The following is a 51,622-nucleotide window of genomic DNA, read 5'->3' as shown; positions in this document are numbered from 1 at the left end:
TAACGGTATCACACTGAAGGTTTGATCGGTCAAAACAAGTTATATTTCTGTTGCAATAATGTCATAGCTTGCCTTCATTTACTTTTCTTCAAACATTTTGGGATCGTTGTGGTGAACTTGAACATTTTTAAGAACACCTTTGCAAACGCGAATGCAAATCTATTTCTAGATTGCATCACATTCGAGCAAGTGACGTCATGCCTAAAAAAGCTTTCTACTCACTTTTTTTTAAAAAACATTCTAGTTAGTTCTTGTTTTCCAAGAGCTTATGATTACGCAGTTTGATTTTATCAACTTCCGTCAACTCAGTCTGTCATTTTCCATTCACTATTAATCTAGTCTGTCATTTTTCCATTCACTTTAAAGATTGACGCAAAGTAACGAAACTCATATTGAAGACCCAAATAGCCTCAATTCAGATGAGTTGGAAATGTTCAATTCAGGCTGTCGTGGCTTCGAAAGTCTGTAGGAAGCTGTTTTTAGTAACTGCGGAATTAAACTTTTCTAATGCTAATTGACGACGTGTTAATGATAATTTGAGGTGAAAGCTCGTCCTTTCACTAACGAGTTTGGAATTTGCGGACGTCAAAGCTATATAGTCCAGATCTTTCAGTGGTAGAAAGAAATTGAACTCTTATCTGGAACCTTAAAGTACGTCAAAGATTAAAGAATTGAAGAAGGTCAGTACTTGATCGAGACGAAGGAAACAAACAGAAACCCTTTTTCCTTTGAACTATTCATCAATAGAATTAGTCATCTTTTGGTTACCATTAAATTTTTCATACTATAATTGCTATAAGGCAAGAAAAAGCTTTCATTGTCTTTTTAGGTAGCACGTCAAACACTTAAGGAGATTTTCCCATCAAAACTTTCCAATGAAATATTTCTATAAAAGTTTCATTGAAATAAACTGAAAAATGGAGTCTATATTTTTTTATATTTACGGCGTGCAGTTATAATTGGGTATGACGATGTACCTCATTACATGCTCAGACATCAATGTTATATATTCATTCAATTTATGAACAACAAGTTGTAATCCGTAGAAATTTAGAAAACATATCAATTGCAAGCAGTTACTCTAGAATGTTCATAGTATGCCTTTTTCAACTTTTACCTATACATCTTTCATTTTATTAAAATTGTTAATATTCCTCAAGTTCTTGACAAACTTTCTCGAGCTGTGTCTTTGATAAGAAGATACACAGAGCAAAACGCAAAAGATTAGCACCATTTACGTATCATATCATAAATATCAAATATATTTTTTGATCGAACTATAAAGCTACAGTACTTCTTGAAAAGTATTTTTCGTTTTCTAATAGCACATGATACATCTCTATGAATTCACAAACTGAAAACTTTAGACGAACAAATTTCAAAGATCAAGAATAGTGAAGAGAATTTTTCGTTTGCAATTTGAATGCCCTGTCAAAGAGAATTGAAACCAGTGTCATTAAATTCCTTCATGTAAGCATTCTATAATGCATGCAATTCAACGTGCACCTGATGAACTATATAGATCATTTAATACAATGACTTTATGTGACAATTTTTAGATTCATCATGGAACATTGTTCACGCATTAAAAGTACCAAAACTTAGAGCTGCTTTCCTTCCCTCACTATGTCAATTCCTGAATACTTTTATAAAAGTATCAACTCCTTTTTGGAAAACAGATGGAAGTTGTCTGGACGCATACAGTCACTCCATGAAGACACACCTGCCCGAAAGTCAGCAAGGCAGGAAAATTCACCACGGACAAAAAAGGCTGAAATACCACGGACAAATCTACCGTGGAAGCTAAATGAGAATGTAACAAAATATACAACAAGTGGCATGAAGCTGAAAACAAATGAAGACCTTCGAAAAGTCTAAAGAAATCACACAAGACAGGAAGAAATGGAAAAAACTGATAAATGGCATTAATAGAACCGCTAAAGCAGAGAAGAATTAAGTAATTATGGTTTTGGATGCAACATTGCTTTAAATATAACTCCTTTTGAGTAGTTAAACGGACCTTGTTAGTGTTTCTAAAATTGGTGTAAAATGTGCTTGGTCTTTAGATAAGATGAATGTGATCTTTTATATGAAAGATTTGCTCAGAATTTCGATATAATACCATCAATTAATGCTTAATTGTTGTCAGTCTGTAAGTGGTTTCTTTTTGGCTCATTAGTCAACAAGTCAAGTGATGTATTATTTTCTAGAAATTATAACTTTCTCATATCTTTTTCATGAAAGATCCTTTATCAATGCCCATTATTAATCTTATCCTCGCTGAGTTAAAAGACTTCCTGAGAAGACCAAAATTTCTATCAACCTATCTTTTAATTGACAAGTATAATTTTCATGATGATTATCCAAGAAACCTATGAATATATAACGGTCTTTGTACTTTGTTCTCTATATTTGTCCTTATTGAGGGGAATCCAGCTGATGACAATAGCAGGAGGTTAGCTTAAAAAGAGGCTCCACCTTCTCAGACAGTTATAAATTCAATGAAAGGACTTGATGATAAAGAAATGATATTCTAGAGATAATTTAGTTGAGTTGTGGAAAGCAGTTCTTGTCTATCCGTTAGGATCATAACCCTATTGACTATTGTTTCTTTCTTGCAGTGACTTGAAGACTCTTGGAGCATTTAAACTTGCTCTTTTGTTGGTTTTCAAGTGAATATTTTTGAGTAGTTATTTTGCAAAAGAACATTTTTCTGCCTTATCATAAATCTTTATTGTAAAGCATTCAGTTGCCCTCAAGTCTAAGACTTATGCTCTGCTATGCAAACATTTTCAATAAAGGCATGTCAAAATAACAGGAGGCACAACACAGAAGAAGCGCTTTCAATCTGGACTATTTTCCCTTGAATTGAATTGTCAATTTGTAGTTTCTTCTACCTAGCATCTGAAGGTAGTTGTTTTAGGACATTGGTGTGACCACACCTTCCTCTAGATGTGACCACACCTCGTGATACCTACGCCTGGAATTGCAGAGAGCTGGTGACTCTCTTCACTCTGGGTGATGTTTGGTTATGTCAGGGGCTCGATCCCCATATCTTTAGACCTGTAGTCCACGACCCTAACCACTGGGCCATCTGCACACTTTGTTTATACATAGGAAAAACATAGAATTGTTAATAGATAGGCGGAAATCTCCTAACACAACTAGTAAACATGTTTTGTTTCTGATCTTTGTTATTGTATTCGAGGATTAGCAGGTAGGTGAATACGAAAAATGTACACTGATTGCGGGCACGCCTTTTTCGTTCGTATTATATTTGCTACTACGAATGTTAAATCATGAATTGAAAATAGCGATTGTATGAACGTTGGCTTGTATGATTGGAATTCGCTTGGCAGTTGACATAGGCGTAGTTTTAGATCGCCTCAGGACGAGACATGTTGACAAGATCTCTGATAACAGATGCAAAGTTCGATTGCCCACGTCATTTGTGGATAGGATAACGATAACAAAAAACATCACAAGCCATTTTCTGTCATTTGCAAAAAAGCTTCTTCTCAATAAATCTTTTTGTTTGAAAGATTTTAAGTCTTACAAGGTTTTTAGCCTTTGGTTGAAAATTGGAATGAGAGAAAGATTTCAGGGAGTGAATAAATATGATTTATTTCAAAATGTTCATAGAGAAAATACGGCGAGGATGGGATACATTGAAACGGGGTTCAGTACCTTATCTTCTAATTGGAGAATTTGTGGGAAGAAGTGTTTATAGCTTACCCAACACATTGAATGATCATTCTTGAAAGGGATATGATTGTTCTTGTGAGTAGACTTTAGTATCCCAATTTTGGCAGTGTTTGCAGAGATGAACAGATGTTATAAGTGGGTGAAACTCGGAGTACAGTGCAGGTACAGATCTTTCCTGCCAGTCTTGTTCTAACAAACAGATTTAGCAAAACATGTTTACTTGCTGGGATAAAGCTGGTAATCGTTTCATCAACAGTGCTGTTAATGTCTTTAAGTACTTAATGTGCGATAAATCGATTGATGGTTGCTGCAGGTTTCAAGTGGGAAGATTGAACGAGCACTTCGCTGAAATACAGAGGGATCTTTACCTTAGCATTTCTAATGCTTGAGTATCTAACATAAGATATTGCTGTTGACAAAATTGTCCTGATGTCATTGCTATGCACATAAACCGACCAAATTTTGATTTTTCATTAGTCCGTGCCATATAACCAAAACTTTAAACTTCAGTTTACGTTCTTGTCTTCGATAAATAGGATTTATGGTAGCATTAATCTGTCTTCTTGAAGCTCAATGTTCTGAGGTCATCCACAAGACACGCACGCACATACCGTGTATTCGATTGTCCTATTTATAGTATTGGAATGATAGCAAATCTCTTGAATTGTTTGTACGATTCGCAGTGCTACTTATTTCAGGCATCCTTTCGATTAATACATTAGCATTTTGTAGTACAGTAAAATTTTCAGAGACGAATTTTTCGGGGGGCAACAACCCTTGAAACAATTTTGTAACATTCGGTCTATTTTGCTTGATTTGGTAAGACGATATTTTTGGTAGTCAGCAGTAACTGAATGATGCAAAAATCTTCCTGTAAGTTTTTAAATGGTGGGCCCTTTGAAGCTGAAGAGCTACCTTCCATAGACGTATGAATGAAATGAAAAGTAGTCAAAAATTTCTTGGTAAAATTTGCTTTTCCATCTTTTTCTAGACAACTTTTGGGTATGACACCAAAATCCGATCATAGTCTAGCCCACACCCCAAATTATTTACCTCTAAAATCCGCCCCTGGGCGTTTCGCAATAGTCTATTTACGTGTTAATGGAAACTAATATTTGCTGCATAGTAATTTAGTCTTAATTCTATACTCTTCTGGTAGCCTTTATTCGTAGTGGTGCTGAAGATATTAGGAAATAGAGTTGATAATTCATTCCTAAATTTTAAAAGACATTAAGTGTAGCATTAGGTTTAAAATGAAAAATATAAGCTTAAGAATCTAGCTTTGATGCTAATGAAGTAATCACATTGTTATGAGAAATCTTTTTCAAAACTTGTATCGCCTTTTCTAAAGTTTGTGATTCTGCAAAGAGGCTTCTTATTCATCCATGTATATATCTTAGCTTTTTTGGGTAAAGAACAAGACACTTCTAAGTTGCTACTCCAAGCTTCACATTCAATGTGATGATCAGGCAGAGTGTGTATTGCCTACCAATATCGAGCACTTTATGTCAGTCTGGTAAACAGTAAGTTTCGTATATATACAGAGACAGAAAGTCATTTTTCAATTGCGGGGGGGGGGGTGCACACCCACGCAAGTTCCGCCACTGTATACATATATCTTTATGTTTTTGGTACTCATCGTCACTAGCGACTAGCTTTTTTGCGCACAATCCGCTCATGTAAAATATCGAAGAAACTTTACTTTTTAGGTCAAAAATAAACGAAACTAGTTTATAAACAAAAATGGAACAACAAATTGCACCAACGCAAGGAATACGATAATAATATCTGAAGAATTTTTATGAAATTGAATTGTCTGAAATCTAGGTTGATTTTGATACTCACAAAGCGTTTTGACATGTGTGTTGCAAAAAGTCATCTATCTGCAATGCCAATCGACAATCTATTTTCAAAAACATTTTTAAGTGAGAAACAGATGGAAATTTTTGAAATTTTTTCTTGTTAGCAACGTGGATTCTCTTTATACCTAAGATAAAATGTGGAAATATTTGAACTGTAACTTTATGGGTGGCATTGCAATAATTAAAAGCAAGATCAGGTACTAGTGGGTGCGTTGGTTGAAACTAAAACAAACACGCTAAAAGGTTTTTCGAGAATTATGATGAATTCGCGGTTTCCTTCCGCATTCTTTTTTTTCACATGCCACCAAGAATATTCAATACAAAAATTTTATCTTCCCTAATGCTTGCGTAGGATAAACGATACAATTTCCTGATCGCCTATTTTAATTAATAAGCATTAAACGTTGATTGGATTGACTGAACTTTGAAGCACGTAAATAGATACAACGAGAAGCAGCAGGGCGTTTATTATCACAAAGCAGCGAAGCCAAATCTAAATCAGCATCAACCATAATCGCAATAAAATCAAAAGGAATTAGATGTCTTTAACAAAAATAATAGTTGAATTACCTATGAAAGATATATGATTTAGATAATCGCTGTGGGCAAGTCAAACTTCCAGTGTTTAGGGTGCGAATAATTCTTTGATGCTTATCAAAGTATAGAGTTCCGTAAAATATCATCCTTCTTTCCGCGGGCCACTTTTTGGCGATCAGCGTGTTGTGGGAAAACTCGATCTCTGAAGAGAGCGCAAACGTTCAAAAATATTGTTGACCGAGAAGGTTACCCTAAAGAACAATCATGTGCCTTATTTTTCACCTTAGGCTTCATTAAGAAGAAGGTAAAGCGTCTTTGCAAGCCGACATCAAGTGATTGTTACCGCAAGTTCGTCACAACATTTGAAATGCGAGAATAAGCATTGGGTACTAGTTCGATTATTACGTCACAAGTGTTTATAGCACCGATTATTATAAAATCGTTTGTCATTGTTGTTACCAGAATTTATTATAAATGAAATGGAGAGTTTCTTGCGTCGGATTAGGATTGACAAATAGTGTTCCTTTTAACTGTCATGCAAATTTTTGTAAATCAAAGTTGAACCAAGACAATTAATGCACTTATAAAATAATTTACAGATAGGTGATTAATATCTTTTGCTTGCTGTCAGTTTTTCTAGAAAATCGTTCCATTGAGTTTGGCAACTTTACCATATGAGACAACTATATAATAAAGGCTTATTTGATAATAATATGTTTAAAACTCAGGCTCTTATGGAAGTTAAGACTAAACTAAAGACAGCAATCAGCTCTTTATTTTAACGCTCTTTTTTCAAAGCATTTCTAGTTAATACCAGTTATCAGTTTATGCTTATCCTTCTGTTCGTAGAAATGTTGTGATGTGAAAAGTAACCTATAATTTGTAAAATAAGGTAAGAGCAGAGGTATGAAGGAGTTTCTATAGGCATGTTCGATGATGCTGAAGAACACATAAATTTTTTACCAATAAAGTAAAAATCTCCTTATGGTTGAGCCACTCACTTCTGCCATGTAGCCAAAAGAGAATGCCCAAAAACATTTCAGTTAACTCCCACTTAAATTATTATTTGACCAAGGGCCTGTTTTTATGCGCAAATTTATCCCACATCTCAGCCCATAATCTAGCAGGTGGGATGAACCCATCGAATCTTTACATGCAGATTCTATCACACCTTCCAGCTGTATATGGAGAAAATTATCCCACTTTCCAGCCTGTGTGCTAACAAGTGAGACGAAATTTTGTCTCGTTTATATAAACATTTAACCCCATCTTCCAGCTTCATCCCATCTTCCAGCGTTTTTATTGGAAAAATTCATCCTACCTCAATGAGATCCAACCTTTCATGCAATAGGATCTTACTTAACCGGGCTGGCTGTACACGAGAGTACACGAGAGTACACGAGAGTACACGAGAGTACACGAGAGTACACGAGAGTACACGAGAGTACACGAGAGTACACGAGAGTACACGAGAGTACACGAGAGTACACGAGAGTACACGAGAGTACACGAGAGTACACGAGAGTACACGAGAGTACACGAGAGTACACGAGAGTACACGAGAGTACACGAGAGTACACGAGAGTACACGAGAGTACAGTGGCCTAGCCATTAAACAATTTTATAGACATTATAGACCAAGCGGAGAATAGGGGAATGGTCGCCCGAGAGCGAAATTTATGGCTTCGTTTTCACTAGGAAATTGCACAATCTTAGAATTTTTATCCCTGAAAAGACATCTAAAAAGTTTAATACATCTTTTGATGTGTCTTATTTTTGAATTGTCATCCATAGGAACTATGCAGCGGTATTCCTTACTAACTGATAAATAACATCATAGTGATAACACTATTGGGAAAACTACCGAATAATCTAAAAAGAGTTTTATTATTTCAAAGTTCCTCAAAATCATCACCTGAGTTAGAAGCTCATTTTTGCTTCAGCTTGGCTTTTCGAAAGTTCCCAGGTATTTTCTTGGTAACAAGAATCACTCTGACAATAGAAACCTCGTTGATCCCAACCATGATCTATCTACTAGAAAGCCCAACTGAAGTATCAAACCTCCTTGAAATTCAAAGCGATTTAGATTGCATGCAGAATATGAATCTTTGGGTTTTCTTTGCATGGCAGCAAGAGATTGAGATCTATGATTCCTATTTTGTCCTTTGAACTTCTGCACTAAATACTTAGATTTGCTATGATTTCTTTAAAACAGACGACAAACTTCGCTTAATCATTGCCCGGCCTGTCCGTTCTCAAACAGTTGTGTACCCAAGCTCATCCGAGTGATCTAAAAATGACCCGTTTCCTCTGACTTCTATCTGAACTATTTATACCCTTTTTACTGAAATAAAATACTAAACAAAGGAAGAAATTGAACAGGAGTACCTGCTCTGTTACACTACGATTTTGTCACACTATTTTGGCTAAAGCTGCACTGCTGTAGTTATTGTAAAAGGCTGAAGTTCAAATTATATGATTTTTATTTTTATCTGTTAATAGCTTTTTCTAGAATGGTGATAAGTGAAAAGGAACACATTGTAAAACAAAACTGCCAACATTTCTATTTCAAGTTGCAAATTACTTCTATACATACAAAAATCTTGTCTTGCAAATGCTGCATTGAATCAAACTGTGATGGTGCTCTTTCTAAAGAATCTTTGAGATCCTGTGATATTGTCAGCAAAAACTTGCTGCAGCCAAATCTTGGCCTAGACTGGTTGTAGAAAACACCTTTTTTAAGTGAGTTTTCCAGATTAAAAAAGGTACCTATTCTTCCAAAACCCAGCCCTTTAGCAGAGGTCTTCCGAATGAGCTTGGAACACCTGACAGTGTTGTCGGGATTGTCTAAAACCTGAGAGGAATTAAAACCTGACAGTCCTCTTGAAAATACTTGCCTTCTTTTTTCAAAAAAACTGGAAATAATGTTGTTGCAGCCTTTAGGGATTCGTCAGTCAAATTGAGCTGAAGATTGAAGAAAGAAAAAACAATTTTAAGATAGACTTTTTTTGACCTTAAAGTTGTGCACTCGAACAAGAATGTTGCAGGTGTTGATCTCAAGGCAATACTATCGTAGTCTAGTAATACTTCGCCCTGTTCGTCAATTGGAAAATTGTGTACTCTCAGTGACAAAAATCTGTTTACATCTCTTTGATATTCCTCTCTTAAAACGATCCTGATTTACACTTCTTCTTACTTCCTTGTGAAAGACCTTTTGTTTGTTATTTAAGCAAACGAACAAGCCTGCAAATTCATAGCGGTAGAGGTAAGAGACGGTAAATTGAGAAAAATGTTCTATTCAAGCAAAATTTAATAAAAGAGCAGGCTGTACATTTATGCACAACAGTTTATTCATCTCATTTTGGCCTCGTAGAATAATGCAGGCAAAAATTATTGCATGAATAAAGAGGATTTATCATATTGGCCCATATTTTGACTTGCAGATGTTAAGTTGGCTTATTCAGCAGACTTCTTCGATATTGTTGAAAAATATCGTGATTTTTGGATAACACGAAAATCCTAATCGCTTTAAGAAATGTTGCAATTATGAGATTATATCATATTAATGGATTTCCTTGTATTTTGGCAACTTTTCGTTATTAAAACTTTGCATGTGGCCTGAGAGTGGATGCATTTCAAAAGCAAAACAAGATAAATACAAAAGAGGTAGTCAAAATAGAACTCTTGAAGTGAATGCCCAGGTAAAGCAAATTATTTAATTTACAGGTAATTTCAAGTCACCGGAACCCAAATACTGTGAGAATTTGTACCACACCAAGCGTGGAAATGACTAATTCGAGCAAGAGGTTGCTGCTTACATGCCAATAAAACTAAGTCTAACCTCCGTTATGTACACATCCGTTTTTTCTCACATTGCGGCAATTTCAAGCTTCCTATCATGGGAAGCCCTCTCCAACAGGATGTCTTCTACACGGACTGTGGTCTTTAAATTCTATCCGCTCTACCAATGTTTGACGCAGTCAATGGCTCTAGAGACAGATGAAATCAGAGATTAATATTTTTGTTAATATCTGTTTGTTTTGTGACGCACCTCTATTGGTTATGACAAAACGTCTATTAGTTACTCATGATAATGCAAGCATTACCAGCCTGAAAATGGTATATGATTCTATGAAAATATCATTTTTTGTTTGTTTAGATTTTTCGGAGGCGTAGATATGGTTCTAACAGTGATGTCATAGCCAGTTAAATATATTAATATTCTTGAAATGTTTAAAGATTTAGCAGTTAAAGAAATTGCAAGCCAAAAATATACCGTTCTTATTCTTTTAATGTAATGGTAGCCGTATTTCGCATCAATAGATTTTACACAATTCGACCGCTCGTGAAAACAAATTTTGCATGTTAAGAAGGCATGCAAGACATAACTGTAATATAATGGATTTTATTATCGTACATAAAAGTACACGAATCTATGAATCTATCTGTAATAGCAACTGATCTTAATGTTTAGCAGTACATTCATCATAATTTGCAGTAGTTAAAGCTATACAAAGACATCTAGGCTTAAATTTATGTCAACAAATGAGGAAGTTGTTTAGGCCAACAAAAATGTGTAACTCAAACATGTATTGCAGAAAGTTTTTGGGTGATCTTTTGTTTGGAAATCGTTAGAGATTTCACGAAAGCATCAAAATAGAAGAATAAATGAATAAATGTAACACAACGATGATTTGGTAAGAGTTATTCTAAGCAATTGGATGTCGGTTAATGAAATCTATTTGGAACATCATAAAGGTGAGAGCAATACAAGCAACAAAACCATGTTGGGCGCCATTTTTATTTTACCTTGCTTCAACTCCTAAAAGTGCTAAATTTATTCGTACATTTTGACCTATTTATTGCATGCAAGAAATTGTTGCAGCAAATTCAAAGAAAACGAAACGAAGGAATTTGCCTACCAAACGGCAATAGATGTTCAGAAAAATATTTGAGCTCAATGAATGCCTGTTTATCAAATTCGAAGACTAATGCTGTACTTAATCATTCCCAGTAAGCCAACGCCGATCTCAAACTTATTGGACTTGTCTTATGCTGCAGCATGTGCCTAAAAATGAAATCATTCTTCGGTCACTATAAAATATACAACGTGTTATTCGCAACGTGATTTCGCTGAATGGTAGCCACTTTATAGCAACACTTCTAAAGGCCAGTTTTCTCTTAATAAGCTCTGGTCGCGTGACTTTTTCGACATATCAGCTAAAGAGGCAGCTGATTCTTGTGCATACTCAGAATTGTGTAAGCTCAGTCGCGCAACCAGTGCAATCAAGTGGGAACCGGCCTTTGGATTCCACTCCATTCCCCTCCAATGATTTTTAAACTGCTTTAACGTAACCAAATTTTTTTAATGAGCGTGTCCTTAAGGTAAAATTGTCGTTCATTGATGGTAAAAGGGCGTTTTCTGGTGCTAAAAATGGCATGGCCTAAAAATTTTGTTTTCCTCTCCATCCCAGAGCCTAGTGGCTGGCGCCACCATTTGATCACATTTACTGGATATTACAGAGTTGTAAATATCTTTTAAATAAGCATTTTAATACGTTTTAGCAGCATAAACTAGTTTTAAAAGGCTAGCCCATAAAACGGTTTGGCAAAACTTCGAAGGTTAAAACACTTACCTAATCCAGACCTAATCCAGCACACAGAAAAACGAATCAACTTGGTAAACTTAGGAAGGGATAATTAGCAGTTTGCCTTCAGACCCTCGTTAATTGAAGTAATTGGGTATGGTTTCAAGGTTGCATTTCCGTCGCGTCGTGTTAAATTTGATCAAATTGGAAAGAAATGCGATACAAAGGTCAACATTTAATTCTTCCGCTCTAAATTATAGAAAGCTTTAATTATTTCGACGAACGCGCCTTAATCCAGTAATCCGCTCTCTTGCTTCAGCAAGTCTAAACTTGTCTTATTTTATTTTCCTTTTGAGATTAAATTGAATTCAGAGCCTCTACAAATTTCAAACCTGGCTGATATTACGAAAAAGCTGTCATAAACATTGATTATATTTCAGAAAAGATGCAAGTTTTTCCATGAATGCGAAGAAACATAAAACAAAAATACAGTTTTTAAAATTTCTTTCAATGTTGTGATTGCCTTAGCTGTAGTAAAGGGGAGGTGCATAATTTACCATGCTTTTTTAGAACTAAAATTATCAGAAATAAAATTTAAATTATAGATTTGCGGGTATTTGCTGTTTTTAACTTTAAATTTTGTTAACTTCGAGCTCCTTAAACGCAAAGGTTCTTATTTTTGCTAGGTTCGCAAAGCAATATTTTCTAAAAGATGAAACGATTTTAAACGAATGGTGGTAAAACGGCAAACCTTTTTGCCTATAACTAAGTTTGTTTACATTTTCTGTAGCTTTGCTTGGCTCAGCGTCTAGAGAGGTCACGTGATTAAGCGTAATTTCTCAATTAATCAAGATTTAAACTCTATGCAAAACTTACATCGTAAAAGTTGAAACTAATGCTGTACCCAAAAGCATGCTCTTGGACCTAAAGACACATCTAATGCCGTCTTCTGACGATCTAAACATTTTATCTTGCAACAAAACTAAAATTTTTTTTGCCTAAACATCGTTGATTTGGTTTCAAGAAATTTCTCCTCTGCCACGTTTGGTAGCTTTGAATGTTGAGGTTTTGCAAGGATCTTTTCTAAGGCCTTTTCTTTTCATTACTTGATTTTATTGATTTTTATGTGAATGGCACTAAAATAATTCAATTAAAACAATAGTTTCATTTTATTGGAGCAAAATTTGTGATGGCATTGGTATATTTAACGTAAAATATGATATATAATAAAACTAATCTTCATACTTACGCATAAAAGTTCGAGCAGATCAGCAATTATAATTATCATCTCAACTAGTTCAATGAAAAGTAAGATTTCTAAGGGTACTTTAAAAGCATATTTTTCCGGCAACCGATGTATAACAGCCTTGTTGACCTTAAATACTAGTCTCACATCGCTTCTAATGTTATTCAATCTTTTTTTATCCACAGCACTTTTTATCATAAAATGAATCACAAAGCACACCACCAATAGATAACTTTGCAAAATAAAATACTCTATGGCCTAAATTAACAATATATAGCCGCTCTAATCAAAGTATCTTGAATTGGAATTAAATAAACATAAGGAAAAGTATTCATAATTGTATAAAATATGTTATTCACTTAGTTTGAAACCTGGCCCTGTTTTGATGAACACAAAAAGAATACCCTGGTAGAAATGGAAGAATGACGCGATTTTTTCTCAATTTTTAGACCAATTGGGTGAAGTTGGAGAATTTTCCACAGCACACCAGACAATGTTTTGCCGCGTCGCAGTGGCTCACAAATCTGCTCTAATGAATATGAATCAAATCTACTCCTCCTTAAGGGTGGACCAAAACATCGATGAATAGCAAAAATTGAACGATATAAATTTTACAAGCAATTAAATTGCACTAGAAAGGGTAGTCTAAGAAAAACTGTCAGACTAATCTGATTGCTATGTTCTGATATCACCGTCACAACTTGGTTTCAGAAGAAGTAATAGGGCAGATCCTGCAGTTAAACGTTTTATAAAAGGATTCATCTTGCCATGGATCAAGGTGACAGGTGCTGTTTTCAAAGATTTGTAGAAGAAATTTCACATCATTGAACACTTGCTGCTTGACTCAAAGTTTCCTTTCAGAGTGTAAGAAGAAGTGAGCTTATGTGGGCTGAAACTTATCTTTTCGGAGACGTTCAGTATGTACATTATGACAATTAGAAGTCAAACTGATAAAATTTTGAGTGCTCCATGGATCGATTCTTGGTCCTTTGCTGCTTCCGATTCAGATCAATGTTCTGATAACGAGTTTCTTGGTTGTAGATTCAAATATACGATGGTGATGCCGTAGTATACACAGCTTATCGAGACAAATAGTCATTGAAAATACCCTGTGGACATAGATAACCTAGCTCTAGAAAAACAGAGTGATAATTAACCTAAAGAAAGGAAAGGCAGAAAGTACCTGTACTGGTAGCCTCGTAAGCTTTCCACCTTAAGTTTACAGTAAATGTTTTCTGGATGAAAACAAAAAATTTTCAATTTTTTCACAATTAAGTAGCTGAACTTTCAAGGCACCCAGTGGTACCAAAATTTAAACTAACCGAAATTTTGAAAATGGATAGAATCCCATGTAAACGAAGGTTTCCATAATTTTTTTTCAAAACTTTTAGTTGAGGTCTGAAAATCTCTTGACCTGTTAAGCCGATTTTCGTTGCGGTTGTGGTCGCATGTCTCATTCACAATATCGCATGGCACATCCATGAATTTGGTACGGCTATGTTTGTTTATTGATCTTAAAGCTTCAAGTGACTTGACCCGGACTACACTGTGGTTTACGAGTGTACCTTGCAACTGCGATCAGTAAAACCCCTTTTTCTTCGGACTTACAATTCTTCTACATACAGGTACGAAAATGCTATTTTGTACCCAAGGAACCAATCGAATGGCTCAAAAATTTGCACACGGCCAGGAGAGATGTTGGGTAAGAAAACAAATGTCCCAAATTTTTTGTATTTCCTCTGGTCCGTCTTTTATAGCAAAAATCAAGCGTGTATTTGTCAATTATTTTTATATGGTTGGAATCACCACGTCCTTGTGCATGAAATGAAGTATAGATTAATCTGATTCCATTGATAGTTTTACTTTTACTTTTAGAAAACCAAATATCCTGTCAAAAACTTTTACCGAAACGTTAATATAAATATCTTGGAATGCACTATAAATGAAAATATCTTTGATATAAGTATCTTTAATAATATCGTAACGTTAATATAAATATTTTTACCAAGGAGGGATTAAAAGGTACCTACAATTTCATCATACGATAGGAAAATAAGTCACAGCTAAAAACAAGAAATAGCAACACAGCTACTCGTTTGCTATACAATTTTAACAATACCATGGAAGGAAAGCGTGATAAAAACAACCTGATTCTCTATACCATATTGATTCAAAAATACAAATGAAAAATAACATGGATGCTTTGAAAAATTTAACAAAGTAACGCAAAAATAGTTGGCAAATACAAAGAAAATTGTATCTCATTTATTCCCAACACGTTCAAATTTTACTGCCTGCGTCTGAAGAATCTCAGAAATTTCTGCTTCCAATTCAGCTTCTTCTCCGATTCATTTAAGGTGTCAATCATCGATGAATTCTTCCTCTTCATTTCACTAATAATTCTTTCCTTTTCTGCAAGTTGCTCCCTCAAATCTTCTTTCTCTGAGTCAAGGCTCTTTCTTGCATTCTCAACGAACTTTTCGATGCAGTTGTTGACGCCTTCAATTTTGTCTTCCATCTGCTTTATGGCCTCATCAATGTCTTCAATCTCCTCATCATGGACCTCCTTTTCATCGGCAATTATCGAATCCAATTCATATACTTTTGCAAGTATTTCATTTCCCTCTTCTCCGTAAATTTTGGCCTGTCCTTTAAGTTTCCTTTCTTGTTCAAATATGGCAGCCTCGTAATCATCAGTTTGGTTTGCAATGCTTTTGGCTTGAGCGATGATCTGTTTTGTTTTTGCCTTCATATCGGCTGTGACGTAGGCTGCATTGAAAATGGTTGTCTCGTTGCTTGCAAGACTGTTCTCCATTACGGCAACTTGATTCTCGTAAAGTGACTATAATTGAAAAAAGACATTTTCGATAAAGGCGTCTTTATAAAAAACCTCTTTAGAGATTGTTCGCCATTGACGGTAAGTTTACGCATTACCTTCATGAAAGCATCAATTTTAGTCCGCGATCGGCCTTATAACGGCATGTTTTTAAATATTTCAGACTTTATACAACGGCAACAAAATCGCAACACTAAAAATTTTTCATACTATCCTTTTCATTAAAGTTTTGAATGCCGCAGTTAAAATGTTTACTTCAAATGACAGTCATTGCAAGCAAGTGAAACACAAAATGATAGGCAATTCCTATTAATTCTAGTTTACAAGATTTTAATGTCTTTCATCTCAGCCATAATGTTGTAACTTGCTTTTCTAGAAAGAATGCACTAGTAAGACAATCTTCTTTATAAACAGGAAACCTGAATATAATTGATTGTATTTGTCGAGGGGAAAATCACTCTAAGAAAATCACGTACATCTTTCGTGAAAATCCTATTGTTTTATCTGAAAATCCCTAAAAATCCTTTTGATTTAGATAAAATCTCGTATGCTATTTGCAAGAGTGAATCGCCCCTCGGTATTTGTGTCTTTCAGTGCTCAGGTAAAAGAGGCTAAACTTATTTTTGAATGGCTTCAACTTCCACTTACATCAATTTTCCAGTATTCTTGTTGCAATTCGTTATCACCATTTTGTTCTTCCCAGTGAATTTTTTCCTCCAGATAATTCAATTCGCTAAAAAAAATCATATGAAATATTGAGGTTGAAAATTGAAATTTCTTACCTTGTGGAGGTTAAAAAATTAAAAAGTAACCATTATCTTCTAGACTGAAAAATTCTCACAATAAATCAAAATTACGATCAATATATAGGCTAACTGCTTAATTTCATGGACTCTTTTTCCATTTTCAAATAAACCTTCAACATTTCTGAATTTCTTGCCCTTTCAATTTACAATAAAAACATAACATATTTATTTACATAACATAACATAGCTTTGAAAAAAGCAAACATTTTACAACATACTTAAAGCTTTTTCGTCTGACACTCCTCAGAGCATAAAACGTCAGAATAGGTTCCGAAAAACATGTTTGAAAAATATATACCCAGTTGTGGATCGAAATAGGCCAATCAGAAAAACGCAAGCACAAGACCGGTATAGTTGACCAATCAGTGCCGCGAGCCTAAAGAAAAATTACCAATGGAGTCCAAGAGAGAAAACGAACTCCTTTTGTCTACACAATGGCGGCTTTTTCGTTTTTATGTAGATTGACTCCAAAACTGCTAGATGGAAGGACGACCGGGCTCTGCCAATTATCCGAAACATGTCGTCATTATAGAGTTTTGCACAATCTGGGTTGTCCAAAAGATGTTGACCAATGGCAGAATCACTTGTTTTAACAGTGTTTCTCGACCTACAAGATCGAGGAGGCTGTTCTCTTTGAGGGGCAGTTTTGTTTCGTATGTTGGAAGGAACATGCTGTTTTATCCTATCCCCCAATCTTTGGGTTGTGCGCCCTACGTAGCCAGAATCACACTGGCACGTAAATTCATAAATGACGGAACTTTTTTGGTTGGTAGGGACGCAATCCTTTTGAATGGATGGAAGGGCTCTCCTAGTGCTGTAAACAATCCGAGGATTGACAGCAAAGAAACAATTGGTTATGGCTTGCCTAATCTGACTCTCGAATCGCAAGGAAGTGTTACCAATCCATGGTAGTTTCAAATAAACTGGGCACTTTTGCGGACCAAACTTTTGAACAGCCGAAAAACTTGCGATCTTCTCCTTAGTATAAGATAAAATGACGTCTTCAGGATAGCCGTTGTCCAAGAAGATCGTTTTGAGTTTTTCCAGTTCAGCGTGCAGTTTAGATTTCGAGCAGATCATAAGTGCCCTATGTACTAATGTTTTGACAAGGTTGACTTTGCGTTGTTTTGGGCAAAATGAATTCCAGCGTATGTACTGACCGGTAAAAGTATGTACTGACCGGTTCAGTTGAATTCAGTTTTAACAATGAAATGTACCAACAAAAGGATGGTGTCGCTATGGGTAGCCCTCTGGGACCTGCCTTGGCCAATATCTTTGTTGGCTTTCATGAAGAGCGTTTGTTCGACTACGACCAAAAGCCAGGTGTCTATTTTCGGTATGTGGATGACACATATACCATTTTCAAAACAGAGGCTGAGTGTGATATTTTTCTAAAACACCTAAATAGCCTACACCCAGCCCTCCAGTTTACGTTTGAAAAGGAAGAAAATGATTCCTTACCATTTTTAGATGTTTTGGTCGAAAAGTCTAACACTGGATTTCTTACCAGTGTATATCGCAAGCCTACTTTTACCGGTCAGTACATACGCTGGAATTCATTTTGCCCAAAACAACGCAAAGTCAACCTTGTCAAAACATTAGTACATAGGGCACTTATGATCTGCTCGAAATCTAAACTGCACGCTGAACTGGAAAAACTCAAAACGATCTTCTTGGACAACGGCTATCCTGAAGACGTCATTTTATCTTATACTAAGGAGAAGATCGCAAGTTTTTCGGCTGTTCAAAAGTTTGGTCCGCAAAAGTGCCCAGTTTATTTGAAACTACCATGGATTGGTAACACTTCCTTGCGATTCGAGAGTCAGATTAGGCAAGCCATAACCAATTGTTTCTTTGCTGTCAATCCTCGGATTGTTTACAGCACTAGGAGAGCCCTTCCATCCATTCAAAAGGATTGCGTCCCTACCAACCAAAAAAGTTCCGTCATTTATGAATTTACGTGCCAGTGTGATTCTGGCTACGTAGGGCGCACAACCCAAAGATTGGGGGATAGGATAAAACAGCATGTTCCTTCCAACATACGAAACAAAACTGCCCCTCAAAGAGAACAGCCTCCTCGATCTTGTAGGTCGAGAAACACTGTTAAAACAAGTGATTCTGCCATTGGTCAACATCTTTTGGACAACCCAGATTGTGCAAAACTCTATAATGACGACATGTTTCGGATAATTGGCAGAGCCCGGTCGTCCTTCCATCTAGCAGTTTTGGAGTCAATCTACATAAAAACGAAAAAGCCGCCATTGTGTAGACAAAAGGAGTTCGTTTTCTCTCTTGGACTCCATTGGTAATTTTTCTTTAGGCTCGCGGCACTGATTGGTCAACTATACCGGTCTTGTGCTTGCGTTTTTCTGATTGGCCTATTTCGATCCACAACTGGGTATATATTTTTCAAACATGTTTTTCGGAACCTATTCTGACGTTTTATGCTCTGAGGAGTGTCAGACGAAAAAGCTTTAAGTATGTTGTAAAATGTTTGCTTTTTTCAAAGCCATTTTCAAATTCTGTACCGCAAAAAAACTGATAACATAACATATTTAATCATTTATTTATTTACCAACTATCGCAAATATCTTTGTTTATATTCGTTAAATAAAACCAGTAGAGTGAATAACTTACCACATGATTGTTTTATACATTGATTCCAGGCTGGCGATGTCATCACATTGCTCCAAGTCGAACACAGTGTAAGATCTTGCCCCCAACGGTTGCTGTTCTTCAGGAACAATATCAATGGCTTGGTCTCCACCCGGCTGTTGCAGTTGTTGCTCGTTTTGCCAGGAACTGTACTGGGGTTCAGCATAATATCCGTTGTACATTTCTGCGTTTGCAACTTCTTCAGTATCCATTGACCAAGAAGATTCAGGGTTCTGTGATGATTCTGTTGTCCATGTGCTACTCTGATTCCATATGCCTTGAGGGTCGATGTTATTCTCCCAGCCAGCAAACCCGTAGTTCTCTGCTCCATTGAAGTTGGATGGATAGTTTTGATAATACGCTGACCAACTGTCGCTGTTTTCATACGATTCCGTGTGATCTTCCGTTGCATTCTGTTCATGATATGTCTCCTGCACTTCTGCATCGCCTCTGGATTCGTCAACGCCAGTATTTGACCACATATTAGCTTCTCGATTGAATTATGTAATGATGAAATATATCTGAATTCTTGATAGAATTATTCGAAGTCCTCACTCTTGGATGAAACTAATTTTCTGAACTGCTCTGATCAAAGATTCAATTTTAAACAGAATGCTGTGATTGATTACGAAAGCTGATTGGATGATGACGTCAGATTGTATCAATCATTCAATGGGCTCAGCCGCTGTCTCCAAAATTCGATGTCTTCTATTTTTAACTTAAATAAATATATCTAGAAATTTATTCCAACTTTCATATTTATTTGATGATCTGTATATTTGATGAAGAAGGGCTTACGAGAAGCAGAATCCGGGCCCGACTGCAGCATGGCACCAAAAGTAAAAATGACAGGGTATGGTCTTGAAAATGCACGTTTTCTTGGAGCGAAGATATGGCATACAATGCTTCAAAGACTCCCAGACTTTGAATAGCTTCAAAAGAGACATTAAAAACCATCAGTTTGATTGCAACTGTAGATTGTGCAAATGATACATTGAAAATTTTGAATTTTCATGATAGAAATTTATATTCTCTTTGTTGATAGATTCATACTTGTAACTTAGTTAACACCAACGTTTATTTAAGTTTTGATTGGCATCATTTAGCAAATTAATTAACTATACGAGAAGCCAACTTAAAGTAAATGAATTATTATTAGTCATAATTCTGCATTAAACTTTCTAGCCACTTCCTTCCAAGCAATAGACGGATCTTCTCTCTACGCAGATTTACCAGGCTTTCTTTCCCCTTCTTTCATAACTGGAGATCAACTACGCCCTGACTTACTTCTCAAAACTAAGGAAAACTGTCTGTACGTTTTAGAGCTAACCATAGGATTTGTAACAAATCTCAACTGCAATGCTGTCAGAAAGTCAGAGAAATGTGCCAATCTCATATCTGACTTTAAACATGGATTTGAGTCAGTTTCATTTGTCAATCTTTCCATCAGTTCACTTGGTATTTTTGGCAACTCCTGCATCTAATTCATCGACATGTGTGACTCTTTGTCCATTGATCATCAACAGAAACGCTATCTCATCTCCAAACTTACAAACATTTCCATTCGCACCACATACTTTATATTATGCTGTAGAAACAACACTTGGACTAATCCAGAGCTACTCCCCTTTTAAATTGTTTTTCTTTTCTCATTACTACGATCGTAATAGTTTTATTTTGTAAAAACAGGCTAGCCAGTTACAAATTACCTTGTAATAGTGAGACTTGTAATTGTAGTTTAAGTTAAATTCAAAATGAAAAGTTTCCATTATTATTATGTGATGGTTACGATAAATTGAAGCCACACGGCTTCCTGATACATGACATGGTTATATTGATGGCTGGAGCCGTAAAATTTTATGGCTGTTCGTGACTAGATCAAGCAATCCACCCGACAACATTTCAGTTTACTACCTTGAGTCTGTAACCAAACAATATCGTGTGATCGTGTGCAAAATGATTGCAAATAGCAAAACAATCGCAGCAAAACATTTCTGAACTAACTTAAATCTTAAAGATACAGGGATTACCTTTGATTACCTAGAGCAACCGCAAATCTTTGTCAGGGACGCCGGAGCTGGGGCAGAGGGGAGCAAGCATCCCTCCTGCCTTTCATTTGGGGCAACAGAGAGACATAAAAAGGCCCTTAAATTTATTTGCTTTTAGAGCGTGCTATGCTATTCAAAGAACATTTTGACTTAACCTTTTCAAGTTGAATAGTTGTAATGATTTACATTGGCCATGACTATCATATCTTTGTGGTGAAAAATGTAGAGAAACAGCCATATAATGTCACAAATAAACATGATTAATATTCGCCAAAAAATTTTGTTCCTTAGTATTATTTTTGTTGTCCCTCAAGCACTGGAAATTCTTTTACTAAAGAAAGTTTGCCGTGAGAAAGGAAGTTTTGCTGTGAGAAAGTAAGTTTTGCCATGAAAAAGAAAGTTTTGCCGTGACTCCTGTGTAGACAATAGCATCAAGTATGTTCTTTCAAATATTTTTAGCAAATAAACAAACGCAAGAAACATAAAAGAATAAAAGATAAAATCAGAAAAATGAAATGAAATTTAAAAGAAAACCATTTTGCAAGACATTCAACCTAACCATAACTTTAACATAACTAGGGATACATCTATGAAAATTGTTTTCCGATTAAATAAAGAGGAGGAAATCTTTTTGTAAGTCACAGAAATTTAAAAATCTGTGTAAATCTTAAGCTCAAACAGCCCATTTCATCTTTTTCACACTATCTTTTCAAGAAATGTTTTAAGGAATCATTTCTTGTTTACTTTATATAAATTTATTTCGCATAATTAAACACACTTTTATATATATAGGATATGAAAAGTTTTAATGAATAAAATATAATCGGGTGTGATGTTACAGAAATACTTTAAGTTATCACAAGAGAAGATATAGCAAAAAAGATATATGTATGTTAAGATATCATACATTTAAGAAGCTGTAAGCAACTTCATCCTTTAGAAGCATTTTTTCGATGTACCACATGCTATCTAGTGCATACGAGAAGCGGTAATCCTTAAAGTTTGAACTTCAAATTTTCAGAGAAAAACTTTCTTTCGACATTTTCATGCACAAGGTTGATGTTTCCTTTCTGATATACTTCGTGATGTTTTACAATCTTATAATATTGAATCCTATATACCTTGCCACACGTCAACGCACAATTAAAAGACTGATACTTTGGATATGAAACAAATTCTAAATTTGGGTAACATTTCCTTATTTGGCTACGAGACTACATCAGTTGTTAGCTTCTTTTCTTTCCATATTCAGCCACGTGCAACATTTCAAGCACCCAAACCTTCTTTCTCTGATGCAGTTTTCGACTTTTTTGATAAGTCCCATGTATGTAATTTTCTGGTAGCAACGATAGTACAAAGCAGTACGGCTAATATTCGTGGTCAAGAACTTCTAACAAAAGGTTTTTAGTTGTTGTTGAGTTGCTAACGAACGTACTGCAACAAGACTGTGCACTAACTAGCATTTTGATATGTAAATACCAGATAAGAAGATGGAGAGTAATGGTTGTGAAAACAAACTGCGATCAGTTTGACTACATTGTAGACAGATGCTTGGAATGGTTGATGGCCAAATACTTTACGGTTGACGGCCAAATTCAGCCAGCCAAACAAAATGTACAAAAAAAACCAAGTTTTTGCTGATCCTGTGGAGTAATAGTGTAATCAAGAATGGCTTTGTATGTTACAAAAGCTCCTACTTGCTTTCAATTTCAATTTTCTGCTATCTTTTACTTTGTTTCTTGCTTCATTATTTGCAATTTTGAGATTATTTATTTTAACAAAATGTTAAAAATTGTCTGTGCTGAAATTGTCATTTTCTTTGTATTTTTGTGGTTTTCAACATGCACCCAAAATTCGGCCAACTTTCGCTTTTTCGGCCAAATCAATTTTCGACGGCCAACAGCTTTAAAAAAACGGCCAGATTGGAGGATTTTGGCTGTCAAAACGGCCAAATGACAAACCAGATTGTAGCCCTAATGCTCTTTTTGCTATACTAGTTCCCTGTGATCACCGCCAACAGTCAGTATCGAATTGATTCTAATGACAAGATATTCAGCAATTCTACTCAGTTTCTATCCTGAGCACCACAGCCACATACATTTGTACACAGAAATGGAAGATAGGAGCAGAGAAACAGAGAAGTGGAGAAGCGGAGAAGTGGAGAAGCGGAGAAGCGGAGAAGCAGAGAAGCGGAGAAGCAGAGAAGCGGAGAAGCGGAGAAGCGGAGAAGCAGGGAAGCCCGAGAAGCGGAGAAGCGGGGAAGCGGAGAAGCGGAGAAGCAGAGAAGCGGAAAAGCAGAGAAGCGGAGAAGCGGAGAAGCAGAGAAGCAGAGAAGCGGAGAAGCGGAGAGGCAGAGAAGCGGAGAAGCGGAGAAGCCCGAGAAGCGGAGAAGCGGAGAAGTGGAGAAGCGGAGAAGCGGAGAAGCAGAGAAGCGGAGAAGCGGAGAAGCGGAGAAGCGAAGAAGCGGAGAAGCGGAGAAGCCCGAGAAGCGGAGAAGCGGAGAGGCGGAGAAGCGGAGAAGCGGAGGAGCGTAGAAGCGGAGAAGCAGAGAAGCGGAGAAGCGGAGAAGCCCGAGAAGCGGAGAAGCGGAGAGGCAGAGAAGCGGAGAAGCGGAGGAGCGTAGAAGCGGAGAAGCAGAGAAGCGAAGAAGTGGAGAAGCAGAGAAGCGGAGAAGCGGAGAAGCGGGGAAGCGGAGAAGCGGAGAAGCGGAGAAGCGGAGAAGTGGAGAAGCGGAGGAGCGTAGAAGCGGAGAAGCGGAGAAGCGGAGAAGCGAAAAAGCGCCTAACTGAGATAAAGGAAAATTTTGTTTTCAGATAGATACTCCTCTGCTTCTCCGCTCCTATCTCATATTTCCTCGTTCGAAATTTTGTGGCTGTGGTACCAAAGGTCCATTCAATGTCAAGTGATCACGAATTTCACCACAAAGACAATTTTCGGATTCAAAACAAAACCTTTAGTTTTTTAGAATGAAACCTGGTGAAAATCAACGAAAATTCTGCTTGGAAATTAAGATAAATTCTATCTGAACAGAAGTTTTACCGAGGACTAAAAGGTTTTCGCTGGAAAGTTGGCTGCCTTTTGTATGAAATTTGACATGGTTCTAGTGTGAGTCCAAATCAGCCCCAGTCAACCCAGGACAGCTGATTCCCAGAATGCCTTAAAGATTCAGAATACCTTTTAAATTCCTTTCCATAACTAAGCAGTGCAAACATTTATGAACTATATTTTGACGTAATGGCGACAGTTTCCACTTTTCATTAAAAGCTGTTGTGTTTGTAGGATCAGTCGGGGACATCATCAGTTGGCTCAGTTGATTGAACCTAAGTCCTAGAAATGCCCCACCCCCTGTATAAGCTCCCCTAGATTATGTACCATTCCGAAAGTGAACATTTTTTGAATTGAAAGAAAAAAATACCTTGTGGCTCGACATCAGTGATAACAAAATACTAACTACGAATGAGGTTAAATTGTTGGGCATACAGATTGACAACGCGTTGACTTTCACTGATCATATACAAAATTTGTGCTACAAGGTAAATAGATAGATAAATACTTATATCTCAAGACCACAGGCCATATTGATATGCAACGCCGTAATACTGTCTAATTTCAACTATTGCCCGTTGATCTGGCTTTTCTATACGAAAGCTGCTAATAACGGAATAAACCGCACACACAAACATGCACTAAGGATCCTCTTCAAGGACTATGACTCTAACTTTGATGAGTTACTGGAGACGGATTTGACTGAAAAGGCTCAGATTTTCAACGATTATTTGATACTTCAATGCACGATCATTGACACAGGTCGTGAAATTCCACAAGATACTCCAGCAACTACTACTACGATAAGTGATTTTGTCATCTCTGAGGAAAAGATACCCAATATCATAATATCACTTAATCCTAATGAAGCACATGGTTGGGATTAAATATCTTTGAGAATGATAAAGTTAAGCGATGTTTTACTAGTTCTCCCATTTAAAATGATATTCACAAATTGTTTGAGGCCTGGCTTATTTCTCAAGATATGGAAATATGCAAATGTAGCGCCGGTTCATAAGAAAAATGAGAAAAATCTGAATGCTTATCACATGAACTGCTTAATCAGGTTTTCGTACTGGAGACTCGGCAGTCAGCCAGCTACTATCAATAACACACACCATATTTAAAGCTTTTGATTGTAATCCTCCCCTTGATGTCCGTTCTGTGTATCTCAACATCTCTAAAGCATTCGATAGGGTGTGGGACGATGGTCTAATCCATAAATTAAAAAGATATGGTGTATTGGGACAACTTCTTTTTCTTATCTAAAGTTTCTTCAGGATCGAAAGCAGAGAACTGTAATGAATGGACAGAGTTCTAATTGGGGTGATTTTTCAGCACGTGTGCCTCAAGGCTCTATTCTGGGTTCTTTATTTTTCCTTGTGTACATAAATGATCTAGCCATAGGTTTGAAATGTAATGTTGAGTTATTTGCTGATGATACATCACAGTGGTAGAAGATTCCAATACAGCAGTCAATGATATGAACCATGACTTGGATTTGATAAGTCAATAGGCTCACACTTGGAGAATGTCATTTAATCCTCATCCACAAACACAAGCCGTTGAATTAACATTTTCAAAGAAGAAAATTGAAGTTGATCATCCTGTTACTCCCTTTAATAACATACCTGTGAAGAAAGTAGTCTAGCATAAGCACTTAGAAATTATCCTGGACTCAAAGCTATGTTTCTCAGCTCATATCAAATCAGCTATCTCTAAAACGAGGAAGGGCATTGGTTTTCTGAAATATCTCTCCAAATATCCTCCCAGGCATACTCTAAACGAATTATATAAACTCTACGTTCGACTGCACTTGAACTATGGTGATGTTATTTATCATATCCCTGCTAAATTATGTGACTTTAGGCAAAATATCGTTTTGCCAAATTTAATGGTAAAGCTAGAGTCTGTTCAGTATTCTGCTGCTTTGGATCTAACAGGAACATGGAGGGGAGGGGGATTGAGACATGCACCTTCTGTTGCTGTGTTGCTAATCCGCCCCCCTACAAAATCTGTGTTTGGAATTCATGATCCAAAAGGATTATCCTATATCATTCATTTCAGGGTTGGTCTCAACAAATTGAATTGCCACAAATTCAAGCATAGTTTTAGGGATACCATAAACCCAATGTACCCAACAAGTGATGGGATTGAGGATACGGAGCACTTTTTGTTGCTCTGCCCTTCATTTGATGTTCAGCGACAAATCTTCTCGCTAGAGCTGCCAAATTATTACGACCAGTTGTACAAAATACCGATCTTTCTAATGTTTCTTTGACCCAGCTTTTGTTATATGGTAATCAAGATCTTTCCAATGACTTGAATAGAAATATACTCGAAATGACTTTACGTTTTATCCACTAAACTGGTCGGTTTGATTGAGATCTTTTGCAACCTTTGCAACCACCAAGTCCTTTAAAGTAAATGTTATTTGTCCTTGTAAATTTTTTTTAAAAACAGTTTTTGGGGATTCCACTCTTACCTACGTTTGAGTTGCAACATCGTCCAATTTACTGAAACCCTAACCTGAGATCTGATGTGGAACAGAATCCTTGTTATATCACTCAAATGGCTTTTTTATCGTTTGTAGCGTAGTTGTAGTTTGTTTGCCGATATGTGTCCTTTTACATTGACCATGGGGTAGCCATTGTCTTTCGCTCCCCATGGTATCATACATGTAGTGTATAGTAGGTATTATTTCAGTTATTGTTACAAACATACTGAATACAAAGACATTTACAAAGAGTAAGTTTGTTGTCAATGCCGCCTTGAAAAATGTCGTGAAGATGATATGATGATTTTTGGCTGGCAGCAAAGGTGCACGAAAGCAGCTCAATGGTGTGTGTCACAGCTTGGCACATATGACATTATAGATAAGCGCATCATATTAGATGACTATTTTAAATGTATACATATAATGCCTGCCGAAATTTCTTGGAACCCCCTGCAATCTTCATTGCGTCTACTCGTTTTTCTTTTTTTTCCAGAATGCAACAACTTCTACCCTTCCCCCTCCAGAAAATTTTTGAATTTCTAGACCAACAACATACATGTCACAAGAAATAATGTACTCCACATTGTTGCAAAGTGTCCAGGCTCGAACAGTAGGAGCCTGTTCGCGAGGAAGCACAGAAGATGTTGTTAAAAGCCATCACTTGTTGATCTTCTGATTGGAAAGGAATAATTCACATCGCTGAAACGTTCTTGTGAGTCTGCTTTATCGCTTTGAATGGCCAAACCATTTAAACTCTGTTTCGTCGCAGTTTCTGCTATGTTGGCACATCTGGTCAACGTTAGGTGTAATCTTTTTTAAAACAAATGCACTCAATGAATCTACTGCGTTAATTGTTCTTAAGGATAAGTAAATGATTAATGACCGGACGTGGACCAAGCTACCAGCCCCCCCCTCCCCTCTTCCGGCGATCCTGGTTATTGTAACAAGAAATTTCATCATTATTCTCATATCTATTTAGCTTAGTAGTTTTTGGCTTTAAAAAAACAGACAACAAGGCTTGGAGTATACAATTTTTCAAAAGATTTTGCATTTCCAATTTTATGTTGACTTGGCTTCCTGTATTTTGCAAGTTAAAAAACGTTGAATTGAAAAAAGTATTTCGTGAATTTATGCAATAGCAATGAAAAAAGTTTTTTACAAGATTCTTACACATTTTTACATTTAAGAGTTTTTAAATATTTAAAAAGTTTGGGTTAACGTCAACTTGCTTGAAATCTATTAACGTGAAGTTTATATACTCAATGATAATTGCTTTATTTGAAAGGATAATTCAATTCAGTTAATGAAATTGACAGCTTATACTTAGGTAACTCGGTACATTTATAAACAATAATTAAAAAAACACATATACACGATCAAAAATTTTTCTTAGAATTTTCGCTGCTCTTCGGCAGCCTGCTCAGTAAGAATTCATTTTTTTAAATAATGGTTTATAAATGTACCGAGTTACCTAAATATAATTTGTCATACAGCACACGAAAATATGAAATTGACAGCAATTGCTGGAAGTTATTGCAGATGTCTCCATTGCTTTGACAGATCCATCCTTTTGTCATTTTGATTCTACTAGAAATACCGTCAATCTCCTTGGAGTTGAGAGTTTTTGCAAACAAATGGGTCTTAATCTTTATTTTATAGTTTCTAATAGCTTAAAAATGAAACATTATATCAAGATTTCGAAAATAGCTTTTTTATTGTTCCTTTAAGCTCAACAAGAAAACGCTTCGTATTAAACCTATTAGCGTGGTAATTTAAAACTTTAGTTAATTCTGAATGTATTTGTCTGTATTTTCATTCAAATCGTATAATAGCTTTGATAAGCAATTTTATAGTAGATATGGTGGTTTCAATCCTCGATTCAAAGAACATCATATTCAAGAGATGCTATAGAACTGGACGCAGTTATCTACTATACGGTCGGTAAAACAAAACATTCATGCAAAAATGCTTTCACGTAGAAACTGACAATAAAAACAAATATTTCAAAGTAAAATCGTTATAATTTGAATATAATTAAAAAATTACAGAAGATAAGTCGTGCTTCAAGCAATAAGATAAAATAGAATATATTGCAACTGCAACATTAACAGATATAAAATCCCTTCGTTTCTGTTAGCGTCTGAAGAATTTCAGAATTTTCTGCTTCCAATTCAGCTTCTTCTCCGACTTATTCAAGGTGTCAATCATCGATGAATTCTTTCTCTTCATTTCACTAATAATTCTTTCCTTTTCTGCAAGTTGCTTCCTCAGATCCTCTTTCTCTGAGTCAAGGCTCTTCCTTGCATTCTCCACAAACCTTTCAACGCAGTTGTTGACACCTTCAATTTTGTCTTCCATCTGCTTTATGGCCTCATCAATGTCTTCAATCTCCTCATCGTGGACCTGCTTTCCATCGGCAATGATCGAATCCAATTCATATACTTTTGCAAGTATTTCATTTCCCTCTTCTCCGTAAATTTTGGCCTGTCCTTTAAGTTTCCTTTCTTGTTCAAATATGGCAGCCTCGTAATCGTCAGTTTGGTTTGCAATGCTTTTGGCTTGAGCGATGATCTGTTTTGTTTTTGTCTTCATATCGGCTGTGACGTAGGCTGCATTGAAGATGGTTGTCTCGTTGCTTGCAAGACTGTTCTCCATTACGGCAACTTGATTCTCGTAAAGTGACTGTAATTTAATTAAAGTTAGATGAAGAAGTGATATTAGAAAGTTTAAGAATTGTTTGATTATAAGAGCTATTCGATAAATAGCAACCTCTTTAGACACTGGTATTAAAACCCTACAGGACGGTATCAAGATAAGTTCCTATTTTGCAATTAGGCCAGAACAGCCAAACAAAATACTTTTTAATGATAGTGATTTTGCAATTTCAAAAACCCTTTTTGCATTGTCAATTTATCTAAAATTCAAGCAATTTGTTCCTGGAAACATTATTAATTTTTGTAAAGCTTTTTGGATGCCTCTCTGCAATAGCAGTTTTTGTCTAAGATTGACCCTGTAGAGCCATTTTCGCACACAGAAGTTGAGAAACATTCTCTTAAAGTAATTTATTCATTCGTTATTTTCCTGTCTTTTTAATCTAATCAAAATATCAAAGTTAAAAAGTTTATCTTCGTTGAAAGTAATCAGCAGCCAGCAAAGCAAAGATTGATTTACTAGATATCTTTATGAATTTTTTTCAATGCTATCAAAAGTTTTTAGTTTGTCAGCTTAGAAGGAAGGCACTGGCTAAATGACTCCAATTAAGTTTAAATTTCCACTTACATCGATTTTTTCGTATTCTTGTTGTAATTCTTTTTCGCCGTTTTCTTCTTCCCAGTGAATTTTTTCTTCCAGATACTCTAATTCACTAAAAATTAAATTTTATAATCGTAAATCTTCAAACATTTTTACAATTTATAAGACAAATGGAAAGTTGTCTTTGAAATGAAAAAAAGAGAGTGAGGTAGCTAAATTTCTTTCGATGCTAAGACAGATTGACCATTTCATTAGCCCCTATGGCTAATTATCTAGAAAGTTCTTTAAAATATATCATCAGTTTCTATCTAATATAAATTTAAATCAAAATTTAGCAATAAAAATTCATATCTGTTTAGTCCAGTTAGAAGTCGAGTTTGCCAGTTATTTCCAACGTCTTTGTTTGTTTTACTAGAAGCAGATAAATAGATAACTTACCACATGATTGTTTTATACATTGATTCCAGGCTGGCGATGTCATCACACTTTTCCATGTCCAACGCAGTGTAAGATTTTGCCCCCATCGGTTGCTGTTCTTCAGGAACAATATCAATGGCTTGGTCTCCACCCGGCTGTTGCTGCTGTTGCTCGTTTTGCCAGGAACTGTACTGGGGTTCAGCATAATATCCGTTGTACATTTCTGCGTTTCCAACTTCGTCAGTATCCATTGACCAAGAAGATTCAGGGTTCTGTGATGATTCTGTTGTCCATGTGCTACTCTGATTCCAAATGCCTTGAGGGTCGATGTAATTTCCCCAGCCAGCAAACCCGTAGTTCTCTGCTCCATTGAAGTTGGATGGATAGTTTTGATAATACGCTGACCAACTGTCGCTGTTTTCATACGATTCCGTGTGATCTTCCGTTGCATTTTGTTCAGGATTTGTCTCCTGCACATTTGCATCGTTTGTAAAGCCATAGCATTCGTCAGCGCCAGTATTCGACCACATTTCAGCTTCTCGGTTGACAACTGTAGCAATTTTAGTAGCAAAATTCAATTGGAATATGTATTCCACCGTGTATTACACTCAAAAAGTAAATCCGAAGTCCTCTCTCTTTGACGAAAGTAATTTTCTGATATTCTTTGATCGAAGATTTGAATTTATACAGAATGTTGCGATTGATTACGAAAGCTGATTGGATGATGACGTCAGATTGTATCAATCAACAGTTGCGTAATAGAGGCAGCCGGGGCCCGCAAATCTAAGGATTTTACAGTTCCTCAAAGATTCCCCAAAGATACAACAAATTTGAGGCTCACAATTATGATCATAAGGAAAACATTAAAGAAAAAAATATAGAATTTTAATCGACAGACTTTCCATTTACCATAAAGGTTTGGGGCCCCTTGAACTCGTAGTTCATACCCTGGATACCAGCTTCAAAGAAGAATAATATAGAAAAATTTTCTGCTGAGAGCCCCATAAAGTTTGCGGCTCTTAGTTTGTTTTTGTTTGCAATCTTACTTTAATTCGAATACAAATAATTCTAGTTTCTAATTACAAATCAAAAAGAAACTTGAATCTAACACGCAACTGTCAATGAACCAGTCCTATCTGCTTGTACTACGACTTTATAATTTCAATGTGATCATACAAATAGTTAGGAACATTCAATTTACCGGCAGGGCACCACTGGGGGGCTGGAGAGGGTAGCTGAAGCTTTTTCAAAGACAAAACCGTATTTTTTTATCATTTTTTATAACAGTTTATGAAATGAAATAAGAACAAATCATCTACTGCTTGATTTAATTTGATCTATTCACTAACTCATTTTGTTATATTTCAATTATTTAAATGAATTCAGTAGATAAATTTCTGTATCATTGCAATGTTTGCATTTTGGATGCGTGAATATGGCCTACTGAAAATAATCGAGGCAAAGAAGATGCACGTTCCTGTTTAGAAAGTAAAATCCTCTCAATCAATACAACAGCTTCTTGTTATTCACATCGGTGTGCACTCTGAACAAAAGGTCGCCCTTCCTCTCTTTCCCCCAATGTCTGTCACTAGAGTTTTAGCATGACTCATCCCCTCCCAAAATTTATCCTAAAAAAAATTATCAATGTTTTTCTGAGAACCGTCAAATTGTATATTCTGAGCGGTATAGTAATTTGTTAAATTTTGTCTTGGAGATGCATTTTAGCCATTCTAGAAGGCCTAATTTCAAAACTATTCTTAGCCATGGTGGGTCCTCCTATGTCACTAAACTTGATTATTAGCCCCCCAGGGTCAATTTTGTGAAGTCATCTCTGATTTACAGTAATTCATTTATTTTCATTAAAAATATAAGGTAGCATAATTTCAATCTTAATCAGACATGCATCTGAAACCAGAATCTAAGTGAGCAGCCAGCTTCTGAGATAAAAGCTTTGGTATCATGATTTCAATGTACAATGAAAAGACGAAATATAAACTAAATAGCAAATATCATGATCATACAAATAGAAATGATAATTTTAAACAATATTAACATGGTATTTTGTTGCTGAAAAATGCTACAAGATAGTTTAGAAATGTGAAATTAATTAAATGCTACAGAGGAAAAGCTGCTCAGAATTGTGTAACAATAGCATTGCCTGCAAATTTCTTCTTTTAGATAGAATAGAAAAAGGCATTCATTTTAGGCTAAGACAAAGCTTCTTTAAATTAGATATTTTTTTTATACGGTATACTTCAAAAGTCGAAGCTTTCATTAAGTGACTGGCAATAACATCAATAATGCCAATTTCACTCCAGTTACAACGATGTATAAGAATAGCACCGATTAAAGGAGGCTTAATTAAACACTTTTTTTTCATAAATAAACACAAAATATGTAAATATGAGAATATTTTCTGACAGAGTTTATCTTCAAACATGATTGTTTTATTTAGATTCATATTCAAGTGAAAACCTTTGATACTTTGGATAAATTAGAACCTCAGTTTCAGTGCACCTTAAAATCCATTGTCAGTCATTCTTTTGCTTTTAGAAGAATGATTACATTCTAAAAAGTTGCTACTCTCCGAAATTGGATAAAAGCGTGATGGGACCAAATGGATATGTACCAGATTTAATCTTATTTTTAAACACTGGCAGCTGCGTGAAGAGTCAGTGTTAAATCTGTTTTCAGTTCACAACTTAATAATCATTCTAGAAAAGAATTTTCGGACATTTCTATTTAATCTGTAAACCCGAGTGCAATTTGAAGTTTTAGAATCCAAAGGTCACATTGATTGATACAAGGAAAGCAGGACTAAATATCACCTAAAATTTTCCTATTATCATATTTATGATGACATATAGACTCCAAGTCAAAATGTTACCTAAAGAGTATAGACGGACAAAGAAAATTCATACACAGAAAGATTTGTGTCGCAACGAGATTTAAAAGTCGTTAGATCAGATGCTTGAACATTGCCAATGATATTCCATTAGGCTTTTTAGCAATTGAATTGTGGCTAGAAAGGTGGCCATTGGATAAATTTCAAAAATAACCTCAACAGATACACATTTGGCGAAAACCAACAAAATAGGTGTTTTAATCTTAGTCTAAGATTTATCGTAAACCTAATTTATCGTTTAACCTAATTTCTTAAGCAATTGCAACGTCACTATCTATTTTTGATCAAGTTTATGATCTGCTTTAAAATACGTTAAAAATTTATCATTACAAAATAAAATATGTTTAAAATAAAACTATGAATCTAAATAGTTTGTCTTATGATTTATTATCACAACTAAAATACACTTTACTTCTAAACAAAGATTTAGAGAATGCAAATAATATGACAAACTGTCTTATAGACATAGTGAGAATTTATCTAACAAGGTCTCAGCACCAGAATATATCTCAGTTAACCCTCCCAGTTTGTTCCTCTTCGATGACTTGATGGGTTAACAAGATGAAATTTACCATACGCACTTCGTTGTCAAGGTTGCTTGGTCAAATCTTACTTGCTTCATCATTTGCTGTTGTGTCCTGCTCTTTTGGCAAGCTTATAACGATCTGAAATTAATGAAACAAAATGATCGATGAAATGTGGCTGTACTTTTTCAACGAACGGTCTACCAATGTAAATTGAACAGATATAATATACAAGCATTTGTAGGACACTAGACCCAGACCTCTTTTTATGTAAGCACGTGTTTTATTTACATTTTATAAATAACCAGCGCTAAAGCTGAGAAAGCAAGTATGAGCTCTGTGATCTGCCCATTAAGGCCAACTAAATAAATATAAAGTATAAGACATTGTAACAGAGAATGAAATGATAATAAGGGTAGGTGTAATTCTTATAGCAGCTACAAACTCGCAAAGCATGCCAAGATGGCCTAGGAATGGTAAAGGGGCATGACGTCAGGGGATGACATAAATCTTTTTGGTAGAAACCAGGGATCGTCCTCTCCGTTATTAAACTATATAACAAAATAATTCGAGATATAGATTGTCAACCATGTTTGTTTAATCTGGCATATGCTTAAAGTGGTTCTAGGGAGATGAATCTTCATTGTAATTAGATGAAATCTCAATATTTTCCAAGCGAATATACGTGATGTGTGAAACACCACATAGCAGTTGTGCATTTTTCTAAGACTTTTTCTTGATAAAGATGAAGCCCTGTATGCCGGGGCGAAATATTTGCATTCGTTCTATTTAATCTATTTTGAAAATTTCTCTCATTAGATTCTCGTCATCGTTTTGGTTTGTTCGTGAATTTTATCTTTGTATTTAAACCCATCGCAAGATTCACAGAATCCGGCGGACAGCGTAACCTGCGGTTCTTCCTTCTAACACACTCTTCTTGATGCCGTGAAATTTCACTGAATAAAATCGACAAAAAGAAGAATGAATCGCGATAATTCAAGCAAAGTTTTCTGGCATCAGTAATGATTGTACACTAAAATTGTTTTCAAGTTAACCGTGATCTTGGCGTTCATCACTTTGGTTTTTTCCTCCTTATTCACAACTTATATCAGGTTTGTCTGTCTACTTACATCCTGTGTACTGCTTTCGCCTCTTGGTGCGCTTTCTTTTGGCTTGCAGCAAACACTGTCCTTGCATTGAAGGCTCTCGCATTTCAGCAAACATAACCCTTTTTTTGCAGATGGTTTAATCTCCTGAAAATCAAAGATCATTAAATTCGATGGCTCGATTTGACATCTATTTATATATATATGTCCTTGCCATTTTCATGCTAGGCAAACAAATGCCATTAGGGCTCTAGTTAATAGCACGCATTAAGGTTGTAAAACCTTGTTGGAAGTGATGATGTTATACTTTATCAAGGATGCACGCGAAACATGGCAAAAATATTTGATAGTTCACTGCACTGCAATGAAAATAAATTCTACACTTTCCTTTTTGCTACATATAAGCTATTGTAAGTGATTATTGTCTCAGGAGCATGCCACTTGCCATTTTTCATCGATTTCCTCGCATTTAATTCCCCTTGACAATAGTATTCTGTAGATTTCATAACGTAGAGCTTACTTTTTGAATACCCTTGAGGACATTTAGAATGCTTCACTTGATCCTAAAAGGTGTTAATCGTCATAGATTGGAATATTTTTCTTTACTTTCCATTATTAAATAGCATAATAATTAGTATCTGGCATGAAAAATATGCATCTAGAAGACTAGAGGAAGGAAGGCATCTTTTCTCAAATCTGAAGGAAACTAAAATCGAAGTTTTTATGTTGAAAACAGTCTCTTTTCTTACCCTCAAGATAACTCAACCCACAACCTCTCCTAAATCATTGCTATCTTTCATATTCTTCACGCTCTCTGTTTGTCAATTTTAATAAATGTGCAATTTTTTATATTATAATCGAACACAGTTTAGCATTAAGAGCATTGTAGAAACTTCTATCTAGGATAAATCCATTCAATTTCCTATAGACAGATCACACAAAATTATTTACTGTTGTCCTGATATCAATTTATGAACTGCTTTCTATAAGCTAGAAACAAAATATAGCCTTTTACAGTTACCTCAATAAACTCCGGTTGGATCGTAGTAGAGTGGATTCCTTCTTCATGGAAGAACGTTTTAAGCGATTCGCATATTTGCATGTAGTCACCACGTGATAGAAGCTTGAGGTGCAAAGAAGCAACGATTTTGCTTCCTGCTAGTTGCCAAACATGAAACTCATGAACTTCGACGATTGATGGAAACTAAAAAAAATAGTGCAGATCATTTTAGCTGTCATATTCTTGCTTATTGAGGTATAAGACTAAAGGGCATTCGCTTATTGATGCCTAAAGATGCCAAACTTTTCTTCCCGCAATTTTTGAAGTACAATGTTTGTCATCATATTTACAGGAATGATAAAATGTGGGGATCGAGACCTATCTTTTTTTAAAACCAATCTTTCGAGAAAATACTCTTTTCCCATGACTGTTAATGCTTCTTTAAACTCTAGTTGGAAATGGGATGCTTCAAAATTGATAGAGATTTTTAATGAAGACACGAATAAGACAGAAGGACTAATGAATACCTTTCCAAGCAGTTTTTCTTCAAGTTCATTAATTTGTATGTGTGTGGGTACCGTTTGCAAAAGTATCATGCTGGATTCTTTCACTAAAAAAGCAAAAATAAGATGTTGTATAAAGGAATTTTAATAGCCAAAATAAAATTAATTAGAAAACTTAAAACTGATAAAACATAAATATACATGGCTTAGGTAAATTGCATGTAAACGTCCAAACGGTGGAAAAAGAGGGTAAAGGTTATGGGAGTTGGGGCAACCGCACCCAAAATCGACAAGACTTGAAAACTTTAATTTGAAACACAAATAATTTGGTTTTTGATTTTTTTTAAAAAAAAAATCTTATAAAAATCTTCCGTATTAATACTCATTGCAAGATTATTACTTATTGCCGCGGACAGCATATCCTGCGTCTCTTACAGAAAATTAAAATAGGCCGCTCAAGCAATTTTGAAAATTCACCGTTCGTCTCAAACCGTTTAAAAGACCACTTTTGATAACTGCTTATGTTGGATGCATTTTAAACTTGATCTTCCAGCTGTAAAACCTGTTTGCTTTGTAGGAAGATGCACAAAACTTGACAATCGCATGAAATTTGGGTCAGGGTTCATTACAGAGATAAAATCGCCCTGGCCTATCACACATTTGAATAAAACTGAAGTACTGTTTATATCATATGAGAAACAGCACTTACATAAGGGCACAGAAGACTTGAGGATGATGGCAACCATGATGATACTGCGAAAAGGTAGAGAGAAAATCGTTATAATTCACTCCACTTTATTTTTATCTTGACAGTGATGCACGGTTTTAAGATAAGCAGGAAAATACTGTTGTAAAATGCTGCTGCAAAAATTATCATAAAGGGAGATCTAGAATAGAAATTTGCTCCAGATTACAGTAAAGTTTTGTAAAGATAAGACTTTTGCATTTTTGATATGGTCAACAGACAAAAGCCTGTATTTGTCGTGTCGTAGCTATAATACGTGCCAAAATTGCCTGGAACACTAATAAGCTAGAGCTTTGCTTTAACATTTTTGATTCCTTTCCTCTACTTTTTTTTCAGTCAAGGAGTACCCTGAACAGTTTTGACAGCTTGGACAAGTCACTCTAAAATCATGTTTTCTAATCTTGTACACTCTTTTATAGTAGACATAATCGTTTCTAGAAAAATAGCTGAATTGGCATTGGCAAGAGCTCATTTAAGTGATCAAGAACTTTGGCTGTGATTGTAAGACATGCAACAGGAAAAATTATATATAATACCTCATGCCAGGATCAATGTAAAGAGTCCATGTTCCCCGGCCATAGTATATAGCCAGTGCACTGCAAACCACAATTACTGAACCAAGGGCGTCACCAAGAACGTGCAAGTAAACACCTTTAATGTTCATTTGATCGCTCGAGTTGACTTTCTTAGGCTTTGACTCAGCTTCAGTTACCTCAACATCTGTGATAGATGGATACATTAATTAGAAGGAAGGAGTATATTGAATGCTGAACATTCTAGGCCATTAGGGAGTGAGGGTTCAAAAAAGTTGAAGATGAAAAATAAGACAGTTTTGTTCCACTTTGAGCTATAATGATGCGATATTGCATTTCCCCAACCAACTTGAGATCTTATCGACAAACTTATAACAATCTAAAGTGTCACATTCCTTCATCTTGTCTTTTTGTAAAGCTGGTACAATGTCTAACTACATCTCATACATAACCAATGTTGCACTTGTAAGGCTTGCAAGAGACACAAGTACAATTGAGCGATGAAAACTCTGAGATATTTCTCATTGATATATTTCTAAAGTTTGCATATGTTTTCGTTCGGGAACGAATTCCGCATTTGGGTATATCTGTATGTTAGAGCTTTAAATCAAAATACTTCATTGTTTATAAACGGAAAATTCTAAAAATATATGGACATTTTTTTATGAAATATTTTTCATCTATATTTGGTGGATTTAAACCATTAAATATTTAACACATTCCTATCGCAAGATATTGTAATTTATTCTTATTAGAACTGATTGTTTTATACTTCATTTAAAGTTGTCCAAAAGTGGTTAATTGCTAATCTCAAGGCGCTGTCATGAGTCCTGTTTATCCAGTTATTAACTTTCCTATTACAAATCATTCATTTCATTTTCATTTCATTTTAATTTCTTTGAGCACGGTAACCCCGTCAATCGATAGATTGCTTTTCAGGGGGCCGTGCATAAAACCTTACAAATTAAGTTAAAAATAAATTCGATGCCTGCTTGACTTCACAACCCAAATAAGAGGAAAAAATAGATGTGATTCACTTATATTTGAAGCAATCCTAGCTAGAGCGGTTACTTTCTTTCCAGCTTTATTACAAAGTTGTTAATATGTTTTTTTAGTCTAAGATGATCGTCCAATGCTACTTCTAAAGAATACACATTCATGCTTTATTGACAGTACAACCATTGATTGAATTTAAGATTCCTCTAAATCGGATCGATTGGCATTGAAAGATATCAGCTTGCTTTATCACTGGAAACTCTAGCATCCAGCGAATTCGAATGTAATGTTGCAGATTATTTAGAAAAGATAAAAATGATTGTTAAGGAAACTTTTTTCATAAAAGTGAGCGTATTCGGTATTTTTAAAAATGCAGGTACACTCTGTTTTAGCTACTGCCATTTTGCGAAGAACTCCTCTTGCATGTACAGGACATGGTACATTTGTTTTAACGAAAACGCAGAAGGTTGGAGAAAAGTAGATTTCTTACCTGTTGCTGCTGTGACACTGGTATTGGCTTCCTTACCATCTTCCGATGCCTGTAATGCAGCTAGCATCATCCCCATTTTGTACCTTGAGGGCGTCGTATGGATTATATTGTTTGAAAGGCCGCCAATTTCATTGTTTATATGCTCCTCCAAAGCTATGTCATTCCTATCCCCAACTTCCACTGCATCCTGGTCGGTCACTATCTTATTCACGATAACAACTGTTGTCAGCTCAGTGCTTTGACTACCGTGGCCCCCTTTGGTTCCATGACACTCATCTATCTTTATTTGGCCATGACTATGACCATGACCACCATGGCTATGACCATGGCCCATGTGACCTTGAGAGATATGACACACATAAATCAAAACTTGCACGATTAACTATCTCTTGACAGAACAGATACTGGCCATTTTATCTTGCACGATTGACTACCACAGAACAGACTCTATAATTACCTCTTGACAGAACAGATACTGGCCATTTTTCTTATTAATTCTAGATAAAGATATGCTCTCATTTACAAAAGCTAGCAGCCAACCCTTACGACCGTACATGATACATCTGCAGGATCGCTTTTAAATGCCAAACAAAAACATAATGCATGTTTTGCTCATAAAGAAAAAAGAAAATGAGATACTAAGTGATGCAATATCACAGGACCTGAAATTAATCGTCAGTTTACTTAACGAGAGATTCTGAATAATTCAAGTTTTAAAGGAAATGTTCTCTTCACAGTGCCATAATCTAAAATTACCCTAACCATTGCAAAACTGTATATCACATTTTATTACCAATTAATTAACGAACATCTATGATAAAATAATAACCTTGAAATATGAAAATTCCGAGAACGTTGATCAGAAGGCCGGCAGCACCGATTGCCAAAACAAGCAAAGGCTGGTCTATCCCTTCTGGAGTCACAATTCTTTTCAGAGATTCAACCAGAATAGAAAAGCATAGAGCGACAAGAAAAACAGAATTCACCAAGGCACCAAGAACCTCCGCGCGGACCCATCCAAATGTGTTCTTATCAACATTATGTCTGTGATCTTGCTGAGAAATCTGAAATGAAAGAAACGAACAAGTTGAAAGATGAAAATGAAACGGGTGGCTGGGTTGGATGGGGGAAGGGTTGATTGATGGAAGGGGTGGGGGAGGTAGGGGTGATTGATGAATGGGGTGGATAGGAGAAGTGTTGGAGGCTGGAGCCTCTGAATGATTCTCGAACTGTACTGAGTTACCTCCATGTTGTTCATATTATGCAATCAATACGATAGGCAGCCGTTCAACATGAATTTCGTTCCGACGACACAGAATAAGCATACTACCAATCGGTTTGCTTTCCCTTCCCCTCAAAAGGATACACTGGGCATTTTGCATTAATTTAGGGCTCTCTACCTACAAATGCACCTCAAACATGTATGTGGACGAAACCGGTGTTACCTGTTCTGTGAAGATATCTACGATCTCTGTTATGATCTAAAAGCTGAGATCGACAATATTGCAGAATGACTACGTCAGAATAAGCATAGTTTGGATGGTTTGAATACTGATAAAACAGAATAGATGTCAAAATTATTGGTCATAAACGACAAACCAACCGTACCCTTGGTCCACTAGAAGTAAATGTAAATAGAGAGCCAAGTGGCGGCGCCAGCCATTACAGAGTTGGAGGGCGCGGTCATTTGGATCACGCCCCTTTTGCCTAGTTTCAGTGACTTGTACCAGGCTAGCTTTCTTTAAGTAATTTGATATAGCCCCACCCAGCGCCTTTTAATCCGTTTCTAGAAGAAATATGTATACCATAATTTCAAAAAAATGGGGGGGGAAGGAAATTACCCCCCATACCACCCCTTGAAGCCGCCACTGAGAGAGCCTATCAAACGAGGTCAAAAGGTGAAATATCTTGGAATTACGGTCGACGAAAACCTGGCATGGAATGAACAATATAATAGCCTTGAAGGCAAAATAAAAAATATCCTCTCGTCCCTGCTGAAACTAAAGAATATATTCTCGCAATCGAAACTGGATCAGGTCTATAAGGCACTGCTTGAGAGTCATTTGAGATACAGTGATGAACTATGCGGCAAATTGTCAAACACAAAGCTCGATCATCTTCAGCGTTTACAAAACAGAGCGCGCACGCCAATAGAAGGCTCAAGATTACAGGACATGTGGAGCTGCAATTTTGGTCTCAAACTTGATAAAATTTGACAGGGCAGTTGTGACCTACAAAATAATAAATTGTATCTGCCCAGACAATTTGAAAGGAAGACTTATCAGTAGATCCCACACCTAGACACCCCAAGGCAAAACCTAGAATTCTCCAAAAGGAGTTTCTTCTATTGTGGTGCACAGACATGGAATAAAATCCCGTTACAAATAAGAATGTGCTCCACGATAACCACGTTCAAACAGAAATTAAAGGAATTCCTGCAAAATTAGCATTCTTTCCCAAAGCACGATCCCTAGGAAGGCCAGCATTATATGATCTTTACTTTTTTGGAGTTAGTAGATGATAGGGTTTTTGTGCTTAAATATGATAAATAAGATAAATAAATAAATGCTAATGTGAAAACCTACCTTTAATGCGAAAAACCCGACAAAAAGCGACACTACATCTGACAGCATATGAAAGGAATCGGCAACAAGTGCCATCGAATTCGTCGCGTAACCTACAACGATTTCGGCAAAAAAGAAAGATGTCGTAAGCCAAATCATTGTTATTAGGCTCATTTTTTGACTGCAACATGCTCTCGCCATATTGATTATCTGCACTGCACCAATCCAATAAATTCAACTTCAACTCAGTATAAAAAGTCTTTATGTCACTGTGCTCTAGAAGAAATAATGGATTTTTTATAAAAATACCTCTCAATTTTCTAAAGTTTTTATTTTATGCTTGAGATCAAATGGCATCATAAAATGGTTTTTATTACATTAATTGTTCCACATCTTTATACTATGAATTTTTTCTAAGACCGCTAAACAACAGTTTTGTAAACCATTTAAGTTGCAGGATTGATTTGCTGATAAAATTTGTCCTCTAAATCATTAAATCTCTAAACAGATGTTGTTCATTTTCCAATTTTTTTTATCCAAGGCTAGACATGTTTCCCGCGAAGTTATTCTTATTTAAACAAATTAGACGAAGCACGTAATACACCAATTCGACTTACAGCCTCATTTCTGCGTTAAATCTACAATACAAGCACAAACAATCTGAAAAAATTGTATCCAGCCAATAATGACGATAAAGCCAAATCTGAGCATAAAAAGGTCGTATGTAATGAAATTTGGAGAAATTTCCGAAGTGGCCGTAGTTGGTGTCCTAATTGGTGTATACTTGAGAGAAGCAAGTAACCAGTCTCTCATAATGTCAAGAAAAATTTTTTCTGGCCATACTTTTTAATTCAATATGGCGCCAATAAACAATGCTAAAAATTGATAGATATTATGTTTTTGATGCAAGACGAAGTAACTATATTAGATCAAACTATAAGGAAAAATTATGAAAAGCCACGTGAAGGCAACCGTAAAGAGAATTTGGCCCACTACAGCTCCTGCTTTTTCACAATCGATGAGTACCCTTTGAAAAGACACCTAAAATATCTACTCTTTAGAAACATGTAGTCAATCTCTAGTATTTGTAACGATTTTTTCTTAAGAACATCGAATGAGTGGATTTTGCTTACTTTTAGCTTTGCATGAACTTTATTTTAGCATTTTTTCTTGCTATCTTATGCATCCAAGACTGCAAGTGACTAGAAATAACAGCATGACTGTAGTATGAAGAATTGATTAAAAAATTGAATTTACTGGTTATTAGGGCTCTTGGCGGTTAGTAGAGCCAAATAAGATGTCCTAGAATTCAGAGTTCAAAAAACCTTCAGGCACATTGTCTCTCCCAGGCATGTCTATAACTGGCCCCTTCAGGTTGTACCCTCCACGCAAATGACTCCAGACTGTCAGTTCAGTTTTAGCTGTGAACAAGCTTTAGCATTTTAGTGTGAGAAGGAAGAACCGCAGGATAGGCTGTCCGCCGGATTCTGTGAATCTTGCAATTTGCAATTTATTTCGTGACATTGGATTCTCGTCGTCGTATTGCTTTGTTCCTGTATACCTTTCATTTAGCATTTTAACTTGCAACGCTTATTTTCCAATCTTTTCATTGCATTAAGTTTGTTTCTGACTTTGCCTTCTAGTGTTGAATCAGGCGAAATATCATCCAATAAGCTCAAATTCATTAAGTATTATCTTCGCTTTACCATTGACCAAAACAGGCTTAGCTCACTGGTTTCAATATCCATGGAAACTGAAATTGCCGAAAAACTTGACTATATCTCTATAATTAACCTTTTTACAGATGCAAAGTCTTGAGAATTGTTTTGTTAACTATCTAGACAATTACCGGAAGCTATTAGCGCTGTTAGAGTTACATAAAGGGGTTAATACTATTGCTGCTTCTACCTTACTTTATTTCCAAGGCTTTTGCGACTATTGTTTCTATTATTGAAAGGCTTTGACAATGGAGAAGCTGAATTGCTATTTATCAACTTTTGACTAAGTTATTATCTATGGGCCCGTAAAGTCATTGGCCCCCGGGTCAGTGACTCCCCTGACCCCCCTCTCCTCAGCACTGCGCACAGGTATAAGAAGTTTCATGTGATCTCATGTCCGCCGCTTTTCCTTTCTGAAGAATTCAACTTAACTATAATGTAAAACCACTTTATCTAACGAGAGTTTGTTGTCATAGTAACTATACCTTTGGTAAACGGAACACAGGCGACAGTGTCAGAATGCGGACATAAGTCTTCTTGGAAATGTTGTTTTTATTCCCTACGTCATGCAGAAATATTTGCTTTCAAGATTAGACAGGTGAATTTAACCAGGATCAGAAGTGGCACCAGAAATCTTCTGACAGAGGGGTTTGAGCTTCCGACAAGGGGGCTAAAATGACAAAAATATGCAATTTTTGTACGTTACTTTGTCAAATTTGCTCCGACCATAACCCAAAATTTCCTCTGATAGGGGGGCTAGATGCTTCCGATGGAGGGGCTGTAGCCCCCCTAGCCCTTCCCTAGCGCCACCACTGACCAGGATGAAGAAATATTTTTTTTGAGGCAGGGGCACATGTATGCAGAGTAAGGGGACCTTCGTGAGGTAACTCTAAATCTTTTCTGAAAATTGGGGTATGTACACAACTCCCTGCTACAGACTCCAACCTCTATCATTTTGATTTTTATTACTTTAACATTCTTAAAAGTTTGTTTTAACAATAGCACTAACCATGCAATACATGGACAAAAGTATTGCAACACCAAATCAAAATACAACCAAAAATGTGAAGTTTTGCAAACCTATAACTTTACGCTGAAACATTGTCATTCAAAAATAAACATAAAAATGCTAAACCAGGCAACAAATTTTTGAAATTTATTGAGGATTTTGAAATACTTAGAATTACAATATTAACGTAAAAAATTAAACAGTTATAAGAAAAATTATCTGCAATGGTAAAACCAAAATTTTGACAGGATAATAGCGAGTAGTTGAGCTAAGACTTAGTTTAGGTCGAGGGGCAATTCACTCTTGCAAATAGCGTACGAGATTTTCCCTAAAACAAAAGGATTTCCAGGGATTTTCAGATAAAACAATAGGATTTTCACAAAAAGTGTACGAGATTTTCTTGGAGTGATTTGCCCCTCGGTTTAGTGCCCTTTCGATTCTAAAGATTTCAAAATGATTTATAGAAAATGATAGCAAAATAGTGAAAATTTAGTAAACAACAAATGAAGTCATTAGTCCCGTCTTTTTGCCCCGAAATTCTCCAGCTCAACCTGGGAGCTTTTTGGGTACGGTTAAGTCCATATAAAGTGGTAAATCGTCAACTAGCAACGAGTGAGTTTATGAGGTGAAGTCCTCGGCCTTCCCAAAGACCTTATCTTAGTTTAAGCAAATATTTTGTAGAACTAACAAACACCAACCATTCACATTTTGCATTTGCATTTCAAAAATAATTAACGAGAAATACCCTGTTTGCAAAAACAGCTCCATAAAGGCCCCATAAAATGTACATAAGCTCGTTTTTTTGTACATCTGTCTTTAACGAACAGGCGGAGGTCACAATTTCGTGTCATTTGACTGGGAATTCCATAAGTAGCTGCCACGAAACGACGAACTGTCGTTGCCACAAGTAGTAGTTTTAATTTGAGGCAATATCAACTGATTCTTTGATGTTATCAAGGACGCATTGAGCTTTTCGTTCCTGACTTTTCTGCAGGCTAAGCAGTATATCGCGTGCTGTTGTCTCAAAACATTCTACTGCAAAAACGAACAACATTTTATAATTTCAATTCGAGCACCGGGAGGTGAAGAAAGCTCATTCGCAAGGCTGCCCCCCCCCCACCCTAACCGTAGATTTAATACGAAATGAACCAAGTGGTAGTTGACCCCAGAGTTGTAGATCGTTTTCATGGAAGACACTCAGTTTTCAGACAGGGTTAGAAAACTAAGATAGGTATAAAACGACAGAATAACAGAATAACGAACTGATGTTTTTGTAACCTGAGGAAATCACCGTAAACAGGTTTTTTAGAACTTTGAATCAAACACGACCTCTTTATTCAATTGTAAATTCCAATGTTTATTTTGCTTGTAAAGCGCACTTAATTGCAGAACTGACAGCAAATTTCCAAAGCTCTATACCACTAGAATTTGAAATGAGATTTCCTTGTGTTTAGTGAATTTTTAAGCAATTTTACACCGTTGGGTTGCCTAAATTGCTAACGGCACGAAATTCGTATTGCAATAGTTAATGGCGGTTGGAAGAAAAGCAAAAATTGTTATTTTACGGAAAAAAAAGCTCACCTTGAAATACCTTTGAAATGAACCGGTTGGTAACTTCTTTTCTTTCAAGTGTAATTTGAAGCCGCGGATCACTTATTTTCCTTCTTCAATGACGCTCGATCTGGAGGAAAATATGCTTGGTGCAGGATGCAAAATTTGTGCAACGTGCAAAAAGCCACAGAATAGAAAGCAGAATAACAGGAAACTGGGAAAGTTTCATTTTACACAATTACACTGCATCGAAATTGTATTTCAGCACTTAGATCGCATCAAAATAGATATTCGCATAAGAAATGATTATTTGAGAAAATTATCTCTGCTTTTCAAAATCGGAAGCTGTTTCCTGTTCAAAGGTTTTCCAAACAAACTGATTTATTTTAACGTAAATCTCATGCCCGAGATAAACATTGCAAAACAACTACAATTATGATATAAAAAATTACCGAAAACGTATTGAATTCCTTGGTTAACTGAATATCTTGAATAATCAGAAAGAATGTGTAATGACGTGAAACAGCAAAAACATATACAATGGTAAGGACCAAAGGAAAGCAGCTGTAATTTCATTAATCATAAGAACTGTGATTTTCATATAAATGAAAATAATTTCAAAGGTCAACAACATTCGTGCTAGGCAAACTTTTTTGGAAAATTTAATGTAGAAACGGTTAGGTATATCGATTATTTGATAATTACTGAAACTTTGGGATACTGAAACTATGGTTACTTGGGATTATTTTTGGAATTAAAAGCTTGTCCTGTAATATGAAGCGAAATTCTACTATCAATTGAAAGTTAACTTCAGAAGTGAAAGAATGTGAACACACAAGATTATTCTCCTGAATTTCTTTATCTTTATCATATTCATTTTGAGTGCAATTCTTACAATCCTACAAACTGCTTTTAAACATCTTCCGTAAACAATTATCACAACCTCACGAGAACAGAATTGCTTTCCGTATTCAAAAGAGGGAACTTAATGGTTCTTTACCATGGTTGGAGGTATGAATATGACCATTGACCATTTGGCTTGAACTTATGACAACAAGAGCACATTTTGTTCATTCCGAGCTTGATTTTTCAATTTTTCAAACCAAAACAATGTTGCTGTGGAGCAAATCCCACCTTTGCCCGGTAAAAATTCCCTTTTCTTACAAAGAAGATTTTTCAAACTAGGTTCTAGAGAGTTCTTATTGTTTGGTACAAATCTCAGAGCCCTAAGCAGAAACACAAACGATTTATAAAATTTCTGCATAGAAATATCACCTATTTCCCACCCCGGTCTACCGCCAAAGTTACCTGATATTTTGCGCAAACAAATCACCCAGCCATCACCATGGGAAAATTGTTTTTTCTAAAGTGCTAAGCTTTATAATTGCCTCCTCTACATTACCGTACATCCATTTGGCCTTTTCTGAACCGCCTAGGCCCTTTCTGAACCTCCTTCCTCCCCATCACAGTCAATGAAATTCAAACCACTTTTGTGAAGCCATTAGACATCGGTCTATAGTTTTGAAACCAAAATGGGCAATAATGGCCACAGTATAGATTTAACATCTATGAAAAATTAACTTTTGAAAAGAAACAAAGGCTCACATTTTGGACAGTCTTGAAGCCTCGAAATCTTAATGAGACTTGAAAACAAATTTTTTGAACAAGGCATGATAAATTTAGAAATCTTTTTGCAAAATCATATTTAGTTGCAATGATCATATTGGCCTTGAATTTTGTTGCAAGTTTCGGGTTTACAATTCACAGATTTGAAGCTGCAAATCTGTTGTTAGAAAAATTTGTTTACAGCTTTCAAAGCCATATTATAGTGTAGCCTTTTTGATAATTTTCCTTGAATATTCTTCTGTAAGTTTCTTTGGCCTTTGAACAATTTATTCGTCAAATACATTTTTTTTATGTGTAAGTACATTTTGTCAGAGTTTTTGTCAAGCTGGTAGCGAACGTATAACTTGAACTTCGCAGCCCAGAACATGTCAAACCTATTACGTCACTTCCTGTTTTGCCGACCTAGACTCCTTTTCAGAATCTAAATTTGCGGTCACTCACGACAATTTTTGAATATAATAACCAAGAAATTGTTGACCAGTCATGATCCCTTCCTTCGGCAATTTTTATATTTTGTTAGATTTTTGTCGGAAAGACAATTATACCAAGAGGCTTGGAGTGCCCTATGTAGATAAACAATGGATTAAAATCTGCACAATCAGTTACAAATGCTGCGATTCATGCAAAACTGTCTAACTGTCTCACACTGTTGTGTTTATTTTTATGAAAGAGGTTTGAGTGCAACTGCCCCCCTTCCCTCTACAGTTAACAATGATTCGGTCATTTTACTTCTAGAATAAGAAGCGAATTGGGCAATGTAACAGGACACTTGCAAGATGTACAGCGCTTGCTCAACCACTCAACAAGCTCCATTTCCACTGATGGTCTCACTTACCGTCTTGCATAGATAAAAAGGCCTAATTTCGGTTCAAATAAACCACCAAATTCATCATAAAATCCCTAAGCCTGATCACCACGACTGCTTTTACACCACGAAAACAAACTCTCTCATAAAAACCTTCACAAAGTATTTTAAAGGTCGCTTATCAAGAAAACAAGCTGTTGTTGGGATTAGAGACATAGAGAGACCGTGACAATCATGGGGCAGGGATCATTCAAACTGGTTGACCTTAGTGAATGACCTAAAAAAGAAAGAATTGCATATTGCAAGCTGATATTTTCGATTTGAAGAAAACCATCTGGTATAATCCGGTAACAGATTTTATAATGCGTAGGGACAAAGTACGCCAAGCAAACTACCATTTGAAAAACAATACCGTGCCACAACGGCCCTGCTCGCCTGAAATGTTTTACCAACATTTGCAATCATCACAGCATAAACTTCACCCGTGGTAAATTTCGACTTATCAAGTATAAAAATCATTTTGCATAACTAAATTTTTCATTGAAAGAAATTGATAATTCACATCTGGTTAAAAAAGAATTGTATAATTGAAATATTTTGAAATAAAAGTCAACTTAAAATTGCAGCCTCGTCAAATCTAACCTTTACTCTTCAGCAATTCTGAGAATTATACCTTATTCTTGTTGATTGAGTCCTTTCCATCATAAAGGATAAAATTTCCAGAATCGTTATCTGAAATCTAACCTAACTTCATTAGACTAAAGTTTCATCATAATGTCCTAAAGTCAAGTATTTCATGAAATACATTTATATTCCAATCGCCAGCTTTTGTACTTTCATTTGAGATTAAAACACTTGGCTTGTTCATCAACTAACTTTCTAACTGTTCCAATTTCTATATATTTAACTTTATGGTCGTTTATGTTTGGGGAAGGCTGTATGGAATAAAGCGAAGCTCTAGCAAGTTGTGATGCCTCAGCCGTTGGGAGCCAGGGGTGTTCAGCCCTCTTGTTATATTTGGAGAGATTTCGAAGAAGGGTGGCTCTACCCCCTTCCTAACTTGTTAGGACAGCACCCCTGTTAGCAAGAGAATGAAAGGCAATGCTTAGAAGTGGGAGAGGCAAGGTCAGTTTTGTCAGTTCAAGCTTTGAAAGAAAGACTGATTATAATAAGAATCTGGGAAGCAAAACACAGCACTAATCAACGATTTCATGCGGACTGAAGATGAATATTGTGGCAATGCTGAAAGTCTCGATAAACTCCATCTGGCTAATCACTTCATTACCCTTGAGGCGTAAATTCATTTCTCAGGAGGGGTTGGCCAAATCTCAAAAGACAAGCAATTTTTCGACAGAAGTCAAAATTTACTGACGAAAACGGCAAAAACCTAGGTTTTAAATGACAATTAAGCAAAATTTGGGAGCCCCCCCAACACACCCCTCAATTTACCCCTATGCTTTGCCCTATGACATTTTCCTAATAAGTACGGGGAGTTTTTTCATTGATTTGTCAATTTTAATATTTTTTACCATTTAAAATTAATATTTCTTTTATTTTTGCAATCGAGTTAATTGTTGGTTATTTTCAAAGAAAAAGAGGACAGAGATTCACCTCTCGTTTGGCGATATTCCCCCTATTAATTTATAGTATAATTGGCGGATTATTATCTAACCACTCTCAGAAATTGATTCATTAGATCAAATAACGACTTGTTCTTGCAATAGGATAAAATTTGTTTGATATCAATAAGATTTTCCTCGAAAAAATGAACAGTATTCATGATCGCTCAAAAGAATTCACATCTACAGAAAATGATAAGTCAATTATCATTTATGATAATTCTCTCTGAAAATATGTATAGACAGTGATAACTAACATGTCAGATATGGTGGCACAAGAATCGCCTTTGCAATCTATAAGATTATATTTTGGGTGATCATAAAGACCAACAACAAGCATAAGTATTTGTTGTTAATATGATATTTTGATGTCACGTCTTGTGTTTCTGCTCCTTGTCTCCTATCGCTTTTGAGCACATGCCTGGCTGCTGGACTGAATTTCAGCAAGTTTTGAAGCTAGGCTTGAAATAACGGGAGCTGATGATGACAAAGACCCTTCGTTGTCCATCAGGTCAGCAAAGCCCTAAGAAAAAAGTACAGGTTAGAGCAAGGCCTGTGGAATGGACCACAGACAAGTACCTTAGAGTGAGGCAATGGGAATTAAGGCTCCTGCATGCCTTAGATGGGAAAGTTGAACAGTAGCTGGCATGCATATTTATAAAAAAAGGAACAGTTAATGCATTTTTAATAAAAGGAATATAAAAAAGCTTTAAAACTGCGGGTTTAAAATATATTTTATTAGAAGCATGACTATATAGATTCTGCACATTCTCTCTTCTGATTTTTCGAAGTTCACAAAGATTATGCAAGAATCTAAACGTTAAGTAGGCAAAACAACATAAAATCTTATGACAAGATTTACTGTTTCTTTGATAATTGAATATATCAAATGATATTAACATAAATATGGCAATTTATAGATATTCCAATTAATTAATTGAATAAATTAATTGGATTTTCCTACCTATATCTTCATTTATTGAATTCAAATATAATTTACAAGTTTAACTTTTGCTAAGATCATTCTCTTACCCCATTTTTAACCCCCAACACAATTCAACTGTAGTTTTATGCCTTGGTTTATGTCAAATTCCTTAAATTTGACAAAAAATGTGGCCATTTTTAATGCAGTAATTACCTTGCCAAAATCACGCAGAATCTGCATTTTGCTATCGTTTTCTGCAATGCCCATTCTAGCCTCGATCTCTTCACTAGATGACGTCACATTTGCAACATATTTGGCAAGCTTATGCCCCTTCGAATGTAAAATGTTGGCATCTAGCTGTTTCTTCCATGTGCTGAATGAAAGACTGTCTTGGCTCTTCAACTGTGATCGCACATTCCTTTCCCATTTGTTCATCTCTGAATAGACATCGGAAGATAAGTTACAAATTTATATTCTAAATCGCGCTGAACATAAACAAATGTGAAAGC

The 51,622-nt window shown here is 35.9% G+C and overlaps 4 protein-coding genes across 7 annotated transcripts in view; all 4 read right to left on the bottom strand.

Annotated features, from left to right (window-relative positions):
* Positions 1-14,952: 14,952 nt before the first annotated feature.
* On the bottom strand, positions 14,953-20,030 carry LOC135686395 (uncharacterized). The gene is made up of 3 exons (XM_065202618.2): positions 19,218-20,030; positions 16,423-16,507; positions 14,953-15,780 (listed from the first exon to the last, which is right to left on the bottom strand). The coding sequence occupies exons 1-3, from the start codon at positions 19,715-19,717 to the stop codon at positions 15,226-15,228; spliced, it is 1,140 nt and encodes a 379-aa protein (XP_065058690.2). The 5' UTR covers positions 19,718-20,030; the 3' UTR covers positions 14,953-15,225.
* An 8,593-nt stretch (positions 20,031-28,623) lies between these two features.
* LOC135686301 (uncharacterized) lies at positions 28,624-32,323 on the bottom strand. The gene is made up of 3 exons (XM_065202504.2): positions 30,516-32,323; positions 30,105-30,189; positions 28,624-29,507 (listed from the first exon to the last, which is right to left on the bottom strand). The coding sequence occupies exons 1-3, from the start codon at positions 31,022-31,024 to the stop codon at positions 28,959-28,961; spliced, it is 1,143 nt and encodes a 380-aa protein (XP_065058576.2). The 5' UTR covers positions 31,025-32,323; the 3' UTR covers positions 28,624-28,958.
* A 121-nt stretch (positions 32,324-32,444) lies between these two features.
* Positions 32,445-46,324, bottom strand: LOC135686508 (proton-coupled zinc antiporter SLC30A1). Of its 3 annotated transcripts, XM_089108913.1 has the most exons (11): positions 46,169-46,184; positions 42,994-43,062; positions 41,882-42,136; positions 40,126-40,360; positions 39,297-39,635; positions 37,814-37,997; positions 37,242-37,285; positions 36,557-36,639; positions 36,051-36,233; positions 35,054-35,176; positions 32,445-34,064 (listed from the first exon to the last, which is right to left on the bottom strand). In XM_089108913.1, the coding sequence occupies exons 3-11, from the start codon at positions 42,059-42,061 to the stop codon at positions 34,002-34,004; spliced, it is 1,434 nt and encodes a 477-aa protein (XP_088965039.1). In that variant the 5' UTR covers positions 42,062-42,136; positions 42,994-43,062; positions 46,169-46,184; the 3' UTR covers positions 32,445-34,001. The 3 variants fall into 3 exon arrangements, with proteins under 3 accessions (XP_088965039.1, XP_065058823.2, XP_088965040.1); XM_065202751.2 differs by lacking the exon at positions 42,994-43,062 and having other exon boundaries at positions 46,169-46,324; XM_089108914.1 differs by lacking the exons at positions 42,994-43,062; positions 46,169-46,184 and adding an exon at positions 44,064-44,082.
* A 4,020-nt stretch (positions 46,325-50,344) lies between these two features.
* Positions 50,345-51,622, bottom strand: part of LOC135686599 (uncharacterized) — a 16,801-nt gene continuing 15,523 nt past the window's right edge. For both annotated transcript variants that reach the window (XM_065202861.2, XM_065202862.2), the window contains exons 15-16: positions 51,327-51,550; positions 50,345-50,711 (exon numbers count right to left, since the gene is read on the bottom strand). In XM_065202861.2, the coding sequence (XP_065058933.2) occupies positions 50,589-50,711; positions 51,327-51,550 (347 nt within the window). In that variant the 3' untranslated portion in view covers positions 50,345-50,588. The remainder of the gene's footprint in view (positions 50,712-51,326; positions 51,551-51,622) is intronic.

This window comes from Rhopilema esculentum, chromosome 6 (assembly GCF_057945365.1).
Source record: "Rhopilema esculentum isolate cy_ngs chromosome 6, ASM5794536v1, whole genome shotgun sequence".
Taxonomy (NCBI): Eukaryota; Metazoa; Cnidaria; class Scyphozoa; order Rhizostomeae; family Rhizostomatidae; genus Rhopilema; species Rhopilema esculentum.
The sequence above is the reverse complement of the archived record's forward strand: the minus strand, read 5'-3'. Positions and strand labels throughout refer to the sequence as shown.

What these genes read in the sequence shown, in the direction of transcription:
- LOC135686395 (XM_065202618.2), bottom strand. Translation starts at nt 19,717, where the DNA reads ATGTGGTCAAATACTGGCGTTGACGAATCCAGAGGCGATGCAGAAGTG. An exon ending in ATGTATAAAACAATCATGTG is followed by an intron (nt 16,508 to 19,217) that starts GTAAGTTATTCA and finishes GATTTTTTTTAG; the next exon opens with CGAATTGAATTATCTGGAGG. An exon ending in AAGAATACTGGAAAATTGAT is followed by an intron (nt 15,781 to 16,422) that starts GTAAGTGGAAGT and finishes TTTCAATTATAG; the next exon opens with TCACTTTACGAGAATCAAGT.
- LOC135686301 (XM_065202504.2), bottom strand. Translation starts at nt 31,024, where the DNA reads ATGTGGTCGAATACTGGCGCTGACGAATGCTATGGCTTTACAAACGAT. An exon ending in ATGTATAAAACAATCATGTG is followed by an intron (nt 30,190 to 30,515) that starts GTAAGTTATCTA and finishes TTTAATTTTTAG; the next exon opens with TGAATTAGAGTATCTGGAAG. An exon ending in AAGAATACGAAAAAATCGAT is followed by an intron (nt 29,508 to 30,104) that starts GTAAGTGGAAAT and finishes ATTAAATTACAG; the next exon opens with TCACTTTACGAGAATCAAGT.
- LOC135686508 (XM_065202751.2), bottom strand. Translation starts at nt 42,061, where the DNA reads ATGGCGAGAGCATGTTGCAGTCAAAAAATGAGCCTAATAACAATGATT. An exon ending in TCGGGTTTTTCGCATTAAAG is followed by an intron (nt 40,361 to 41,881) that starts GTAGGTTTTCAC and finishes CTTTCATTTCAG; the next exon opens with ATTTCTCAGCAAGATCACAG. An exon ending in CAGTGTCACAGCAGCAACAG is followed by an intron (nt 37,998 to 39,296) that starts GTAAGAAATCTA and finishes CATCTATCACAG; the next exon opens with ATGTTGAGGTAACTGAAGCT.